Source organism: Dromiciops gliroides, chromosome 6 (assembly GCF_019393635.1).
Source record: "Dromiciops gliroides isolate mDroGli1 chromosome 6, mDroGli1.pri, whole genome shotgun sequence".
NCBI classification, from domain to species: Eukaryota; Metazoa; Chordata; class Mammalia; order Microbiotheria; family Microbiotheriidae; genus Dromiciops; species Dromiciops gliroides.
The window spans coordinates 6,514,506-6,584,985 of NC_057866.1; the positions used below are offsets into that span (position 1 = coordinate 6,514,506).

Consider the following 70,480-nt stretch of genomic DNA (forward strand, 5'->3'; position numbering starts at 1 on the left):
CATGGGTAAGACAGTCAAGGACTTGAAAGACTATGGGAAATGTCCTTTCCCACCGGAAACTTTGCTGCCTCTAAGCAGGACAGTGGAAGCACAGCTGCTTGCTTGGAGCACTCGTTGCCAGAATATCCCCTCTCAGCCTCAATGCCTCACTTGCCATGACTTCATCAGTCCCCTAACTTTGCAGTGCCCTCAGCCTTATATCCTATATTTATCGCCTAACTTCACGTCCCCCTCATTTGATATTTCTGTAGGCTCAATAGGAGAGAATTGTTTAGCTATACTCAGCTCCGGTGAAGAGTCTGGCTATCACCCCCATGAGTGTATCTATAGACCGGCTCTTCCCTTGTAACAATAAGGAAGGAAAACTATAGGAGCTGCAGTTCGGGGGAGCTTGGGGTACCGCCAGAGGTGGGGGAAGGGGAGCACGGTGCGGGACCCGGCTTCCGCCTTCGCCGCTGCTCCCCGGCCGAGCTCTCCCTTCCATGGGGATGTATGGACGGTGGATGTGATTCTGGCCTTGCCCAAGGCCCCGGCGCCTCCTCAGGTCCCGCCCTTCCCGTCTCTCCCCGCACAGATGCCAGTAGCCGTGGGTCCCTACGGACAATCCCAGCCCACCTGCTTCGACCGAGTGAAGATGGGCTTCGTGATGGGCTGCGCCGTGGGCATGGCGGCCGGGGCGCCGTTTGGCACCTTTTCGTGCCTCAGGATCGGGATGCGGGGCCTGGAGCTGATGGGCGGAATTGACAAAATCACGATGCAGAGCGGGGGTACCTTCGGAACGTTTATGGCCATCGGAATGGGCATCCGCTGCTGACCGGGGCGTCTCCACCTCTTCCCAAGACCCCCGAGCACCTCCTTGTTTAATATAATAAAAGGCTTTGAGTAAAAAAGAAAGAAAAAAAGAAAATTATACAGCTAAGTCAGAATACTTACCCATTTCTTCAACGATGTGCTATCCTCACCTCTGCTTTTCATATTCCCCATATTCCTTCAAACCTCCTCTGGGGGCAAAGAAACTTTCCTAATCTCCCTAGATAAGTGTTCTTTCTCTCCCTCCTCCAATTTTCCTAGAGTACTTTGTCTGGGTCTCCTTTTGCTCCCCAGAACTGCAGAGAAATGTTAAAGTGCAAATTCATAAAAAAGCATAAAAATGTAAACATATGAACAATCACAAGCAATTTTAATATGGGGAGATAATGCATGTGACTCCTCAGGAGTCTCTCATCAATATGGGTCATAGAGGCTAACACACCTTGCATTCACCCCCATGTTAACCCATTTGTGTGTCCATAATCATATTTCAAAGAAAAGTTTCCCATGGGCCACCTGGGTCCATGTTATCTCAAATCTAGTCCCAGGAGTGTGAGGACAAATGAAAAAGAGGTAAAGTTAGGCAAGAGAGATAGAAAAAGGTAAGTAAATAGAAGCCCTTCTGAAAAACGCTGTATTTCAAATTTTAAAAGTTGACATGGAAAACAGATCAAGGAGAGAGAACTTTAGAATCATAGAATTACCTGAAATCCATGATAAAAAAAAAAAGAACCTAGATATTCTTCTTCAAGGCATCATTTAAGAAAATTGCCCAGGCATTTTAGAACAAGAGAACAAAATGAAAATAGAAATAACCCACAAGTCAACTGCTAAAAGAAAGCCCCAAATAAAAACTCTCCAGAATGTCATTGCCAAAATCCAAAGCTTCCAGGCAAGATAACTAATGCTGCCAGTACAAAGAAGGAATTCAAATGTCAAGAAACCACAATCAGGATCACACAAGATTTACCAACGTCACTTCTTAAAGGAGAGGAGAACATAGAACAAACTATTCCAAAACAAAAAAGATAAAGTCTTATAACCAAGAATAACTCAGAAAAAGTGAGCATCACTCTACAAGGGAAAACATGGATCTTCAATAAAATAGAGAATTTTCAAACATTTCTGATAAAAAAGCTGGAGATGAAAAGTAACTTTGAAATATAAATATGGAAGTTAAGAGAAAAAAGAGAAATACAAGAGAATAGTCAGAGGGGATTATAAGGTTATGAACTGTTTACATTCTAAGTGGAAGAAGGGGGTGTTTAAAAGGGTTTTAGAATCCTAATGACACAAGGGTTTATAGAAGTAGTCTCTGATACAGAAGACCTATAAATGTTTTTGTTATGTTTTGAAGATGTCATAAGAAAAAAAGAAGGGGCAGCTAGGTGGTACAGTAGATAAAGCACTGGCCCTGGAGTTAAGAAGACCTGAGTTCAAATCTCACCTCAGACACTTACTAGCTGTGTGAGTTTGGGTAAATCACTTAATCCCAATTGCCTCAAACATCCAGCCATCTCCAGTTGTCCTGATTTATATCTTGCCACTGGACCCAGATGGCTCTGGAGGAGAGAGTGAAGTTGATGACCTTGCACAGCCCTCCCTCACTTAAATGCAAATCATGGAATCACCCCAATGTCATGGTCCTCTTCAGGAACAAAGGACAAACAAGAACAACAAGAAAAAAAATCATAGGCTACAGTAGTGAGAAATGAGAGGAACGAGGGAGAACTTGCTAACACCTAACTGGGCTGTACAAATAGAACAAAATACAATTTTTAAAAAGTAGAATAATATACAGTGGAAAGAGTGGGGGTGGAGGGAACAGGTGTCAATAGAATTTCCCTTTCATCTAAATTAGTCAAAAGAGGACATGTGAATACACACAGAGTTTGGTGTAGAAATGCAGCCAACTCAACAGGGATACAAATAGGAACAGAAAGAAGAGGGGAAAGGGAAGTATAAGGAGAGTCAATTCAGGGAGAGATTAGTCATAAGCAAAACAAACCTAAGCTTGGAGAGGAGATAGTGAAGAAAAGGCTAAAAGGAAAAAATAAAAGGAAAGGGTAAAAAATTGAAATAAATAGGAAGCAAAGAGTGTAGAGAAGAGAAAGTATAAGAAAATAAGAGGAAGGGAAATAAATGCTTAAGTAGCATAACTGAGAATGTGAATGGATTGAACTCATGTATAAAATGAAGAGGTTAGCAGAATGGATTAGACAGCAAAATCCAACAATATGTTTTTACAGAAAACACGCATGATTAAAGGTGCTTAAAAGCTCCCATTTCTATAGGTTTTAAAATTGAAAAAATCACCTTCTTCATAACTACCCTGTGAGAACCTGGGTTCAAATGCTGCCTCTGATGCTCATCCCCTGAGGAATATTATGCATCTCATTTAATCTTCCTGGGCTTCAGTTTCTTAAACTGTAGAATTAGACTTGATGGCCTCTGAGGTCCCTTCTGGCTCTGGAGAGAGGATACCACGTGCCTATGATTTGCCCCCATTTTGCAGATGAGGAACTTTAGTTACTTATCTAGAACCATTTGGCTAGTATGTTCTGCATTTGAGTTTAGAAGCCAGGTCACCTGAGTGCAATCCAAGACCCCAACTGCTCCACCATACTGCCTCCCACTAGATCTGATACAGGGAGATCAAATGACTTCCCCAAAGTAATACAATTAACAATTATCAAAGGAGGGTCTGAACCTGGGTCCTGGCTCCAGAGTGGGTGGTCCCTTCCAACTGTCCCACAACACTCCTGTAATTCTAAATTTGTGATTAATTTTTAAAAGAGCCACACTAGGAGTGAAGGGAGGGAAGCCAGGTTGTGGAGATGCCCAAAAGCCAAGCTAAATAATTTGTATCCTTTCCTGGAGGCATTAGGTGGATAGTTCATGAAACAGGGAAGTGACTTCGTCAGACCTGAGCCTTAGAAAGATGACTTTGATAGATGAATTAAGCAGTCTTCATGGACCCCTTTGGCTGTCTGGTGAAGCCTGTGGACCCCCTTCTCAGAAAATAAAATATATACAGTGGATCACACAGAAAAGCAATTCTATGGAAATACAGTGATCCAAATATTTAAGAAGCAGGTTCACTGACCCCTGGATTAGATAGGATTATAAATAGGAAAAACAACCAGAAGGCTGTTTTCTGGTGGGTGGAAAGGAGAGGAGCAATCCCCAAGAGGATACAAAGCAGCAGAATTGAGAATGCTTAGAAACTGACTGGATGGGAGTGGAGGGAGAAGAAGGCTGGCTCTGGGGTCCCCAGGCTAGGTCCCTCCTAAGAAAGGAGGAAGCTTGAAGAAGGGGATGTTGGAAGGAGACGATGAGATCAGCCCAAGGCACATCAGGGTGGAACGTGATGATGGGACATCCAAGTGGAGACAGTAAGCAGGCGGTTGGTCCTGTGGCCTGAGGATATGGGAGACATGTGGGAACTGTCATCTGCCAGAACTGATGGGACGTTGGCCTTTCTCCAAGAAAGGGCCCCTTTTTTGGTCTCAGTTACAGTAACCATGAGAAGCAGCATGAAGTGATGGGTTAATTCTGGACTTGGATTCAGACACCAACTAGTTATGCCATTATGGGAGCCTCTTTACCTCTTTGAGTCTCGATTCTTTCCCCTATGAAATAGGAATAATACTATGTGGGGCACTTGAGCATGTTATTATAGCCAAGAGACCGTCAGAACTCAACAATTGCTGACATGTCCAGAGGAGAAAGGAAGTGCAGAGAGAGGTCTCTGAAGACCTAGAGGTCTCCTGCTTCTGTGACACCTCTGGCTCTGGCCCCTTCATAAAGCACACTTGTAAATTCTCAATGGAAAAAAAATCTTCCTTTTTCGTTCCCCAAATACATCGACACATCCCATCCAGTACCAGGGCATGAGGCCCTTGGGGACCAGTGAGATGCCTTCTATTTCTAGGCCTCCTGAGAGGTCCCTAGCAGAAGCTGCCAGGTGTGTAAACAGTAAGAACGCACAGGGTTTGCAAAGGGGCTTTTGATGTGTCCTCTCATTCAGAGGTTGTGACTTGCCCAAGACATTTACACCGATGGCTTCCTGAGTGGCATCCGGCTCTAGCTTCCTGAGAAAGGTCCTTAGCAGATGACGTGCTCATACTTTCCAAAGAGCATCTACCTGTGAGTGCTTTCAGAACAACCCAAAGTGGGCATGCCGCAGATGGCCTCACATTAAGTTGCCCATGGCCCTCAGCATCCCCAAGAAGGAATGACCTTGTTTGAGAAAGGTGCCCAGTGACAATAAGACACCCACACACCTTTAGCTGGTGGCCAGGTAAGCAAAGCTCCCAACATGACCGGCCCCCACAGCGCTTCCCCCCACCTCACCGTCCTCCCCCAGCATTCCAAAGGCACAATCTCGACAGTTCACTGCCAAAGACAACATCCGATGAGTTGCTGAAACCAGCGGTAGCTGGGAATGTTCCTGCCGGTGTTTGCATCGAAGCTTCCAGAGTCACAGGACCAACCAGGCATTGATTGAGTTCAATAGGCCCAGGGAAATGGTGGAGGAAGGTAGAGGACAGAAGGGTCAGAAGACAAGAGCCTGCTCTCCATGGGCTCACTCCCCTCCCCTAGGATGCTGCAAGGACAGCACCGAAGAAGCTGTTGGATAAAGCCTGGAGACTTTGGGGTCCTCTCCTTTAACTGGGTGAGCTGCTGAGCCGAAGGGAGTGGGGACAGCATCGTCCAGGGAATGGTTGGGGATAACAACAAGACAACCGTCCAAAGAGTACAGAGACCTCAGAGGCCAGAGTCCAAAGCCCTCATTGTGTAGAGGGAAACTGAGGCTGCAGGAGGAAGGGCAGGCAGTTGGGAAGAATGAGGAAGGCTTTCACCCAAACTGGCTTCAGATGGCTCCCCCATACCTCGCTGTCTCCCATATCAAGGTACCCTAATCAGTCATTCATTTAAAATCTTGGTACAAATGGGCAGTTTCAAAAGGCTTGCTGTCTCTTTCAGCTCCATGATAGGGGTCAGGTTTGTCTCCCTAAGATGCCTCTCTCACTTTGTGATGGAAGTCATTCACGACAGTCAGTCATTCAACAAACATTTATTAAGCCCTTACTGTATGTCAGGCACTGGGCCCACTGGGTCCTGGGGGTGCAATATGCAGAAAATTACTTTACAAGCAACTCAGCACAAGCTAAACTGCCCCTGGGTCTGTGCCTGGCCTTCAGTGGTCACCATGGGCAGCAGGGTCAAGCCTAACAACACAGCTGTCCTCAGAGCACTGAAGGCGCTCACGCTCCAACCCCACAGCAGGGAGCAGAGCTTCTCCCCCAGGGACACTGTGGGAGACACAGGACAGCTGGCCGGTCTGGCCAGGCCCCTGAGTAGGTCCGGCCCAGAGCCCCACTTATGTCTCCAGGGCTAACATGACCTGCAGACTCTGAGCTTCTGACGAAGAATGTCAGAGCTAGAAGGGGCCTTAGAGCAGAGAACACAGAACGTTGGGTTCTAGACGTACCTTAGAACACCGAATGTCAGGATTCAAGGGTCCATTCGAACCAAGAATGTCAGAGCTGAAAGGGGCCTTAGAACAGAGAACACAGAATGTTGGGTTCTAGAGGTATCTTAGAACACAGAATGTCTAGTCTTAGGGATCCAGTAGAATAGAGAATGTCAGAGCTGGGAAGGGGTCTTAGAACAGAGAATGTAGAATGTAGGGTTCTAGAGGTACCTTAGAACACAGAATGTCAGGATTCAGGGGTCCATTTGAACCAAGAATGTCAGAGCTGGAAGGGGCCTCCTTAGAACAGAGAATGCAGAATGTTGGGTTCTAAAGGTACCTTAGAACACAGAATTGTGGTCTCAGGGGCCTTAGAACAGAAAACATCAGTGCTCTCATTTTGCAGAGCAGGAAGCAGCCTCTCTCTTCTGGTAGCGGCACCTAGACAGGACCAGTAGACAGGGGATGAGAAGCATGGACACCATCAGAGACCCCCTTGCCTCTCATGAATCCATCCTGACTAGCAGGGGTCTGGGCCACTGAGCACCCACGGTCCCAAGCCAGCTGCTCTTGCCCAACAAAACCTCGTTCTGCTCTTCCAGGCCCCGCACCAATCTCCGCTCACCAAGGACACTTTCTTGTGCTCTTGATTATTTTTTCCTTTAAGAAAAGGCAAGCCCACGGCATTGGTCCCACTTGAGACGGCAATAAAGTGACGAGCTCACCTGGTTGACAGGTGTTGCTGGGGCCCGGCCTGGGCCTTGGATTAGCCAACTGCTGCCGGAACCAAGCATCCCCGCCAACAGCAGAGCCCGGCTGGCAGGTGCACTCATCCCCACCCGCCCAGGGCCCCCTGATCAAGTTACCTCCCGACAGAAGAGGCCCATTTTCTTGAAATCCGATGAGCTAGAGAGCGAGCGAGGTGGCACATCCCAGAAGGTGGCCCAGTGCAGAAGCCAATCTGCCGGGCCGGCTGGGCCGTCTGGTGGCCACTTTGATCTGGGGGCCATTGTCTGAGGCACACACCTCCACCTTTCAGTCCCAGGTCTGTGGCTTGGGTTTTCTTCCCATGCCCCCCAGCCCCCTTTTCATTTTTACAGCCTGGGATTGTTCTAGCCTCTTACTAGGAACCAGCAATTATCATCCTGGAGGGAAACCAAATCCAGGTGAAAGAGAAGATTATTCTCTGCTGCACCCAGAGGGTCACAGGCCACATGAAAGACTTAGCATTGACCTCTGGGGCTGGGCCGGAGAGCACTGCCAACAGCTGGGTGCACTGGGCTGAAGGAAGACCAGAGGTTCAGACAGGACTGGGAGCAGCCCCCATCGTGAGCCTCAGTCCCCAGGAGACCCACAGTCCTCCAAAAGCCATCCCTGCCACTTTGGCCAACCCCCTACTGGACACCCTGAGACTGCGCCCGGTTCTTTAGAATTCCAAGGAGATTCCTGAACCCTAACAAAGCAGCAGCATCTTGGGGGCCGGGATTGGCCCACCCTCCATGACCGATTCTCCCTTGGTCCTCCCAGTAGGGGACTTCCCTCCACAATGCCCAGTGAGCACAGCCCCCCACCTCTTACTCAGTCCTTCTGGGTTCCCAAACCTCCTCTCCTTGATCAGAAGGCAATCTCCCTCCTGAGAAGAGGGGGCCAAAAGCTTCCCCAAAGGGGAGCTTTAAAACATTCTGGGGTGCCTGGTGATTATGGTCTATTCAGGGTCAAAACTTCGGCCACCTCTTCCTTCCTCTTTACTGTCTGTAAAACACTTCACAGTTATTCTCTTAAAGTATTTTCACCGCCCCCCCCCAAAAAAAAAGTCTTCTCACAATGTCCCTGAGAGGTCAGAACTGTGGGCTCCTCTCACAGATGAGGAAACTGAGGCAGGCAGAGGGGAGTCACCCAAAGAGATGTCTGAGGCAGGATTTGAACTCAGGTCCCACTGATTCCAGGCCCACTGCTCTGGATGAATTAGGTCATCTCTAAGGGACCTCCTGTCTCTAATGCCATGAAGTTAGAAGTCACCTGACCCCTCCAATTCCTCATATGTGAAATGATGCATTTGAAATCGATCAGAGGGTCCTGGGCAGCAGTCAGGGAGGCCGAGGGGACCGTTCAGAATCGTGTCTTTAAAACATCAAATGCAGGGGGCAGCTGGAAGGCGCAGTGGTTAAAGTGCTGGCCCTGGATTCAGGAGGACCTGAGTTCAAATCCGACCTCAGACACTTGACACTTACTAGCTGTGTGACCCTGGGCAAGTCACTTAACCCCCATTGCCCTGCAAAAAAACCCAAAAAACAACAACAACAACAACAACAAAAAAAACATCAAATGCAAACTTTCTACATGTGATTGGAAAAAAATAAAATACTATTAAGTGCGGGGAGAGTAGAACCTTGGAACTAAAAAATAAAGTTCTACAGGACTTTAAAAACACCTAGACATAGACATTGGGGGCAGCTAGGTGGCGCAGTGGATAGAGCACTAGCCCTGGAGTCAGGAGTACCTGAGTTCAAATCCAGCCTCAGACACTTAACACTTACTAGCAGTGTGACCCTGGGCAAGTCACTTAACCTCAATTGCCTCACTAAAAAGAAAAAAGAAAAAAAAAATCACCTAGACATAGAGAAGAAATAAATCCTATTGCTATGTAGCCACCCAAGTTAGAAAACCCCAGAGAGGACGTAGGCCGCTTCCTCTCTCTGGGACTGTTTCCTCCTCTGTAAAATGGGGGGTTGGCCTAGCTGGACCATGAGGTGCCTTCCAACGCCAAATCTACCAGGTCTGACCACAGATGTTCCTGCCAACATCGAAGATATCCAAGTCCTTGAGTGACGTTGGCGTGTTCTCTGAGTTCAAGCAAACAGGGAGACAAGGGTGGGGAGGGTCTGGCTACCCACTCCAAGCTTGTGAGGACCCCCTGCTGCTCTCGTGGCCAGACTGGGGAGGGAGGGGGTGACTTAGGTTTCGATCTGGAGACCAGGGAGGCTGGTGGGGGTCTAGTCCAGCCCCAGTCCAAGGTGTCCCTGGATGAGCAGTGTCGGTCTTAGAACCTCCCAACACTCCAGGCATGAAGTGGTTTAGGGGTGGCTGGCTCGCTCACTCTGGCTCAGCCTCTTCCAGCCCAGAGATCCTGTGACCTCTGCGGCGGGGGAGGGAGTTTTCCTGGGGGAGGGGGTATTGGGAGGGCTGGGCTAAAAGCTCCAGATGATTTCTAGCTTTGTGGATCAGGACAGGTAGCGAAAAGAAACCACTACCCCCTGTCCCCAGCCTGTTCCCCGCCAGCACCACCGGGGAGGAAGCTTGGGTGACTATGGGGAAGTCCATTTCTACCCGCAGCTGCCGCTGGAAGTCCCCCCAACACCCAAAGCCACCAGAGAGGGGAGGGGAGGAGGAGAAGGATGAGTCAATGGCCAGAGTGAGCCCCATTGTTTAGACAAGCTCCAAGAGTTTACTCCAGAATCCCAGGTGAATACTGTTTGACATGTAAGCGCTTGCAGGACAGCTACATGCTTTCTGGACACAGAGGGGGAAGAGCCCAGCTCAGGGCTGAAGCCCAGACTCAATGCCTGCCCCTCCCCCCGGGGCCCTTCCCAAGCAGCCTTCGGGCTGTTCCCCAAACCATCTTCGGCTTCCACACCTTTGCCCAAGGCCAGCCATCCTCCACATCAGGGATGCCCTCCTCAGGTCCTGTATTCCCTACAAGGCTCCTTTCCTCAGAGAAGCCTCCCCAGACACTCCCGGAGCTAATGCTCTCTCCTCCCTCCCTCCAATTGTCTGGTCTACACTTACGGGCTTACATGACATGATCAAATGACAGCATCTTTGTAAAGCACTTAACACAGTGCCTGGCACACAGTAGGCTTATGCCCCTGACGCAAAATATATCCAAATGCATACATCCATCCTCTCCACAGAATGAAAGCTCCAGAGGGCAGGAAGTATCTGTCTGGGTAATTATGCACTTAAGTTGTCCACTATATGCTGGGCCTGATGCCAGGTGACTTCAAGAGAGGCTCCATTCTGCCTTTGGCCCTAAAATGCTTGGCACAGAACCTAGCACAGGGGCTGACACATATTGCCAGCATGGTCTGCGCCCACTGATCAGTGGGGAATTTGAAGCAGTCAATAAACATTTATTAAGCACCTATTATGTGCCAGGCAGTGTGCCAAGCCCTGGGGAGTCCAAAAAAGGCAAAAGGGGGCAGCTAGGTGGCACCGTGGATAAAGCAGGGGCTCTAGATTCAGGAGGATCTGAGTTCAAACTCAGCCTCAGACACTTGACACTTACTAGCTGTGTGACCCTGGGCAAGTCACTTCACCCTCATTGCCTTCCAAACAAAAACAAAGACAAAAGACAATCCCTGCCCTCAAGGAGCTCCCAGTCAGTCTAGAGGAGGAGATCTAGACAAAGCAAGCCCTGGACTGGACAAAAAGGAGGGGTTGGGGAGGCTTCTTGTAGGAGGGGGGATCTCCGTGGGGCCTTCAAGGGGGCCAGGGAGGTCAGGAGGCAGGAGTTGGTGGAGGAGGGGCGACGTGATCAGAGCTGGAAGAGCAGGAAGACCCAGAATCCTTGGCGGTTTGGGAGAAGGCTGGCTGCTGGAACCCCGGACCTGAGTGACGAGAGGCGGGGAGGCCGGGACTCCTTCTCTCCTCCGTAAAATGAAGGGGCAGGGCCCGGAGGAAGCGCGGCTGTCCGGGGAGGGGCAGGGAGGGGTCCCATTCCAACTCTCTTATTCTCTTATTGTTTTAATCGTTTCCGCTTAATTCAATCCCTTCCAGCTCCAAGTGATTCTAAATGGAAATGGGTGTCGTCCTTTTTTAAATGCAATCCGAATGGTTGAGCTGGGGGCTTATCCCCCCACAGGGTTTGATCCTCTCGGTCCTCCCCACCCCAGGGCCTCTTTGTGGCCCAAAGCGGGCCCCGGATTGTCAAAGGCTGCTCAGTGAAGCCGGGCAGCTGGAGGGCGCCACGGTGCACAGAGCGCCGGCCCAGGAGTCAGGAAGACTCATCTTCCCGAGTTCAAATCCAGCCTCGGACACTTCCCAGCTGTGTGACCCTGGACAAGTCACTTCACCCTCTTTGCCTCCGTTTCCTCAATGAGCTGGAGAAGGACATGGCAGAGCTCTCCGGGATCTCTGCCAAGAAAACCCCGAATGGGGTCACAAAGGGCTGACCGACTGTGTCAGGGGAGTACGAAGTCTGGAAGCCTCCTCTACAAGAGGGGCGGCGATGAGAACGGTCCATGGAGGGGATGGGCGCTGGCAGCCCCGCCCCAGAAGTCTTGGCGGGATCAGAAATGGGGGGAGATCCGGGCATGCAGGGAAGCCACAGGGAGGGAGCTGGGGGTGAGGAGAGGCTGAAAATTAGGGAGCCGGAGGCCAGAGGACCGAGGGGGCACCACAGCCCCCCGCCAGGGCTGACCCCTAGAAACCGGCATTTTTAGAGGTGGCTTTAAAAGCCTCCACCGCCCGCCCCTTGCTCTGTTCCCAGCCACCTCACCCCCCAACACTCCTCCCCAGGGCCCCCCATCTCAGGCCAGCCCCCCAGGGCTAGAAGGTGCTCCAGCCTCTGCTCCAACCTCCCCGGCTTCGTTAAGTCCCAACTACACCTTCCCCCCCCAGGAAGCCTCCCTCTCCATCCCAGGTCTCTCCCCCCTCGGTTATTTCCTCTGTCCTGCCTTGCGTCTCCTCCATTAGACTGGGAGCTCCTTGAGGCCAGGGACAGTCTCTGCCTTTCTTTGACTCCCCAGGGCTTCTGGAACACCCCCCCATCCCTATATGACATCAGCCCCCCCTTAATACATCTGTTGACTTTGGGGGCCGTACCCCAGATGCTCCTGTTTACAGCAATTTCATCAAGCTCTGGGGCGTTGCAGGACCTCCTGAGCGACCTGTAACCTCCCAGAGGAGCCCAGCCAGCCATCCACAGAGGAATAAACCAAGTGGATGAGAAAGGTCTGTCACCAAGCCAGCCAAATGGTTAATGTGTAGAACCTGTCCAGAAACGTGTTTGCGCACACACATACATACACTCTCAGACACATGTACACACATGTATAGTCATGCACACACATACACATTCACACAGTCAGGCACCAATGTGAGCACACACATACACACAAGCACTGCACACTAACATGTGCATGCATGTACATGCTCACGCACGTGTATACTCATACACACATGTGCATACACACATGCACACTCACACTCACATAGACCACCCAAGCACCCATGTTCACACACTCATGCACTCCCAGTCACACACACACACACACATGTGCACACCCACATACACCCTCCTAGTACAGAAAATGTCGACAATGAGTTGGGCCCAGAATTAAATGGGAGGAGGCTGGCCGGCAGATTCACTGACATCTCTGAGCATGACATTTTTCCCATTTAATCAAAATGGAAACAGCTGAGTTCGGAGGGCTCCGGGTGGGAGACGCGTTGGGTTTATTAGCCTTTGTGGTGGGTGGTGATTCTCCCTTATACTTTTTAAAAATCCTTGTCAATGCTCTGCCCCCAAGGGGCCACGCCCCTTGGCATGAGGAGAAGGCCTCAGCATAAAGGACAATGACTCCACCCCCTGACAGGCCAGAACATGTGATTTCTCCTTCTACCCTCCACTTTCATTACGCCAACCCCTCTTTTACTTCCTCCCTCCCCTGCTCAGCAGCACTACTGAACACTGGACATGCCTCAGATCACATGAAGAAGGAAGCCTGGGGTCAGGGAGGAATAGAAGCAAAAGGGGTTTGACACTAGAAGAACTCAAATTTATACAGTTCTTTCACCTGCCTTTTGCTGGAGAGGTGGGAGACTATGGGTGCAGAATGGTGCGCACAGTGGAACAAAATGGATGCACCAACTGGTCTCACTTAAACGTTTCTCTTTGTTACTTGGGGGGGGGTGCGATTTTCAGGAAGGACTGGCTATGCTCCGCAGTGATTACAATGCACTGGCACTGCAGAAGAAAGGAGGAAAGGGATGTGCCCATGGAGAAGAAAACAGAGGAGAAAGCCCTCTATCCCCACATGTGTGTTACCCAGCAAACACGGGCTCGCTCCCTTTACACTGCAGGCATGGGTTCCTGTAGAACATAGGCTCGGGGCAGCTAGGGGGTGCAGCGGATAAGGCACTGGCCCTGGATTCAGGAGGACCTGAGTTCAAATCCAGCCTCAGATACTTGACACTTACTAGCTGTGTGACCCTGGGCAAGTCACTTAACCCTCATTGCCCCAGAAAAAAAAGGGGGGGCAGGGGGGAAACGAACATAAGCTCCACTGGAACAGGGAGCCCTTTGTGCCCTGCCTAGTATACCAGACGTACTTAATTCCTGCCTCTTCAGGTCCTAGGAGCTGGGGCACGAGGACCACTGGGCTTCTCACACCTTCAACCCCCCAGTACTATTTCTGAGAAGGGAAAAGGGGCAGGGGAGCTGAGGAAGGGGTCTTGTAAGGGCTACACGCACAAACTACAACCAACACATCAGACTTTCTTACCACAGATTTGACCTAAATGTAGCGCACAGTAGGGCAGAAGAGCAGGTGGGGGGAGGGGCAGGGGAGAGGAAATTGGACTACGTCATCAGTTCCATTCCGTGGTCACACTGACCCCTCTGGAAAACCCATCGAATCCCCTGCTGCCACCTGAGAGAAGAGGCAGGCCTGCCCACAAAGGCTGAGCCGCGCCCAAGCCCAATTAACCCAGCAACAGGCTCAGGACAGCAGGACAAGCTTCCTCGGGAGGCCCAGCCCAGCTGGTCCCTGGCCTTGAAAGTGACCTGTCCCACACGCCCACAGTGAGGCGGGCACTGTGTGGTGCCCATCCTCCCCCAAGTCACCACTGGCTTAAGTAGCAGGCTGGCATCAACGTTCAGGCTAAAAATAAATCTGGTTCATCTGCATGTATAATGCCCAGGACCCTCCAGAGCCGCCCAAGGCACTGACTGAGGTCACCCCCAGCCTCGGCCCCTGGCGTCTACACTGTCCACCCCCAAGCATGTCCTGTTGCACTCCTAGGGGCTTGTGAGGTAAAAACTAGAGTCCCTTAGAAACCGCCCAGGTCAGAGGGGAGCCGGCTCCCAGTCGGCCAGTGTCCAGAGCCAGAGTCCACACAGACATTCATGCAGTCGTGGTCCACGAAGCATGGCCGGCCACTGCTCCTTCCACACAGACGGGCACAAGTGGTTTGAGAAATGAAAACAATTGTAGCGCGGGGAACCATCCTCTCTCTCCTTCCCTTCCAGCGGCCCCACAGATGACATCAGAGGCCGTGATGTCACTCTGCAGGTCCTCCGGCCGTGGCCATTCCCGGGCTGAGGACGTGAGCAGGTGACACCTGTGTCACCTGCAGAGGTGTAGGTGTGGATGCTGTACCAACCTCTCCACCAACTCTTCTTCCGTCGGTTCCTCCAAGACATCCCTGCGGGAGGGGCAGTGAGAGAGAGGCACTGGCCCCCAGAAGCCCACCCCCCTCTCCAAGCTAGATAATTACCCAAGTCATCATCAATTGAGCACCTACTATGTGCTAGGCCTAGTCAGTACTGGGGCTATAAAGACATAAGGGTGGGGGCAGCTAGGTGGCACAGTGGGTAAAGCACCAGCCCTGGATTCAGGAGGACCTGAGTTCAAATCCAGTCTCAGACAATGTAACAATTACTAGTTGTGTGACCCTGGGCAAGTCACTTAACCCTCACCAAAAAAACCCCAAAACATAAGGGTGACAGTTCTGCCCTCAGAGAATGGACGTTCTCAGCTCTTCAACAGAATGGAAGGTCCCTGGGAGCTAGTCTGTATCCTCCGGCCTGGCACACAGTAGGCACTCAGGGAAGGTTAGTTAGATTAGACCAAGGGGTCCCCACAGAAGAGCCCCTGGAAGCCTGGGCTGCTCAATAATGGAAGCTAAGCCCCTCAACACCCCACTTGGTTTCTCTACTCGGCACATCACAGGCCTTAGAAGTACGGTTTCCAGCAGCCCAGGGACCCTGACAGACCATGCTCCAACTCCCAGCAGTGCCTGGCACATAGCAGGCATTTTATAAATGTTAACTGGTCCTGTGGCTGGCCAAAAGGAAGGACAATGCCCACTCCCACTCAGAAAAACCTTCTTCTTCTTCTACCCTTGTATTCTTGGCTCCACAGGAGATCAGGGGTCAGAGGCAAAGAGGGAAGGTGAGTTCAGTGGTCAGAGGCCCTCCAGGCCTGTGGTAGATGGGCTGTTCATTGTACCCAGGACCCACTGACTCGCAATGAAGGGCATCTCTCCCCACTCCAGCCCCCATGCACACTCGCTCCAAGCTCAGACAGTGGCTTTCAGGAGGGAGCAGACGGCCAACACACGAGACTCTCATGCCCATCACTGCTCACCTAAACATAAGTTCCACCGTCATCTGGTACGGGGCCTGGCACACCCCAGGGACGAGCTGCTGCTGGCCTCGCCGGTCCCACTTGTGAATGAAGTTCTGAGGGCAGGAGGGGAGAGAAAGTGGTGGGGAGCTTAAGGGGTCATTGTGTGGTCAGGCAACGTACAAAAGTAGAGATGTGGAAAGCAGGGTGGCCTAGTGGGCAGAGCGGGCAGAGGGCCGCCCCAGCAGTCAGAGAGCTGTGGGCAGAGGGCCACTCCGGGCAGGCAGAGAGCTGCCCTGGCATCAGGAAATCCTGGGTTCAAGTTCCACCCCAACATGTCCTGGCTGTGGGGCTCTTGGGCAGTCCCTTCACTCCTCAGTGGCTCCCATGGCTAGTTCTCTAAGGCTAGTGACTTCAAGGAAGGGGATTCCCACACTGAGAGCTCCTCCAGGGGCAAACAAACAAGGACGCCCAGGCATGTGCTGGGAATCAGCACTGGCTGATTATGGGTCTGCCTGAGGCTTCATACAAGGGTCTGATGGAGGGAACAGCCCATGCTGGGACGGATACAGTAACAAGGTGTCTGTCCCCGGCCCCACCTCCAGAATCAGAGCCACGAAGAGGTTCATCCAGATGACGGAGGACACGAGCCACCAGGCCACGAAGTAGAGCTTTGACCACCTGTGGGGAAGGGGACACTCTTCCTGTGACCCCGCCCCTGAAGTCCAGCCAACCACCCTCCACCAGGGAAATTCCAGGAAACACATCCACAGTCACACCCTAGGCGCCCTAGGCGTGCTACCTCCAGGCTAGAAGGGTGCTCCAGGGCATTGAGCCCATCCCCTACCTCACCACCTGCCAAGGCAGCCTGTCCCACTGCGGGACAGTGCCGAGCGTCCGGGTGTTCTTCCAGATTCCACCCCTCAGTCTGTCTCCTCACAGCTAACGCCCCCTTTACCACCCCTGGTTCTGTCCCTCCTTGCCAGGAGCCAAGCAGAACAAGGTCCTCCGGGTGCATGCCCACGTCCCCTCCTCCAGCCCCATTCCCTTCTGCCCGCTCTGACAGGGCCTGGCCCCCTCCCCTCCTCAGGGCCCCCTCCAATTCGTCAATGTCCTTCCCAGAGTATGGCCCCAGCTGCTCCCATAGGGTTCAAATCCAACCCTAACGCCGGGGCAGGGGCGGCCGAGAGGGACCTCAGAGGGACAGGGACGAGGGGAACCCACCACTCACGGGCTAGAATACCGCGTGTACACGTCCAGAAAAACCTGCCAGTTATTGACGACCATCACATTCCAGAGAGTCACCAGCGCAGCCTACGGACAGACGGTGGCTATGAAGGGAGCATGGGGAAGGGGGGGCCAGGAGGCTGGGGTTCAGGGGATGCCGAGAGGGGCAAGGGGGCAGGAGGCAAGGTGGGGCAGAGTGCAGGAGGACAAAGGCGGGGCTTACCGCAAAGTCATCAAAGTTATTGGGCCAGTACTCCAGCTGCTCAAAGGTGCCACACTGTGAGGTGCTGTTGGCATGGACGAGGCTGCAAAAACACATAGAAAAAACACTGAGAAGGGTGCAGAGCAGTGTAGTTCAGTGGGTGTCATCAGGAGCCAGGAAGATCCAGATTCTTTTGTTTGTTTGTTTGGGGTTTTTTTGTTTGTTTGTTTTTTGTGGGGCAATGGGAGTTAAGTGACTTGCCCAGGGTCACACAGCTGTAAGTGTCAAGTGTCTGAGGCCGGATTTGAATTCAGGTACTCCTGAATCCAGGGCTGGTGCTTTATCCACTGTGCCACCTAGCCGCCCCAAAGATCCAGATTCAAATTCTGCCACTGGCCCTTCCTGACGATGTGACTGAATCCACAAAATGACTCCCAACAAATGGGTCTGTGGCAAGAACCGAGCCTCTGTGTGGTCATTAAAGTGCTACATAAGTTGTGGTTGTGCTATATCGGATTGCTTGCTGCCTCAGGGAGGGAAGGAGGGATAAAAATTGGAACCCAAAACTATAAATAAAAATGTTTTTTACATTAAAAAAAAAAGTTGTAGTCGTGGATGTCAAACCCTGATCCAGCTCTGCCACGAACACATCATGTGGTCCAGACCTCTGCCTGCAGTCCCTAGCTCCCCTTCCCCAGCCAGCCCAGACCCTCAGGAGCCATGCACTGACACCAAGCCTCAGTGGGCTTCCCATGGGGGACTCGCCCCTGCTCCTGGTTCTGCCCCTGGAGCCAAGCAGAATGAGGTGCATAGGCTAGCCCTTCAAAGATGGGGCTCAGGCCTCACCGCACCCCCTCACCCCAAGTCTTCTCTTCACAGAATAAACCTCCCAGGGACTTCAACTATTCCCTAAACAGTGTGAACTTAGGGCCCTTAGCCACCTGGTCACCCTCCTCTGCACCCTTTCCAAGTCATCCACGACCTTCTTACAAGGGTGGTGCCCCTGAGCTCCATTTTGTATGGGATGCCTTCCCTGGCTTCCCAGGCACTGACAGCTTTCCCCCTACTTTACCTCCCATCTATACTGTAGCTGTTTGCACATCCTTCCCCTGATTAGAAGGGGAGTGACCTCAGTAGGGCAGGAGCCAGGTTTTGCCTTTCTTTGCATCCCCAGGGCATGGTGCCTTAGGGATGTGGAAATTTATTTTGATTTGGGGACCCTGCCTTTGGGCTGAGATTAAAATGCTTAGGCCCTCAGGGTTTTTTTCTGTGTAAGAGGGGCTGGTGCCCCTCCCCCTCTGCTTCAGCTGAGCCAAAAAGCCCCATGGACTTTTCGGGATGCCAGGTCAGATGGCTGGGGGAAAAAAGCCCCAGCTCCCTCTGCCCTGGGGGATCTACCCCAGAGATCCCGGGCTCATGCAGGCCAGCCTCTAGCACAGCTCATGTGGAGGTCCCAGGCACACAGCAGGGGGCACAGGCCCCTCAAGCCCTGCTGGGCACAGCCCTAGTGTGGCTGGTGGATTAGCTTGGCATGTGCAGGGGCACAGGGAACCTGAGGTTTGAGGGGAGAGAAGGAACATATATACAGGGGAGAAGACAGTAAAGGGGAGGCCGAAAGATTAAGAGAACAGGGGAAGATGGTACAGGGGGGAGAAAGAGAAGTTGGAGAAAAAGGAGTTTGGAGAAGACAGTAAGGGAGGACAGACAGAATGGGGACGCCGGAGGACTAAGAGAATGAAAGGAGGTCTGTGAGAGAGAAGCACAGGGGCTCCACGCAGCAGTATGGAGAGGAAAGTTAGATGCAGGAAGGTCAACAAAGTGAAAGGGGCTTGGAGTTAGAAGTGAAAGTGAAGCAGGGAAGCTGGAATGAAGGAGAAAAAGAGTAAAAGTTGGAGAAAGCTGGAGCATGCCCTAAGGCAAGAGGCAGCAACAGCCCATATTATATTAAAAGCAGACATGTAGTATAATTTGCATTTCTTAACCCTTATCTTTTACATTGATTTTTATAAATAAATTCTGTTTTGATTATTTAATTAAGAGGCTTCTTAATCTTTTGCTTATCAATTTGGGAGAAGTGTGGAGAAATTTTTAAAAGGCCCATATTAAATTAATAGCAGTCAGATAGCCAGCCAATCAAAAGTCCCCAGATTAGTCAGGTTAGGCTCTAAGTTAGCTAAAATATTTTACATTTGAATGGCGACTGCAGCAGGATTTATGGCCCAATTATAATTTTTCTAAACTTATAATTTTTCATTTAAGTACAGCTAATTTTTCAGGTTAATTATAGCTAATTTATTTTTTTTAGAGGGAGCCCTTAATAAATGCTTGTTGACTGACTGATGAACCAGGGCAGAGAACAGACAGCAGGACCACCACCTCCCTAGCACCTCAAGGCAGCGCTAAGATCAAGTTCAAAATGGTGGATGCCACATCTCAAGCCCCGTCATACTTCTCAAAGTGCCTATCCCTGGGCTTAGGTGGTCAGGGTTGGAAGGATGAGGGCCAGAGAAAAAGATAACACTAAGACCAGGAGCCTCAAAGTCTCAGAAATGTTGCTAATGGCTACTCCAGGGACTCAGAGTCTGGGGAGGGACAATGAAACCAACAGCCAAGGGAGATGTGAGAGGGCCAACAATGAGCCAGCACCAAGGGCAGGGACAAGTGCAGAGGCCAGGATGCGCACACGCGCACACACTCGCACACATGATCTTGGCTAAAAGAATAAACAAATTGCCAAATCCCCTCCCTACCTCCCCAAGCTAGGCTAACCTGTTGTTTCCCGGAGGGGACACAATGGCTCCTTGGAACAGGCCGATCCCAACGATGGCAAAGACATAGTAAACCACCTAGAAAGGAGAAAGGCCAAAGGGTTTTTAGACATGTGTTACTCACACTTTACAGAGGAGCAGAGCTGGGAGGCAGCTGGTCCCACCCTGAGGCCCAGAGGTGAGGTCACACATTAAATAGTAAAGATTGAGCAGGCTCAAGGCCAGGATCTCTGCCTCCCAAGCCAGGGCAGTCCTTGAATACATGAGTCTTCTGGCCAGCTGATTTTATTCTTCCCCAAGAGCTAAACATGAGGCCCGGGACAAGCCGGTAGATCCCAGGAAGGCTCCTGGGCCCTGGAATGGACCGGGGGCAGGGCTGTGGAAGTTTCCCACTGAAGGCTTTGATAAGAGCAAGGGCTCTGTGGTAGAAGGGAGGGGATGAGGTGACTCACAAGGTTTCCTTTCCCACTTGGATCCTGGGACATGGGAGCCCTGCTCATCCTGGGTAAGCATTTTCAGCCAATAGCCACTAGATGGCATCAGATGAGTGGCAAAGGCCATTCCCAGCCAATGTGAGCCCAGTGTCCCCCCAGCCAAGCTGCCCCAGCCCTAGGTGAGGAGGAGGCCCTGCCTGCCTCTTCAGAGCCCACCCACTGCAATACAACAAGTAGCCATTGTTTCATCAGCGGAGGGATTCCTCCATCACTGGAGATGCCTGTAATGTGGAAAGAGGATGACTCAGGAGTCAGAAGATCCCAAGTTCAAATCTCACCTTGGATAATTGCTACTTGTGTAACCTTGGGCAAAGTACTTGATCTGAGCCTCAGTTTCCTTCTTTGTAAGAGGAAAAATTAGACTGAGGGATCTCTGAAGTACCTTCCCAGTCTAGAAGGATGAGCCTATGATCTCAGTAGATGGACTTTTAAAGAGTCTCAAATGTCCCCCAAAAGTAGTGGCCAGGGCAGGGGGCTTTAAGTCAAAAGGGTTTCCATCATTGTCTTTTTAAAAGGAGACTTCTGCCATCAATGAAGCCAAGTCAAAAGGAGTCGCAGAGGACCCAGCCAGAGTGGGGCAGACCCTTCTCTGGGATCAGCCAGCCGGCCATTCTTTTTTTTTTTTTTTTAGTGAGGCAATTGGGGTTAAGTGACTTGCCCAGGGTCACACAGCTAGTAAGTGTTAAGTGTCTGAGTCCAGATTTGAACTCAGGTCCTCCTGACTCCAGGGCTGGTGCTCTATCCACTGCGCCACCTAGCTGCCCCCAGCCAGCCATTCTTGGAGCCTGCATGGGAGCTAAGGCAGCCTTTGTCCAGAGCTTTGGAACAATGCCCCACCCCACCCCCATGCCCAGGGAACCTCCCCAGAGACTGAAGCTGCAGATGCCGAGAGGACAGGCCAGGGGGCCAGGGGGCCAGAGGGCCAAGGACAGCCTGACTCACCACCAGGATCCCCGCAAAGGCCCTCATGTTTCTGACCAAGTCCAGCAGAGTCCCGGCCACCAAGGACATCAGCTGAAAAGAAGATGTCAGTCAGGGCAGAATAGCTGAAATGCCAACAAAGCGCCCCACGCCCCCGTGCCCCCACCCACTGACCTTCATGTTTGGGATGATCCTTAAGAACCGAAACACAATGAACATATTCACCAGCCTGGCCATGTCCCACAAAGACAAGAGACCCAGCACCTCGGGCTTCCTGAGAGACACAAGGAGGAGAGACTGAGGACAGAGGCCAGGCTTGGGGCCTCAGGAGCTGGGGGCGGGGCAGAGCCATACCAGGCATGAGGAAGCTCGGGCGCAAGAGCAAACATGCCAACAGTGGCATCCTTGACCCTGGTCAAAGAGAGACAGCCACCAGGCTCTGGCCTCAACTCAAGGCGGCCACTCTGACGGCTCTACCTTACTACCACGGAGAAGCCACATTAGCATAACCCCCTCTGGAGGGCGGGTCTCGTATCAGAACACAGTGCCTGGGAATGGCGCACAGGCCTGCCTCACTGAGTCAAACTGAAGGAGGCATGTCACCAGCAAGACAACTCTCTTCATTGGCCACAATGTGGGTATCAAAGGGCATTAAGAAATAGGAAGGCACTTGTTAAAATTCCCCATTAGATTGTAAGCTCCCTGAGGGCAGGACCTGTTTTTGCCTTTCTTGGGGCAGTGCAGGGGGAGCACCCAGGCTGGCATTATCAATAGGAGCGTTATCGGCACCTTCTGGATCGGTTAAGGGCCACCGGCCAAAGCTCAATCCCAAAGAATCCCAGCGTCTCAGAATCCACCTAGTCCGATCCACACATGACCAAGCCTCCTCAGCATCCCTAAGCATCAGCCATCCAGTGACGGGGAGCTCACTACTATCAGAGGAAGGCCTGTTCCACCTTTACACAATCCAAATTCTCAGGAAGTCAGTTTGTTTGCTTTTTATATCAGGAAATAAGGCATCTCTGCAACTGCCTCCCAAGTTCTGCTCTCTGGGGCCCAGCAGAACAAGACGACTGCCTGCCCATCCCTCAGTCTTCCCTTCTCCATCCCACAAGCTTCTGACCAGCCCGGGCGACCTCTAGGCTTTGCCCAGTTAGCCTTCCTAGAAGGTGGCGCCCGGTCCCGAACACAGGACTCGGGCCAGAGCCTGACAAGGGCAGAGAATGGTGCCTCCCTCAAGTGATTCCAGCTGCTCCACCAGCTCCCAGGTCAGCCTGGAGACCTTCAGCCAAGTAGCAGAGTATCTGCTCACCACCCGCCAGGAACCCTATGATGCCAGCCCACTCTTGTTCTCTCCGGCCAAGGCCATCGGGCACATGAATGGGAACTCAGACGGGGGCATCTCACAGGGTACGCTTTCTAACAACTCAGCAGCCCAGAGCGTTTGCAGTCAGCTGGGCCACTAGGCCCCTTTCCCACTGTTCACACGCTGGTGCTCAACAAAGTGGCAGGAGCCTGAAACGCTAGACCAAAGGGGCAGCCTGCTCACCAGGAAGTGGGCACCCTAAGGGAGAGGCCAGGCTGGATGACCACCGGGGCTGATCCCAACCACGAGGGTCTAGGAGGCAATGAAAAGGCCACCTCTTGGAATCTGTCACGTTCTTCCTACAAAGAGCCATAAGATGGGTGCGAGGCACAGGTGGAAAGAAAGAAGCTGCAAGCTTCACTGGCTGTGTGACCCTAGGCCAGTCATCTACCCTCTTAGTGCCTCAGTTTCCTCCTCTGTAAAATGAGATTAGACAGATGATCTCTAAGGTCCCTTCAAGCTCCACGATCTACAACCAATGACCAGACTTGGGACTGGGCACCAAACAAAGCACCTCTTATGACCCCGCCCCACTAGGGCAGAGTGGATGGAGCGCCAGGTCTGGAGCCAGGAAGACCTGGGTTCAGATCCTGCCTCAGGCACTTCCTAGATCTGTGACCCTGGGTAAGTCATTTAAACTGAGCCTCAGTAGAAGGAGGGGGATAAGACCAGTGGCTGAGGAGACGCTGCCAACGCCGTGTGCGGCACACCTTCAGGGCTCTGGAAACGCCAGCCCACGGTTCACATTCTTGCACCATCCTCACTCTGGTGCAGGACATTCCACAGCTTTTGGTCTGATTAAGTCATGGTTTTATCCTTATTTCTGCTGTGGTTATATTATTATCATCTTCCATGTTGTTGTCTTCTCTCTAATCAAATGGAATCCTCGATTGTCAAAGAAGCCTCAGCAGCTCATCTTACAGAGTGAGAAACTGAGGCACGGGTAGTGGGAGGGTTTTGGGGTCCCAGAGCCAGGGAGAAGGAAAACCCTAAGCAGCAAAGAGCCCCCAAGCCTCAGGGGATCCTTGTGCCACCCAATGGGGCTCGTCCCGGCTGGTGGCAGAATCATTCTCTCCAGCCACATGCACTAACACAGCAAGGCTAGAGTCTTCAGTAGAGGGAGGCTGAGCCGTCTACAGTGTCCATCGGACCATGGCTATGCAAAGCAAGATCCTCACAGGCAGTTCTGAGGCCTGACCCTGCCCTGACCATGGCGGGCAGAGAGGGTGGCACTGCTACCAAGCCCAGGACCCCCCATCTCAGCAGGGCCCAGGCACTGGCTCGACCCTGTCCTCCCCTCCTGGACCCTCTGAAGGACCCAAACAAGCTGCCCCTGGGGGGCAGCTGGTAGCACCCTCCCAAGTCTAGTGCCAGTCTACTCAAGTAACCTACCAGCCCGGATGGGGAAATCGGTACACCGCGAGAGTGGAGATCTCCAAAACCTGTCGTTACAAAAGAGAAGAAGCCATTGCTCCAATGACGCGGACCTGGGTCTGCCCCAAAGGGGGCTTCTGAGCCTAGAAGAGAGGGCTCTCATCACAGCCCAGGGAGGCTGGGAAAGGGGGGAATTAAGGAGAAGGGAGCAGAGGACAAGGATGGGTTTCTGCTCACAAAGAGCCCCAGGAAGTCAGGACATGGTCAGAGGAGCACCTGCTCCCCCAGGGGCCCCAAGAAGAGACTCCAAGGATGGAGCAGCCTTTGGCTCAAGGGATTCACTGTCACTCGTTTCATGAGCCCAACTGTGGGCTCAATGCCTGGCAGGGCTTAAGTCTTTGTAAACAGAAGCCAGGTATGGCTCCTTCCCCCTGGAGACAAGTCCTCCCAGAGTGGCCAAGGCTGTTAGTGCCTGCTCCCGGGCCAAGAAGACAGAGTTTAGTCAGATTAGGAGCTGGCTTTGGGGGAGTTAGGATGGAGGACTCTTGGCTTGGCCCAGCTGTGGGACACCCAGGCCTTCCCACCTGCCTGAAGGCTGCAGCTGTCACAACCACTTCCCCCAAAGGCCTTTGGGAAAGGGGCACCCTGACTCATCCACGAGGTGCCTGGATCACCAAGGGGGCAGTTGGTGTGGGTGCTGGGGTGCCCATCCTTGGTCCTTAGGAGAAGACCAAGGCTGAGCACCAGGAGCATGCACACAACCTCCCCATCCCGCCATTGGTAACCCTTACCAGCAGGATCACGGTGAGAATCCCGTCAAAGATGTTGCTGAAGAATGAGATGTAGCCTTTCAGGCCCAGCGCAAACACCTTCAGCAGCATCTCCAACACGTAGTACAGGATGAAGAAGCAATTCAGGACCTTGGAGGTGTGAGATGGGAAAATCCCTGTCAGTGGAGCCCCAGGCAGACAGATGCCTCGGATGGGCAGACGGGTGGCCAGCCTGGGCTCCTGCTAGCCACAAGGGCTCGAGGGGACTGGGGAAAGGGGGTTCTCAGAGAGACCAAGCGTTCTGGGGGACCATGTGGACCCCAGCCTCCTCAAAGACGCAGACCCCTATCTGCCACCAAGAAGTGTCTGTGTCCTGTGTAAGTCAATGTAAGCTTAGCATCCATCAGGACTTGATTCAAGGCGTTGGCTTAGAGTCAGACGTGAGTTCAGATCTCACTTCTTACTTATTGCCTGTGCCACTGTGGAAAAGCCCCATAACCAGCCTCCCTAGGCCTCAGTTTCTCCAACTGTAAAATGAAGTGGTTAGACTGGATGATCCCTGAGGTCTCTTTCAGCCCCATATCTGTGATAATGACAAAAGGCTATTCCAGGGGTAGTTAGGTGGTGCAGTGGATAAAGTACCAGCCCTGGATTCAGGAAGATCTGAGTTCAAATCCTACCTCAGACAATTGACACTTAGTACCTGTGTGACCTTGGACAAGTCACTTAGCCCTCATTGCCCTGCCCTCCCCCCCCCAAAAAAAAATATATATATAAGGCTATTCCAGTCTGTTAAACACTGTTCGATGATTCTATCTCTCAAATGGCAAAAGAAAAGACCCCATTTCATCCCCCAGGTTCCTCACCCCCAAAAAAGGTCTCCATGACAACACTTGGGATGCTCTATTTTTGGCAGGTTCCTTGTAGAGGGGGGGCTGGGAGACAGACTGTGGGTGAATCACTGATACAATAAAGTGAAACTGGCACCATCACAGCGGGCACCATTTGCTCTTATTTTGCCAACATCATTATGAACGAACTCTCACAGCTGTGAAAACTTAATCCTGGGGAAGACGAGGGTGCCATGGGTCTGGTGAAGAGAAAGGCAGGGAAAGGAATTCCCATGCCCCTTCCTGCCCCAAAATGCCGCCTGTGCCTTCTGACTCACAGAGCAAAACAAGGTTCAAGTATATTAATGAGCCCCACACAGGTGCCGAGCATCTCCCATTTGGCCCGGGAAGGGAGCTGAACAAATGGCCAGACACACAGACCCTTGCTAGCCATCAGATACAGACACAGAAGAGGCAACCCCAAAGCTTACCCCCAAAATGAAGTCATCTCGCTCACTGGGCAACTTGTCTGCATCCATCACCAAGAACACCTGAGGGACGGGGCAGAGAGCATGTCACCTAGGACCCCCCGTGGATCACATACACAAAAAGGCCAACCCTCGAACTCCTCCCACCCCCAACCCCCCCATAAAGAAATCCAGTAGAGACAATAATGAGACCACAACCAAAGGGCAGGTGAGAAAAGAAGATGGCGGCCAAGCGTCAAGAAACAATGCTCACACAAATGGACACAATGTTTCCAAAGGCGACCGCATTCCCCAAGTAGTCAAAATAGCGATGGCCAAAGATAGCCTGTGCACGTTGCAGGACAGTGGAATGGTACTCAGGCCGAGGGGGACTCTGGGGAGAAAAAGAATGACAGATAATGACATGGAGAAGCTACTTCAGAGGGACTACAGCCAGCCTCCTTATGCCCTGCTTTGTTTGATCTTTAACAGGGAAGGAGAGAGAGCCCTCCACCAATGAATGGGCCAAGAACAAAATGGAAAATTTCAAACAAAATAAAGCTAAGTCGGGGGCAGCTAGGTGGCGCAGTGGATAAAGCACCAGCCCTGGATTCAGGAGTTCCTGAGTTCAAATCCGGCCTCAGACACTTGACACTTACTAGCTGTGTGACCCTGGGCAAGTCACTTAACCTTCATTGCCTGCCCCAAAAATAAATAAATAAATAAAGTATTTTTTTTTAATTAAAAAAAAAATAAAGCTAAGTCACCGTTCAGACGAGTGACCCCCAATCTGCCGGCCCAAGATCATGGCTGGTTATGGCAAGGACAGCCCCCCTCCATGCTCAGACGTTTCTCCAAAGAAAGTTCACCTAGGGCTGGTTCTCTTACATCAACAAACTGAAAGGACCCCCTGAGGACCCCCACTGGGGGTCACGACAGCCAACAAATGCCTGCCGGGTCTAACATTTGACCCTCTCCCCCTAGAGCTCCAAGGGCCACCTTTGGCTTGTGAAAGGACGACAGCTGAGGTGGGAAGCTCAATGCTGGTTCTTCAGATGCTTGGGTGGCCTACCAGGCGTCCATCTGCGGCAGCAGAGACAAGACAGACTTGTAAAAGACGTCCCCCCTGCCCCGACAGCCCAGGTTTCACCGGGTGACAGACCTCCTTGATTGCATCTTTGTCCAGCTCATCGAAGACGCTCTGGAACTGATCGGCCGACATCAATCCACCAGCGTGGGAAGCGACAGTCTTCAGATAGAGAAAAGTCTGGATAAGAGTCTTGATTAAGACCCCCAGAGAGTCTAGTCTGTTTCCAGGGGCTACCGGGTGGCAGCCAGAAAGTGGGCAAAGGTAAAAAGAGCCAGCCAGTCATCTACCCCGCTGTGCTTGAGAAAAACACCCGCAAGGCCCGAGAAGCGTCTGTGGACGACGCCAGCCAGCCCACTGGGCAGAGGAGGCAGCCCCAGCTGACATCTGAAGAGCCACCCCCGAAAACTACCAGGGTGGAGTCATTTCTCCCTCCATGGAAAGGAGAATCTCTGCCATTGTCATCAAGGTTCCCGCCACCAGGGGCAGCCCCCTGTGGTCCAGGGGCTACTTTGGCACCGACAAGATCTCGGTCCTCGTCCCCAGGAAGCCCCTGGGTCCCAGCTGACCCGGGGCAGAGGCAAGCCCGGAGCCTGGCTCGGAGCCTGGCTCAGAGCCTGGCTCAGAGCCTGGCGTGGGCAAGTCCAAGCAGCCACATACCTGGGTGATGGCTTCCTTGCAGTAAAGGCTCATTTTCACTTTCCGTATCACCTGGAGGAACGTTTCTGGCTTAACGCCGACTCTGTGAGGGGGCCGAGGTCAGAAGCCCCGTGAGAAGCACTGCCCGAGCTTGTCCAGAGCACCCCTCCAAGGTCTCTGATCCAGCATCGGCTTCAGCCTGGAGATCTCTTCAGGGACCCAAGCTCAGGACCTCCTGAGGCTGCCCAGGCCAACAGCAGAGCCCAGAGTCTGCGATCTTTGCTGGGTTTTCCTGACAAGTCTCCACCTGCCTCAGAGCTTGCTCTGAGGTCTAGCCCAGCCCACCCCCCCCCCCAAGTCAAACAAAGCCACCCTGGGAATTCCTGAAGACCGTCCTCATTTCTGGCCGCAGGCAGACACACTCCCCGCAACGCTGCCCTGCCCTGCCCTCCAGAGGTATCCCTGACCTCCTCAGGATGCTGGTCTCACAGCACCCTCAAGGCAGCTGGAATCCTAACCTGGGGCCCCAGACTCTTGTTTGTTTGGGGCTCGTTTAACATTTGGAAACAGCATTTCAACAGGACTGTGTGAGAATATCATTCAAAAACATTATTCTGAGAAGGAGGCTCAGGCCTTCACCAGGCTGAAGGCCAAAGGCGGGGGCTGGGGGAGGGCGCATGATGCATGAAAGGGGCTGAGGACCAGAAGGGGGCTCAAAGGCCTCCTCATTTACTGATCAGGAAACTGAGGCCCAGAAAGGGGGGGACAGCCCAAGGAGGCTCCATTCATGTGCATACATGGCTTATCTCCCCACCAGAGTAAAAGACCCCCAAGGACAGGGCCATGCCCCACTGATCTGGGGGTCTCCCCCATGTCAAGCCCAGGACACCTCATGAGGCTGGAACAAGCGAAATCTCACGGAAGGAAGGAAGGAAGGAAGGAAGGAAGGAAGGAAGGAAGGAAGGAAGGAAGGAAGGAAGGAAGGAAGGAAGGAAGGAAGGAAGGAAGGAAGGAACTCAGACTGAGCCAAAGGGCGAGGGAGCCATTTGAGTTGCCGTCAACAGGTTTTCGGGCCCCCCCCCCCCCCCCGCCCCCAAGCACCACCTGTGTCCGCACTCACACGAGAGGATGGATTTCTGCTCCTTCCAGGGAGCAGAGGACTTCGAAGGCCGCCCGGATTCCCAATCGTCTCCGAAAGAGTGAGGACTGGATGGCTTCCTGCCAATGAGAAGTGACCACATGCAGCCCGGAGGGTCAGCAAAGGGCTCTGCTTAGACTTGAACCCTGGACCCCTCCACACACACATGCACATGAGTGTACACACACATGCACACACATGCACATGTGTGCCAATGCACACCGTGGCCTCTGGACAGCTACAAGGACAAACGCTGTCAGGGGCAGGATGCAAAGAAGGAAAGGGAGAGAAGGAACGTGGGGGAAGGAAAAAGGAGGCCCTTAATTCCATTCTGGTGCCCAGAAAGTGCCTACTATGTACAAGGCTCAGAGACAAAACTGAAGTAGACTCCGCAGTGTCACAGACAATCAGGGTTGTAAGGACCTCAGGCCGTCTTGTCCATCCCACACCTATGGGTGTTAGTCATCAATCTTTGCCTGAACCTCCATCGGGAGGAGGAGGGAGCCCCCAGACTCCGAAGGCGGCCCCTGACACCGCCCCCATCCCCTGGGCTATCTCTTCTCCGAGCTGAGCTCAGGATTCTGGGCCTGGGAGAGCAGGAGGGAGGCCCCATCCCCAGAAAAGGGATGTGGGGATGAGGGGGGCAGGGGAGGGTGCTGCCATGCTGAGCTACGGTGCTGTGTGTCCCTGGGCAGATGGCTTCACCTCTCAGTGTCCCCGGGCACTCTCCAACTGTAACCTGCCAGCCCTAAGAGGCAGCCAGGCCTCCAGCAGCCAGAGCTCCAGTCCAAAGGACTGAGAAGATAATGGGATTTGGCAGAGACTCCAAGGCCCACCTGGAGATGAATCTAAAGGACTGAATTAAGTGAGAGTGATTGACTGCTGACTGGCCTACTTCAGGTTAATTAGGTGATAACCACACCTGGCGGCCCTTAAGGCAGCATTGTTCTCAGAAGCTGAGAACTCAACTCGAGACCGCCTTCAAGTCCAGGGACCAATGGATTTGGGTGATGCTGACCAATCAGCTTGCAGCAGTGTGTAAGGCCCGCCTCTGCTCCGGGCCTATCAAAAGCTTCCACACTCAGTCTGAGGCAGTGCTCCTGGTGGAGGACTTGCGGAAGAACCAGACCAGGCTGGAGCTCTAGGCTAGACAGGCCTTTTCTTAACTTTCTGAACTCCACGTGTTCTTTTTTTCTAATACCTAGTATGCTTTGGGGCAGCTAGGTGGCGCAGTGGATAGAGCGCCAGCCCTGGATTCAGGGCGACCTGAGTTCGAATCCAACCTCAGACACTTAACAATTACTAGCTGTGTGACCCTAGGCAAGTCACTTAACCCCAATTGCCTCACCAAAAAAAAAAAAATACCTAGTATGTTTTAATAAATGCTTAATGCCCAAAGACTGGTGCTAAAGCTTCTCATTTAAGGCAACCACACATTAGATTTTTTAGGCATCACACAGGACCCAAGTTCAAATCTGTCCTCAGACAACGTCTAAATGTGTGACTCTAAGCAAGTCTACCTCAGTTTCCTCATCTGTAATCTGGGGACCATGATAGCCCTTCCCTCCCAGGGTTGTTGTGAGCATCAGATGAGATACAATTTGTAAAGCGCTTAATTCCTGGCACATAGTAGGCACTTAATAAATGCTTCCTCTATCCCAGGAGAGTTCCCACCCAATGAGATCAGAAATCCAGGCCACTCCACCCACCAAAGAAAGTGGGCATCCCACCCCAAACGGGTGACACCTGAAGTCGCCCCCTCCTGCCTCGATTTCCATAAAATGTCCAAGACTGTCAGGGGCAGGAAGGGATCTTAGAGATCGCCCCATCCAAAGAGGGAAACTGAGGTGCAGGGAAGCTGCCTCAGCTCACACACAGCCCCGTCAGTCTTGTTCCTGTCTGATAGAGCACTGTGGGGAGGCTCCAGCCCGACTCACCATGAGGTAGCCCCGGAACTGGTTGTAGATGATGGCGGTCAGCAGGTTCATCAGGAACAAGCTTCCTACAAGGGAGAAAGTGGGCAAGGCGGTCAGGGTGGCCCACCCTCCTCCTGGGCAGGCTGCTGCCCTGCCCACTTCCCCTCCCACTGCTTCATGTCAGGCATCTCTTGGCTCCTGTACCCTTGCCAGGAGGCCCTGCCACGGCGCATGACCCGAGTCGCATGGACCAGCCGGAGAGTCAGAGACCTGGGCCGCCCCAGCCCCATTCAGCAAGCATCAGTTAGCTCTGCTGGATCAGAAGTTTGTGGGGGGCAGGAGAGAGTTCCCTTTGTGCCTCAGGGCGGGGCACAAAGCAGGCATTCAGTAAATGCTCATTGGTCACGTGGAACTAACTAAATGGGCAGATCACTGCTGTGCTCCAGCCTCAGTTTCCTTATCTGTAAAGTGAGGGCCTTGTGCTGAATGGTCTGAGGTGGGAGTTTAGCTCGTAGACTGGGCAGGGGAAGAGCAGACTTGGGGTTCCACCAGGCTCAGAAACTTCTAGTGTGGAAAGTCCCTCCACCCATTTGGCCTGGGGATCTTACAACCAGCAGTCTCAAGGGGCCCAGCCCTGCACCCACCGCCACAATGCACAATAAAGGCATAAGAGTGAAGGGGGGGGGGCGGGGATCGGAGACACATGAGCCCCCTAAGGGCAATGTCGGAGCAGGTGACCCCGACCCTCTGCGCCCCTCCCCCATTGGCGGGGGCGGGGTCAGCAGGGTATCTCAGGGGCTCCCAGGGTGGAGCTGACTCACCTATCACAGTGAAGACGATGAAGAAGATGGAATAGGCCCTGTTCTTGGAGTATGCCGGAATCATCACTACATGGGGGGAGATCCAAGTGCGAATGAAAACCATCCCAAAGAAAACCACCCAAAGCCTCCGACTTCGTTCAGATTACCAAGGACTTTAGACTGGGAGGCAGGACAAGGAAACGAGGAGATGAGGGGCTCCCCCTCCCTCTCCTCGCACCTCCCACACACCCCCTGTGGCTTCTGTGTCCCAAGGGAAGAAGCTGAGTCTTCTCACCCCCCCCCCCCCCCCCGTGACACGGATGGGGCTGACTGGACAGAGCCAACCCCTCCAACAATGTCAAGTCCCGCAGTGGGCACAAAAAATCGCTTGTTCGGGACAGGCCAGAGGCTTGTGTAGAAAAGGGGCTGGAATGGACTGGAAGCCTTCTGCAGATCAACATGGTGACACGGTGGCCCACAGAGCTCCCAGAGGCTTAGGCGGCCCCCAGGGAGTCCTAGCAACCCTGACACGGGAGGCGAGACTTCTGGATTCAGGAGATGAGGATGTGGAGAGAGGAGCGCATGTGCAAAGCAAGGCTGGGAGCTGGAGCGGGAGACGAGACGGGTGGGGGATGGTGTGGCCGGGCCAGAGCCTGTGAACGGGGCCGGGTGGGGGGAGGGGCACGGGCCCAGGGAACAGTGAAGGTTTCCCCACTGGGCCCTGAAACGCCCCTTTGGGGAGCACCGTGGAGGAGGAAGGCCCGTTCTGCTCGGTGTCCAGTGAGAGCCAGGACCAGGCCGGGGAGGCCCGGAGGGAGGCAGTGGAGACAAGGCCGGGGGCCCTGGGGCAGATAGAGCCTTCCCCCTCCGAAGTTTTTGGGTGGAGGCTGGGGCCCCTTTGTTGGAGGTACAGACTGGGGCAGCCCAGGGCCCCCGGGGGGCTCTAGCATGGTTGGAGCCTCGCTCACCATCGGGGTTGTTGGCCGTGGTCAGCAGCACCAGAAGGGAGGTCAGCGACTCGGGCAAGTTCCGAAAGTACAGCCTCCGTTCCTGGTCCTTCTGCTCATCCTGGGCATGAAGAATGGGGCTTTAGGAGGCTGGACAAGCGAGCAGGATGCCCCCCCCCCCCGGCCCAAAGACCTCCAAACAGCCTGGAAAGCCATGAGGTGGGGGGTGGGGGGAATCCTGGGTCAGGGAAAAGGTCGATCAGAAGGTCTCAGAGAAGCTCAGCCCCCAGAAATGAGAGCCTGCCCTGCCCCCTCTGCCCTGGCCGGCGCCCCATCGGAGGCTGGATGAGAATCCATAGAAATGTCAGGACCCAGGAGGGGAAGGGCCTCTGGACATGGGGAAAGGGCATGGGAGGAGAAAGCTGGAGGAGCAGAGCCCCCGGGGGAGGGGAGCCCCCAGGGGGAAGACTCTGGGAAGGGGCAGCCACCTGGGGAAGGCCGGAGCAGAGCCCCCCCACCTCCAGAGTGGCCACCCCCCTCTCCTCAGAGGCTCAAGGCCAATGAAGGGCTGAGTATTTGTCACAAGTGCAGGTTGGGGGGGAGGGGTATAGGCGGAATGACGTGGCCACAGAGGTCTGGGGTCCTGCTGGCCAATGGTGTCGTCATCAGACACACAAGAGGACAGATTGTGACTTTGGGGAGACAAAAAGTCAGGAGCGCAAGCCCTGTTGTGTCTGGGGGGGCAGGGGGGCCAGGGGAGGGGGAGGGGGCTCTACACATTGTGTCTGCTCTGCAGAACCATGGCCTGTGCCAGCACACACTCAAACACTCACACACTCACTCACACTCACACACCCTTCACTCACACTCACACTCACACACACACCCTTCACTCACACTCACACACCCTTCATTCACACTCACAAACACACCCTTCACTCACACTCACATACTCACACACACATACACACACTCACACACACACCCTTCATTCACACTCACAAACACACCCTTCACTCACACTCACTCACACACACGCAAACGCTCACACACATCCCCTTCACTCACACACATACACACACTCACACACACCCTTCATTCACACTCACACACACACTCACTCCCTCCCAGACCAGGCAGAGGGGGCAGCCAGGCGTCCACAGTCAGTCAGAAGACACCCGGATGCAGCCCTGGAAGGGCCCTGGGTCCCTGTCGGGCCCAAGCCCCTCATCCCACAGCAGAAGAGCCGCCCCTTCTCCCCCAGGAGATTGAGCTCCCCAGGAACATGGCTCTGGATTTTTAGTAATAAAGGTAAGCTGGAGGCGCAGAATAAGCGCGTTTCAGGTGTGCCTAGAGAAGGCAAACTCGAATCTCATGGCGGGGCCTCTGTAAATGAGGGGAGGGGGCTCTAGAGGCCCCGCCCCTCTGGTGTGTGACCCAGCAATGGGCCCAATGAAAGCCCAGGGCGGGGTCTCCTCACTTTGGGGCCTGGTCCAGGTTTTATTCAAATTCAGTGGGTCCAGAACAGAAAATACCAACTCCACCCCCTCCTCAGAAGCCACTTCTTCCACCCCCTCCCCACGGCCCATCGGGCTGGCCGGCCCTCCAACGAGCCCCTTCCTCCTCTCGCTCCCAGCATCCTCTCCGCCTGGACGCTCTCCCGCCTCCCTCGCCTCCTCTGAGAAGTCTCTCCTGCGCCCCCTGACTACAGCTTGTGCACGGTGTCTCTCCCATGGGCAGGGAGCGGCTTTTGCCTTTCTCTGAATCCCCAGTGTTTAGCATGTACCTAATGCACAGTAGGTGCTTAATAAATGCCTGTTGCCTTGACGTGCCTCGGGCATGTGCAAGCTGTCTGGGCCCAGCTGGGGAGCCCCTTCCCCCTCACCTTTTCCCGCATGAACAGGAGCATCCCAAGCATGGCAAAGAGGCACAGGTGCACGGCGAGCAGCAGCGCGACACTGTGGGGAGAGGGGCCACAGGTCAGGCAGGCCTAGGGACACGCTGACCCCCCCCCCCGCCCCCATCGAGTGTCTGAGGCTGGGCTGGAACACAGGCGTCCCTGGCTCCAAGCTCAGTGCCCTGGGCACCGTGGTGTGCCCCCCCCATACAAAAGCATCCAAGCCCCACCCCTGCCCCGCCCCGAGGCCCCCTGCAGACCTGGCCATCTCAGGCAGCGTCCGTTTGATGCACTTCAGCGTCTTCTTCATCATGGAAGAGTTCTGGAGCAGGAAGAAGGGCCGGACGAGCCGGCGGATTCGCACTGTCTAAAAGAGAGGAGGGTCTCAGCTCCCAAAGCCCCTCGGGAGAGGGGCCTGTGAGAGCCCCAGGGAGGGGCTGTGGGCGGGAGCGGGGCTTCACCTCCGTCTGTGTGGCCCCAGGGGCAGAACCAGCATCAAGGGGGGTGGGGAGGCGAGCGTGGCCAGTTCCATCCTGATGAGCCGGCCCACACCGGGACTACTGAAAGGTAGAGAACTCCCTAGCTCGGGAGGCTCCTATTAGAAGCCAGATGACCATTTGCCTGGACTGTGGCAAGAGGGCTTCCTGGTCAGGTACAGGACGGATTGCAAGGCCTCTGTCTCCATGAAAAAGGCCATGATTCTATGAGCCCCCTCCGCCAAGTCATTCACTAATTCAGTTCCACCAAATGGCTTTGATGGCTCCTGTGGGAGGGAGACCCCCCCATTTTAGGCCCCTTCCCCACCCAGGAAAGGCTACCATGCAAAGTGGCCCAGATACCCACCTCCCCCCAGGGGCACAGAGCATGGCCCCTCCCTGGTGGATCCCTGAGGGCAGGGAGCTCATCCACTTTGGGTCTGACTCCCCAGCTCTTAGCACAGTCCCTGGAACATAGCAGGTGCTCAACAAGTGCTCTCAAGTGAGCAAATGAATGAATGAACGCATGAATAAATGAATGAATGAATGACAGTCCACACAGGGCAAAGCTGTTTCTACAGGGTAACTCCTTCCTCATCCTTGGTGAAATGGGCTTTACTCTGTCCTAGGTACCATTCAGATCTAGTCAGACAAACAAATATTTATAAAGCACCTACTATGGGCCTGCCACTTGGTCAAGTCCTGAGGACATAAGGACAAAAGCTCAGCAGGCCCTGCCCTCCCAGAGCTGGCAGTCTAATGATGGCCCAGCACTTAGCACAGGGCCTACCTGGCACACAGTAGGTGCTTTATAAATATTGAAGAGCTGGAGTGAAGTGGATTTCTGAGAAGCTGCAGTAAGATTTCTTTTAAAGACCAGAACACTGAGTCAAAGGCACGAGCACCGATGAAGCACCTATTATGTGCCAGGTCCTGGGCTAAGCACTCCAAGGTATCTGGGGACACCGAGAGGTTAGTGATATTGGTACACAGTAGGTGCTCACCAGCAGCACACTCAGCACACGCGCACACGCCCTATCCCTCTGCAGTCCCCGGCTCCTCACCTCCTGACAGGCAAAGCTCAAGGACACGGTCCAGTCAGCCAAAGACACCACCAGGGCCACAATGTAAGCCAACAGCCACGGGTTTTTCAGAAACTCCTTCCATCCAATCAAATAACTCTAGGAGACCAAGGCACACACTGAGCCACTCTCAACACCTTCAGGGGCTTTTCTCCACCCCAGGAGGCAGCAGGGGGAGCCCAGGGCACCACAAGGCTCAGAGACCCCACTTTACAGATGAGGACACTGAGGTCCAGACACATGAAAAGTAGGAGGGAGGGGGAGGGGAAGGGGGGACAGAAGAGGATGGAAGGAGAGAAAAGAGAAGGGGAGAAAGGAAGAGAAAGAATAAAGAGGAAGAGGAAAAAAAAGAGAAGAGAGAAAGAGGAAGGAAGGAAAAGAAAGAAAGAGGAAAAGGAAGGAAGGAAAGAAGGGAGAGAGATACAGAGAGAGAAGAAGAGAGGCAGAGAGGGAGAGAATGAATCTCTCTTCTTTACAGAGGTGGGGGACTGCAGGTACAGAACAGTGTATACATTGTCAGCTCTTTTCCTCTTTCTCATTCTTTGTTACAAGATATGGGGTGGAGAGGAGGAGAATGGAAGTGAAGTCCACAGATTTCTCTAAGCACGTTTTTGAAAGGCAAAATCAAGGGTATCTGCTCAGAAGATTTCCCAAGTCCCCCCTGATGGAGCAACAGGGCAGGGAGCGGGGGAGGTCAGTGGGGGGTATGGCAAGAGTCCTGGGACCTCCCCTCCCCCACACCAGGCTCACCTTCATGGACACGTCCGCGATGAACACCAGGAAGCAGAGCACCTCGATGCTCTCGGTCAGGCCACACGGGGGCTCCCAGGGTGCCCGGCGGTAGCGGACGTCCGAGGTCACCGTGAGGGAAGAGGGGGTCTCAATGAAGGCCAGGGACAGGATCAGGAAAATGGTGAAGCTCAGAATCCTTGGAGAGAAGCCATAGCTCCGTTAAACACCTGCCTGACCCTCCACCAGCCCCACAAAGACAGCCAGACCACCACCAACCAGCAAGGGCTGGCGGGTGTGGCGGGGAGGCCAGAGGCTCAGATTCTAATCCAGCTCTACAACTTACTGACTTGAGACCTTGGGCAAGTCCCTCACCCTCTCTGGGCTTCAGCTGCCCCGTCTCTAAAGTAAGATCGGCCAAGGTCAAGGCCAGCCCTGTGTCCAGTGACCCTGCGAGAGGCTGGCCCTGCTGTCTTCTCCGAGGGTCAGCTGGGCTGGCCTGCCCTGATCTGTTCCAAACTCTGAAATCCTCAATAAACTGCCCAGTGCAGACCACACACGACAGCCAGGCTAGCCCAGCAAGGCTGCCCGCGGGCGCCTGGGCAGAGACAGGGAGGCTGCCTGGGGCCAGCCCTACCCAGAGCAGAGACCAAATGGGAGGTTTCGTCCCCTGCCTGCCCCACCCTGTGGAGGGAAGACAGACAGAGGAGCCCCAGGCAGGGCGGGATCTCACTGCCCCTCCCAGGCCCAGTGTGGACGCTCCACTGCCACACCCTGGGACTCCCTGCTGCCCTCCTGGTAGAAGCCTTTCCCCCAGTCTCCACATCTCCCCTCCAAGCGCCAGGCCCCGGGACAGGGGTGGTCACTGAGCTGCCCAAGCACAGAGGGTCAGCCCCAGGACCTCGCAGGCCTGTGCCCTCCTGTCCTGACAGCATCACAGCCCCCACAAGTCAAGCTAGGAAAGGCCTCAGAGGCCCCTGAGGTCATCGTACAGATGAGGGAACTGAGGCCTAGGGGCGCCCCAAAGGCAGTCCCATGGGTGGAAAGCAGCAGAAGCATGATTTGAACTCGAATCCTTGGAGGGGTGAGCCCCAAGGTGGGAGTCAGCAGGGACCCGGGTTTGAATCTTGGCTCCATTCCTCAGTTCTTTACCTCTGAAAGGGGCATCCCCCGCCCTGCAGCAAAGCCCCCCCCCCTCCCCCCAGGATCACATGGGGATAAACGGGCAGAATTATTCTGTGATTCCAGACAGAATCCAGCAGAGCCCGCTGGGAAACCGCAAGCGCAGTCCTCACCCCTGGCAGATGCGCGAGTAATGCCACCGGTACAGGGCCAGCGATGTGGAGTCCATGCGGTGATTGATGGAGCGGTACTAGAACAAGAAATCAGACACGTGAGGGGACAGCCACACGCTGGGACGGAGACACGCAGGGCTCCGTGGAGAAGAGAGGAAAGGGTCCCGGCCCGCCCCAGCCCCTTCAGGATCACCTCCACGCACTCCTTCAGGGCAGGGTTACCTGCAGGAGGCCGCTAGATGGGGTCCCACAGGTTAGGGTAACAGCCCCCAGCTGGGGGTCAGTCTCCCCACCCGCTCAACCCTCGGGGGCTCCAGGAAATAGAGACGGAGCCACCCCCAGCACCCTCCACGCTAATCCTCAAAGCCAAACCCAGGCCTGAAAAACCAGGCGGCCCATTGGAAGCAAGGCGGCAGTCACAGCAGGGGAGGGACAAGAGACAGAGAGGAAGTCCAGGCCAACCCTGAAGGCAGCAGGGCCAAGGCCCAGCCCGGGCAGGGCAGGGGAGTTAGGAGCTGTCGGGGAGTCTGCCATCACTGAATAGTATGATCAGGTCAGAATTAATCACTGTTAATAATACAGATCCGCGGTCATACTGGGAGGCATAGAGCACATATAAATATACCTACTTAAAAACAACGCCAAGGACGCTGCAATTCTAGTGACTTCAAATGGACCCAGAGAAGGGTCTACCTCTCTCCCTGATTGTCCAGGTGGGGGGCAATGGGTGCAGAATACTGCATACCCTCTTAGGTCCCATTGATGGGTTTGATTTTTTTCTTCTCTTTTACTCTGTGTGAGAAGGGCTGGGCTCCCGGGGAAGGGGCAGGGATATGCTCAGGAATGAATAGGGTTTAGAAGTACAAAAGGCAGCAAGAGAAATGAAAATGCTAACTTTGTTCACTGCAAGGAGAGCAGGCAGACGAGGTGTGCCTAGGCACAGGGCAGGCACCCCGCCATCTCTCAGCCCTCCCACCTAAGGGGGAGAAAAGCCCACCCCCAGCAGGAAGACAGGCTGCCTGCCTGTGAGAAGAGGCTCAGGAGCCTTTCCCTGCCTCGACATCCCAGACCATGTGTCCTGGTGCAGCTGTTTCATCCAGGGCCCCGTGCGAGCAGATACCCCCACCTTCCGATGAAAAGGCACAGGGCACTCGTGGGGTGTGGGGCTTCTGGGGGTCCCGCTCCCCAGGACCTGAAGCCACTGCCCCCTCCAGCTGCAGAAAGTCAGAGGGACAAAGTAGCCCCAGCCCCAGTCCGGTCCCCCACCTGGATGGCATCCTCGATAAACACCACGGCCTGGTTGATGCAAAGGTCCCGGCGGGCATCGGCAACTGGACAGAGGAGAGAGATCGAGTCACAGAACATTAGAGCTGCCTGACACCTGAGGAAGGGGCATCATTTTACAGATAGGGAAACTGAGGCCAGAAGCAGTTAAAGGATTGTCGTGGAAAGAATGCCGGAAAAGGAGTCAAGAGGTCTGGACCCGAATCCTGGCTGCAACGGTGCTAGCTGAGGGACTGGGACAACTCTCTGTAAACCAGGATGAATAGTTCGCGTTCTACATGCCTTCCGAGGCTTGGCGAGGCAGGGGTTTTCCCCAGAATCACAGCCCTGGACCCGGGAGAGACGGGGGGAACCACCTGGTGCCAACCCCATTCCTTTTACAGAAGAGGGAACCGAGGCCCCAGAGAGGGGATGGGATACAGAATCACAGACAGAGTGACCTTAGAGCCCATCTATCTACTCCTCGGTTCAGAGATGAGGGAACAGCCGTGTCCAAGAGGCCCGGTCACTTGCCCAAGGTCACACAAACAGTATGCTTCTGTGGCAGGATTTGAATCTGGGTCCTTTAATTGCACTGGCCCAGAGTGTCCCCTAGCAATAGGCGCTGCTAAGAGGGAGAGCCGAGACTTGAACTCAGGCCTCCTGCTCTGAGCTCGGGGCTCTTCCCAAAGCGCTGCGCTGCCTGGGTTGACTTAACAACTTTGTCATGAGAACTTTCCTACCTTCACAGGAAAGAAAGACAAGCTGGGCCCAGACCCCGACTGGGAAGATGAGGGGGCTTGGCAGTCACTAGAGGCAAGCCCAGGGAAGGGGACGGCTCTCAGAGAGCAGAGACCTCAGGCCGGGCTGAAAGAACCTGGCGGGGGGGGGGGGCGGCACCCTTGCCCAGGAGGCACCACAGGCTGGCCAACACCCAGGGGACAGCCCAGCCCATGGCTCCGCTCAGGAGCAGCCTTCCCCCAAATGGGCAGCCCCAGACACTGACAGGGGGAAGGGGGGATGGGCTGGGGCAGTGCTGCTGACCCCCGGGTGCCCTGTCTGGACAACAAAGGGCTGGCCTCAGCAGAGCTCTCTAACACCCAGCCACGAGGCCCAACACCCTGGGGCTGCCCACATCAGACCACAATGCCACTGTGGGGATAGCTCATTTCTGGGAGACAGTCAGGGCAGGGAGCGGGTGATGGCAAGAGCTAACATGTGAGTAAGAAGGGAGTCACAGGGATGCAGCCCTCTGGGGGCGGGAGGAAGCACCCCACCCAGCACCAAGCTTTGGGACAGACGGTCACAGTGTCCCCAGTGCCAAAAGGGCTTGCCCCCACTTGTGTCGGCTTGCTGAGACAAAGCCCCGTGGCCCCGTGCCAGGTATGGCTCGGCTGGCTTCTAGGGACAAAGAAATACAAAGAGCCTCCAACCAGGCCCTTCAGAAGTAAAAGAATGAGATGGGCGAGACCTCCCCAAGAGAAGGCACTCACGGTGCCATGCCAGGGAGGGCTGGGGCCCAGAGGAGGTAGGGCGAGAGCCACAGAATGTGGGCAGAACTGGGGAAAACGCAGCCTTCCCTTTGTGGAACCGAGCAACGGGCGACAAACTGCAGTCCTTGGGAAAACACACATCCCTCCAGTCCCCTCAAAGGTGAGGGCCCGTGGGCCTCTGAAACTTGCCTCCCAGGCTCCCACCCAGGCTTCCTGAATATAGCCAGGGTTAGCAGCCGGTCTGGCCGGAAGAGCTGCTGATGTGGAACCCCCATGCACAAAGCAGGCTCAGGGGGAGCCTCTATCCACCTGCTGGGCTCCAGGCACTCAGCCCGGGATTCTTCCTCCCCCACCCACACACAGCGCCACTCCGGCCAAAAACGTCATCCCCCTTTCCTCACTCCTTTCCTCCTTCCTTTCTTCCTTCCTTCTTTTTCTCCCTTCTTTCTTTCCTTTTTTCCTCCCTTTTTTCCTTTTCTTCTCCTTCCTCTCTTTCCTTTCCTCCTTTCCTCCCTCCCTCTCTTCCTTCCCTTCCTTCCTCCCTTCCTTCCCTTCTCTCCCTCTCTCCCTCCCTTCCTTCAATTCTTCCCTCCTTCCCTTCTTTCACTTCCTCCCTCTGTCCCTTCCTCTCCCTCTCTCCCCCAGGCTGCAAGCACGGTGGCCACTCCCAGACCCCGTCCCACTGCTGACTGACCTGAGCTGGTTCTTCCCTCTCTTCCTAACCTGTGTGTGAGGGACAGGGGGCAGGAGGGAGAGAACAGAACCCCTGTGGGCTGGAAAGCATCGTCTTCTCTCTCTTAAGGGAGAGGGGAGGCGGTAACAACGCAGTCGGCCACTCGGCCCCTCACTCGCTCACCTCCTGTAGTTTGGCCTCCTGCCCTTTGCGGCTGGTCCCAGCACGTGCCCAGGGCAGAGGCACAAGCCAGGGACTGAAGCAACTGTTCCCCTGCACTTTGCTGGGCTCAGCGGAAGAGGCAGCACCAAAAACGGGGGTCCCAGGCATCCCTGCCTGAGATCCCCAGGGGCTTTATCAAGCCCCAGTCAGGCTCTCAGCCCCCAACACACACATGCACATGCACACACGTATACACACAGAAACATGCGTGCACACACATACATACACACAGAAACACATGCATACACGCATACATATTCACAGATACACACACATACACACCCTTAGTGCCCCAAACTCCTAAGGTGCACTGCCTGCACCCTGCCACCCAGTACATAATACATCCCTCTCCCCCCCACACCCCATGTTCCCTGTGTCTAGATCTTGCCATCCCACTCAGATTAGAAACACTTGGAGGGCCCCCAGGGACAGGCCAGTCTTCTCTCCCACATGAGCTACAGTCCCCAGAACAAGGCTGGACTGTGAAGGGTGGGAGGCAGGGGAGGTAGGGAGTAGAGGCCCTTCCCACAATGCCCCTGGGGGAGGGGGCAGGGAGGGCATGGAGGGAGAGGCCATTAGGGGGAGCCATGGACCAAGGCCTAGAGATCCCAGGCACCCATCAGTGGTCCAAAGGAGGGGGCCGGATGGGCTCTGGGTCAGGTCATCAAGCAGAGGCTTGGGTACAGGCTGCGGAGCCCACAGTGCCCCTGCTGACTTGGCATCTGCTCCATGGCAGAGGCCGCATCATTAGAAACACAAACAGCATGTGCCTTACTGCAGCAGACACCCGAGAAGCATCTCTAGAGAGAATGACAGACAGAAGGATGAGCAGAAAGACAGAGCTGACGGGCAAGGGACGAGCCTCCCTGCTGCACAGGCAGGGTGAAGTGACCTGCCCAGGGTCACACAGCCTACATGTGCCAAAATCCAGATTTGAACTCGGGTCTTCCTGACTCCAGAACTGATGCAAGAGAGCATCAATAATATTTTTAATAGAAAAAAAGCTTTTGTTTTGTTTTGGTTTTAGTGAGGCAATTGGGGTTAAGTGACTTGCCCAGGGTCACACAGCTAGTAAGTGTTAAGTGCCTGAGGCCGGATTTGAACTCATGTACTCCTGACTCCAGGGCTGGTGCTCTATCCACTGGGCCACCTAGCTGCCCCAAAGCTTTTGTTTTTACATTAGCTTGACATGTGCATCCCAAATGTTAAATACACGGGTTTTCATTCACTTACACAGCAGGAAACTGCCCTCTGCCCAGACTGCAGGGACGGGGGCTTCTCCCCCATCCCTGGGGACCAGCCCCTGACCAGCCTCAATCATCCGAGAGCCTCCACAGAAATGTACTGAGTCCACCTCCCTGCTGTGGCCAGAAAGTTAACAACCCACATTATAAAAACTGCATGTTACAGTTCCCACGCCCTTCTCTGGTGACAGCCTGGCCAGGTGGGCCGTGCAGGGATTATTCCTGTCTCACAGAAGAAGAAACCAAGGCCTGCCCAGGGGCCTCCCCTAGCCAGGAAGTGCCCGAGCCAGGCTTTAGGCCCCGGGTGTCTCTGCACGCCCGGAGCTGAGGCCTTTCCGCTATCTGCTGTGTCCCTGTGTGTATGAGGAAGTGCCTGCGAAGGGAGCTCAGGCACCGCTGTCTTCACAGACCCCAGGCGAGGTCTTGCCCGAGCCTGACATCCACCACCTGGCCTGAAGGGTCAGCAGCAAGCCCCAGCTAGTCGTCAGGCTAGCCCCAGCCCTCCCACCCAGGCCAGAGAGAAGAAACAGGGGGGCCTTGGGTCTCCCCAGGTTATACCTGGGTGGGGCCCTATGGGGGCACAGAAGAGAGGTTCATGGAGTCTCCCCTCAAGGGACTGGCAGTCTAGCTGGAACCAGGGGGCATACCCTGAAACAGTGGACACTGCCCGTCCCGATCTGCTGCCTGTGGGGCCCAGGCAGAACATTCTGGGAGACCGAGGCACCTTTGGCGTGAGGATTGTGACTTTGAGCAGAAGGACCTTAGTCTAGTTCTGACATCTCAGCTTACAGAAGACGCTCAGAGAGGGGAGGACACTTGCCCAAGGTCACACAGGGGCGAGCTGTTCAAGCTAAGAGCTCCGACTCGACATCTTGCCCACCACACTCCTGCCCCTAGAGGGGTCGCCTTCTCGCCCCTGGAAGACTCTCTGTGCCTTCGGCCCCTTCCTCTGACGGGTCATTTGGGGGATGGGGGGGTGTCACAGAAGGGAGGATCACCTCTATCTCCAGGTGTTCATCTTTACCCTGCCCTTCCCCCGAATGTCCCCCAAGGCTCAGCCCCAGCCCACTTCTCTCTACAACATCTCTCAGCCCCCATGGGCTGAATCACCATCTCTAGGTGGGGCCATATATCCAGCCCTAACCTCTCTCCTGAGCGCCAATCATGCACCTCCAGCCGCCCATGGGCGTCTACAAGAGACGCAAGCAGCTTAAACTCAACACTCCCACAACAGAACTCATGCCCTCCCCCATCCCAGTAACCATCCTAGGCACCATTGTCTTCCCGGTGGCCCACACTCACAGTTCTCCTTGACCCCTCAGATCCAATCAGATGCCACAACTTGCTGTTTCCACCCTCCTCCCCCCCAACATCTTTCATACACATCCCAATCTCTCCAGTCTCAAACCCATCCCCGGCCTAGGTCAGGCCCTCATCACCTCAGGTCTGGACTACTGCAATAGCCTTGTGGTGGGTCTCCCTGCCTCTAGCCTCTCCCCTCTCCAATGCATCCTCCACACAGCTGCCAAAGAGATTTTCTAAAGCCCATGTCTTGCCAAGTTCCTCCCCTGGGCAAAAAGCTCCAGACCCATCAGACTGGGAGATCCTATCCCAGGCACTGAGGAGTATACAGTAAACCCTTAATAAAAGCACATTGCATTGATGGGAGTTCAGAAGATGAAGACAAGCTCATGGGTCTGGAACATCAAATTCCCCTGTCTCCTTTCACAGACCCAGGGAGGGCAAAGGAGTCACCCACTATCCCCCAGGTAGTCAGCAGCAGAGGCAGGCTTTGAACCCAGGACCTCTGAAGCCAAATCCGGCGTTAGACAGGTCGATTTCTAAGCCACCTTGAACCTCTGCACCACCCGGAGAAAGGAGGTTTGGGGCTCCACCCCCTCAGAAATCACCGAGGGAGGCCTGTGACGCCTCAGGGTGGAAAGGTCAAAGCAAGGGAAGATCGGGCTTCCCAAGGCCAGCGTGCCCACAGGGAACAGGGCTGAGACCCGGGAAAAGCTTTCCCAACCACCCCCACGGGCCCACCGACCACAGGGACAGTCTGGGGGAGGGGACCCCCGACTCTTGCCCTCCGACGCCTCCCAGGCAGCCTCCAGGACTTGAGACAGGACAGGCCGCCCGGGCCTCGGTGCCCTCCCCTCTTAGGCTTAGCCGACCCCCAGGGTCCTCTCCAGCTGCCCTCCCAAGCAGGGGGGGCTAAGGTCAGAACTTGGAGGTGACCATGGCCCCAGAGACAAGGGAAGCTGTGGTCTGTGTGAAAACAGAACTGGCCTGGAGAACTGCTGGGGGAGTCGCTGGGGGGGCGTCCCACTCGGCTCCCCTGCCCCACCCCCTGCCAGCTCCCCAGCGGCCAGAACCTGCCTAGACCGGACGCAGGGGTCACAAACTGTCCAGGCAGAGGGAGGGGGCCTTGCGAGCACAGTCCGGCGCCCGACCGAAGGACCCCGAGCCCCGGCTTCCCATCAGGGGCCACCTCCAGGGTTGGGGGCGGGGCGGGGGCCTCTGGACAAAGAAAATGGGAGCCGGACCCATGGAGAGCGCCCAGCCCCGCACGGGGCTCCCTAAAGGGCCCAGCACCCTCCCCCAACTTTGGGGGATCCTGGGGCGGGCGCGGGGGCTGCCCGGAGCCTCCCCAGCTCGGTCCGGGGCAGGGGGCTGGAGGAGAGGAGGGCGGGGTGGCCCAAGTGGGGCCGGCGCCTCTGGCCCGTCCTCCTGCCCCTCCCCCGACTCGGCCCCTCCCCCTCCCTCCAGCCGCTGCAGCCCTTCCGCACAAAGTCAGTTCGCGCTCCAGATCGCCGCCCTCCAGCCAGCCCTCCTCACCGCAGGGGTCCCCTCCGCCGCGGACCCCGCCCCACCTGCGCCCCCGCCCCTGCTCACCTGGCTCGGCCGGGGAGCCGTACGAGCGGGCGGGGCCGGGGCCGCAGCCGCCGAGCGCCCCGTCCGGGGGACCTGCGCCCGAGCCGCGGGGGCTGCGAGCCCCGGACAGCAGGGGCTCGCTCTCCTCCATGGGGCCGCCGAGAGCGGGGCAGCCGCCACGCGTGTGCTCGCCGCCGTGCCCCCGCCGCCGCTGCCGAGCGCCGTCCCGAGCTGCTCCTCCGCCGCCCTCCCGGGCCCAGCCTGGGGCGGGGCCGGCCCGTGACGTAACGGGGCTCCCCTCCGGGGGCCGCCCAATGAGCGCGGGGGGAATCCCGTGACCCGGGAGGCGGGGCTGCCCCGGCCCCGCCCCCAGACCGGGAAGGGGTTCCCGGAGCCCCCCAGGCCTTCGGGGGTGCTATGGAAGCTGAGCGGGGTCGCGGGGGGCCCGGGTAGCCCCTGCACTCCCGAGAACCCGGCAAAGCGGGAGAGAGTCAGGCCCAGGTTCCTGTATCCGGAAACTCTCTAACTAGTCAATTACTGCCGGCCAGAAGAGGGAGGAGGGGGACGGGGACATGGACAGGGGCGGGCGGGTGTCCTCGAGCATCAGAGGACTCGCTGACCCCCAGCGTAGACTCTCGCAGCTAGGGGTGGGAGAGCAGGGGGCTCCAGTTCTGCTCTCAGACACTCAACAGCCTCGACTTTCCTCTGCCTTAGTTTCCCCATGAGTAAAATGCTCTCCCTCGTGAGTGGTTTTGGGGATCAAATGAGACAATATTGTAAGGCACTTGGCAAATCTTAAGTGATATAGAAATGGTTTTATTATTGGGAGTGACCCCGAAGAACTCGAAGAACTTGCTAAGAAACAACCCACTGGATTCTCATGGGACAGTAGGGAAGGAGGAAAGAAAGAGAAGGAAGGAAAAGGAGAAAAAGGTGAAAAAGAAGGAAGAGAAATAAAGAATAAAAAGAATGAAGGAAAAAGAGAAAGAAAAGAAGGAGGGGGCAGCTAGGTGGCACAGTGGATAGAACATGGGCCCTGGATTCAGGAGTACCTGAGTTCAAATCCGGCCTCAGACCCTTGACACTGTGTGACCCTGGGCAAGTCACTTAACCCCAATTGCCTCACCAAAAAAAAAAAAAAAAAGGAAGGAAGGAAGAAATGAAGAAATGGAGGGAGGAACCACTCTTACTGTTTAGAAGTTTTTCCTTGTGTCCTTCATTTGGTGCAGTGGATAGAGCACTGGCCCTGGAATCAGGAAGACCTGAGTTCAAATCCTGCCTCAGTTACTTGACACTACTAGCAGTGTGACCCTGGGCAAGTCACTTAACCCGCTTGCCTCAAACATCTGGAGCCATCTCCAGTTGTCCTGATGTATAACTTGCCACCTCCAAGCCATCCCCAGCAGCTAGATGGCAGAACAGATTGCATGCTGGACTCAGGAAGATCTGATTTCAAATCTTGCCTCACTCACTAGCTGTGTGACCCTGGGCGAGTCATCTCACCTCTGACTGTCTCAGTTTTCTCATCTAAAAATGGGTGATTGTGAGGATCCAATGGGATAACCCATATAAAGTGCTTTTCAAAACCTTCAAGCAAAATAAAAATGCAGCTATTTTTATTATGTTAAAATATGCTTAAATTCTCAGGATTCAGAGGGAAACGGCATAGAAGTTAAGGATGGAGGAGCATAAATGAGAACCATAGAGATTTAGAGCTCAAAGACCTTGGAGATTACCTGGGCCAAACCGTCGCAAAGGTCTATGTCTTGTCCACAGGCAGATCTCCTTTCATGGCACTGGGAAGATAACTGGTGGATTTGTTTTGGTTTTTGGTTTTGTTTTGTTCTACAAATGGAAGGTTTGTAGCAACGTTGCATCAAGCAAGTCCATCAGCACCACTTTTCCAACAGCTTGCGCTCACATCATGTCTCTGTCACCTTTTGGTCCTTCTCACAATATTTCAAGCTTTTCGTTACTATTTTATCTGTTGTGGTGATCTGGGATGCTGATGTTGCTGTTGTAATGGGGGGGGGAACCACAAACCATGCCCTTGTAAAGCAAAGAGCTACAACCACCCCAACTTCAGCAGCTGCCACCCTGGTCAGTCAGCAGCCATTGACATCGAGGCAAAAGCCTCCACCAGCAAAAAGATCGTGCCTCCCTCAAGGCTCAGATAAGGGTTTGCACTTATTAAATAAAGTATTTTTAATGTTGTTTGTTGTTGGGTTTTTTGCACTCTTAATAGACTACAGTCTAGTGTAAACATAACTTTTATCTGTACTGGGAAACCCAAAACTTCATATGACTCGTTTTGCTTCGATATTTGCCTCATTGGGGTGCTCTGGAACCAAACCCACACTATTTCCAAGGTATACCTGTATACCTAGAATCACAGGGTCATAGATTCAGAGCTGGGAGGGACTTTCAAGGCTGACTCCAACTCCATTTATTTTATAGATGAGGAAATTGAGGCAGACCAATTCTGTGGCTTGCCCAGGGTCACATGGCTGGTAAGTGTCTGAGGCTGGATTTGAACTCAGTTCTTCCTGACTCCAGGCTTGGTGCTTTCTTCACAGAGCCATCCAAGTGCCTCCTTCTAGTAAAACTCCAGGTCTCAATTCAACAATTCCTATTGTGTGCAAAGCACGGTGATAAGTCGGTGACCCCAGCTGGTCCTTTCCAGTGTTTTCCTCAGTTTCTCCTGACTCCCCCATTGACTGCTCCCCATCGGCTTCTTAGTCTTACTTATCAAGGTCTATGTTGTCTCCCTAATAGAATGAAAGGTCCTTGAAGGCAGTGTGTTTCATTGTTGGTTTTATACCAGTGCTGAAACACAGAGCCTCAAATATAGTGAGTGACCAGAAAACGAAGATTGAATCGAATTGAATTTCATCAAGGCTACCCTTAATGCATGTGTAGATCGTTCTTGTCAAGATTGTATAGAGATAGTGAAGTGAGTCTATTAGTCAATAGTTTCTGATGCTTTCTTAATTATCCCCTGGCGGGGGCGGGGCGGGGTGAAGGGGAGCTGTAAAATTACTATCTGGGATCTTTTCCATTCTTTTTGGAATTTTTCCAGCGCTGCTCCCCCCCGACCCCCACCATCACCACTTTGAGTTATCTTAAAAACTAATCCCTGAACACTGTTTGACTTCAACATGGACTTCTACTACCCACATGCACGCCCCTCATTTTTACTGATAATAATGAGAGTTATTGGTGAATTTATGGGAGGACATAGCCAAGAGTCGCACAGGACAAGGGACCATCAGTAGGATGAGGATTGCTTCAGTGGGGGGAGCAGTCAGGTTGGCGATGAAATCACCAATCCGTTGGAGTGTTGAGCAGCCTCGATCTGAATTGGACCATCCTGGCAACTTCCCTTATTGCTTCTCCATCTCCCTATTCACGGCAGCTACTTCCCCTGCCTCCACCTCTGCTCTGAGGCCCTCGCTTCATACTTGAACAAGAAAATAGAACCCACCTTCTGTGGACAGCTCCCCATTTTCCTGTTCTCCACACTTCAAAACCCCTTGGCATCATTCCCTGCTCTCTCTTCATTTACTCAGCCTCTGATCAAGAGTTAAGTCAAAGGAAAACAGGGGGCAGCTAGGTGGCACAGTGGATAAAGCACTGGCCCTGGATTCAGGAGGACCTGAGTTCAAATCCGGCCTCAGACACTTGACACTAGCTGTGTGACCCTGGGCAAGTCACTTAACCCCCATTGCCCCAAAAAACAAACAAAAGAAAACAGATTGAAGCATACTTTTTTTTTATAGTTCCTTAATCTGAAGCTTTGTTTTTGTCTGTTTTCTCTCACAACCTGGCTAATGTGGAGATGTTTTCCATGACTACTTGTGTAGTCACTGTGCTAAGTGGTGGGGATACAAAAAGGGAAGTCCAAAAAACAAGTCTCTCTCCTTGAGGAGCTCACTGACTGATGAAGAGGTGGTCCTTTTCCTCCACAAAATCATGACTTCTGTGTGTCCTTGATCACATCCCCTCCTCATCTCCTTCTCAATCCATCCTAATCTATCGATTTCTTCCCATCCACTTATAGATAGATCCATGTCTCCTCCATCCCTAAAAAATTATGGGAATAGGGGGGACCTGAGTTCAAATCCAGCCTCAAACACTTGACACTTACTAGCTGTGTGACCTTGGGCAAGTCATTTAACCTTCATTGCCCTGTTAAAAAAAATCAAGGGAATAATAATAGCATAAACCTTTCAGGGTTGTTGTTGAATATCAGATGAAATATTCCTAAAGTGCTTAGCAAAGCTTAAATGCTATATAAATGCTAGCATAGGTCTCACCATATCATCTCCTATCCTCAACGAACTCCAGTGGCTCACTATGACTTCCATGATCAAATATAAAATCCCTTGATTGACTTTTGTTTTTGGTTTTTTGGGGTTTTTTAGTGAGGCAATTGGGGTTAAGTGACTTGCCCAGGGTCACACAGCTAGTAAGTGTTAAGTGTCTGAGGCCGGATTTGAACTCAGGTCCTCCTGACTCCAGGGCCGGTGCTCTATCCACTGCGCCACCTAGCTGCCCCTCCTGCTTGACTTTTAAAGCTCTTCGTAACCTGGTTCCTTACTCCCTGCCAATTGTGATAATTTTGATACCCACTACTCAAATTAACCAGAGTATCTTCAATTTGTTGTGATTTGCTGGGTACCAGTGGTTGTATGAGTGAATTAAGCAGCATACAATTAAGTTTGAAATAAATTCTGTTAGTTGATGCTGTTAGGATAAGAGTTATCTACCATGTGTTGATGCTTGCATTCATTGTATGTGAAAGCTATATTCATATTGTTAGAAATAGAATAAGAATGTAATTGCTGCACTACCCCCTCCACCCGAAACATGCTATAATAAAGTTCATAAGCTAGTACAATACCCCTCATCCCTATGAATCACTGTCCTCCGCCCCCTAGTGACCTTTGCTTCCGACCCACAACTTCCTTAGACTCTAAGATACTGTTGGTCAAGCACTAAGGTCTTATGACTTGTGGGAGGACTAGAAATGTTGTTGAAAGGGTCTTAGGACCTTTGGGAAGCCCCTCCCTAGATGTCCTGGAATTGACAAAGTGGTTCTGACTGATGGACATTGCCCTTGGCCAGTCATAAGATTTCTTCGCTTCTGGAATTGACTGATCATGGTGGTGAACGGCCTCATTCTACTTTGGGCTCCCCCTCAGTGGTTATGAATCAGTTTCTCCTGGCACGTGGATAGAGCACCGGCCCTGGATTCAGGAGGACCAGAGTTCAAATCCGGCCTCAGACACTTAACACTAGCTGTGTGACCCTGGGCAAGTCACTTAACCCCAATTGCCTCACCAAAAAAAAGGGGGGGGTTATGAATCAATTTCTCCTCAGGCAGAGGGGTCCCTGATCATAAGGAGGATCTTGGACCCAAGATCTTAATGAGGGACCCCCGACTCCCTCATAAATTGATTAAACATGCTTAGAGTTCCCGGTGACTTTTGCTACGCCCACAATATGCTCTACAGCACAGTGACACTGGCCTTCTCAAACAAGACACTTCATCTTCCAGCCGCTTACCTTCTCTCTGCCTGTCCCCCATGGCTGGCATGCCCTCCCTCCTCATCTCCAAGCCTCAGCTAAAATCTCACCTCCTACAGGAAGCCTCTCCCTGTTCCCCCTCAATACCTGTGCCTTCCCCTGTGAGACTGCCTCCAGTTTACCCCATGTCAGCTTGTTTGTGCATCGCTGTTAGCCTGGTGTCTCCCCACTTAGATTTCAGCTCCTTGAGAACAGGGACTGTCTTTTTGTATTGCTGGCATTTAGCACAGTGCCCGGCACTCATGAGTTTTCTTCCCACATTTACCCCTCCTCCCACTGTCCCTGTCTCTGCCAAGTGTACCACCAAGCTTCTGGTTGTCCACCCCCCTCTAATTTTCACACCCTTGGTGTCCTCCTGGATGCCTCACACTTTCTCATCCTACATATTCCAACAGGTGTCCAATCTGTCCGCTTTACCTCTACAAGGGACCTCATATCCCTTCTCTCCATCACCCAGGTTTGGTGGGTGATCGCCTCTCTACTAGACTAGTGCCACTGGTTCGTAATTGATCTAAATGACTGACTGAACAAAAAATGAAAACTCTCTTTGGTTGGCAGGTGGTTGGTATCATCGGCAAATAGAATCTCTCCCTTACAGAAGAGCTTTGTAATGTAGGTAGCAGCCTCCTTCTCCTCCCCTCCTTTAGATGCCCCCTGGGGAATGTCCCCCCTCCCTTGGTCGATGGCCCTCATTCAGAAGTGTTTGGAATCCCTTGAACTGATGGGGAAAGATCAAAGGACCAAGTACAGTTTCTCTGAAGCTAATTGCCTCCGAGGGCAGAGTCCAAGAAGGCTCTTATCAAGCCTCCCTCTCAAATCTTCCTCCTCACGACTCAGCCATGAACTAAAGTTAATGGTCTGAATTTATGTGGTTGACGCTTTCCCTGTACTGGGCGCCCATATGAGATAATCCCGAGCAACGCATCAAAGGGTTCCCACCTCTGCAGCCGGCAGAGACAAGCCTCAATCCCCAGATCCAACTTCCATTCCCCCACTCCCCGCCGCCTGTGTCTTGTTTGAAACTTCTTAGCTTCGAGCTTGGGAGGGTATCGCTTCATCTCTCCTTGAACTGAGTGCCCAAGCATTTATCTCTAACCCAGGTCCCCCAGACCTCCCGGTGCCTGGAGATGTACGGTAGATCTTTTACTGGTAGCTGCCATTCACTCCCAGAACTCAGTCAGCAGCATTTATTAAGCACTCACTGCATACCGAGCACTGTGCTAGGCACAGAGACACACAAACACATACTCCAAGTGGCAGTGTCATAGACTTATTAGCAATGAGTCACCAAACATTTCTTAAACACCTACTATGTGTCAAGCACTATGTTAGGTGCTGAAGGTACAAAGACAACAAAGACACAATCCCTGCCCACAGGGAGTTTCCCTTCTAATGGGGGAGATAAGCATATATTTATGTCTATGCATGCATATATATATATACATATGTATACACATAAACATGTGTAATATTTACAAAAAGACCACTAGATAGTTTGGGGAGGGGGCCCTAGAAAATGGGATGGGGGTGGGGTTAGGGAAGGCTTCGTGTAGGTGGTGCTTGAACTGAATCTTGACAGGGATTCTGACAGTTGGAGGTAGAGCCAGGGCCTAGGGAGTAGTAAGAGCTTAATACATGCTTGTTGACTGACTGACTGACTGACTGACTGACTGACTGACTGACTGACTGATTGACTGACTGACTGACATGAAGAAGGAATTGGTTGGGGAAAAGGCTCAGTAACTAAAATGGGGAACGGCCAGCACACATTCTGGAAGTCAAGAGATCGGGTGTAAGGAACAGTAAGGAAGTAAGGACAGTTGGGTTAATGAGGGTATAGAGAAGAATAACATATAAGGAGACAGCACAGGTCAGAAGGGGCCAGTCTGTGAAGGACTTTCAATGGCAAACAAGGATTTGCACTTGTATGAAAATGTTCTAAAGGATCACACTTTTACAACCTGTATCTGATTGCTTACAGTCTGGGGGGGGGGGAGGGCGGGAAGGAAGTGAGGGATAGAATCTGGAACTCAAAACTTTTTTTAATGTTTAAAAAATTATTTTAATATTCAATTGGGGAAACCATATGTTATATGATATTATATAATATATAATATTATATAATATACACATACATGTCAATAAAGACTTTACACTTGACTCTGGAGCTCCTGGGGCCCCTAGAATTTACCGGGTGAGGGTGTGGGGGCAACCTGGTCAGACGGGTCCTTAAAGAAAATCTCTTTGGGGGCTGCCTGGAGGATGGATTACAGAGGGCCAAGTTTGGGGCAGGAAGACCAATCAGAAGGCTGTTTACAAACGTAAAGGTGATGGGGGCCTGAGCCAGGGTGTGTTGTAGAGGAAGAAAAGATTGGGTTATGGTGTGAGAAACACTAGGGGATCCAGGACGACCGTCCCGTTCTCTGTGTTCATCCTGCTTGCACCTCCCTGTGTGTGCACTGTCCATTGCCCAGCCCTGCCCCAGCTCCTCCCGGGAGGACTCTTCCCCTTCTTTGTATCGGAGGCAGTACCTGGCTACACTCCCTGCCTCCTCTCCTCTCCTCTCACGGGCTCAGGGCTTTGCCATGTCTTCTGCTCTCTCCAAAGTGAGCGCTGATCTCTCCTCATAGCCAGATCCACCAGTCTTTTCTTAGTCCTCCTCCTCCCCGACCTCTCTGCCACCTCTCTGCTGCGTTTGAAGCTGCCCACCACCCTTTCCTCCTCTCGAGGCATTCTCGATGTCTCTTTGCTGCCTCCTGTCCCCTAACCATAACTTTGGGTGTTCCCCAAGGCTCTGGCCAGTCTTCTCTTCTCCCTCTGCACTCTATGGTCGCCTCCTCTGACCCTGTGGGTTTACAAACCACTCTGTGCAGAGGACTCTCCCCCCCTCCCCTGCCCCAGCCTCAGGCCCATATCACCAACCACCTTCTGAAGGACCTGGAGACATCTTAAACTCATTGTGTCCAAAATCATACCCATCATCTTTCCACCTAAACTCTCCTCTCTTCCAACTTCCTTCTTTCTGTCTGAGACACCACTGTTCTTCCAGTGTCCCAGGTTCATGTTGCTGAGTCATTTCAGTCACATCTGACTCTTCGTGACACCATTTGGGGTTTTCTTGGCAAAGACAACAAACTGGTTTGACATTTCCTTCTCCAGCTCATTTTACAGATGGGGAAACTGAGGCAAACATAGTGAAAGTGACTTGGTCAGGGTCACATGGCTAGTAAGTGTTCAAGGCCAGATTTGAACTCAGGTCCTCCTGACTCCAGACCTGGCATTCTGTCCACTGGGCCACATTGCTGCCCCAGGTTCATAAACTCATCATTTTCCCTGACTTCTCATTCCCCCTCAATCTAAATGTCGAATTAGTTACTGAGTCTTGTCCTTTCTCTCTTCCCAACAATAATCATCCCAACCACAGGCTACCACCTTCATCCAGGTCCTCATCACCTGATGCCTAGGTTTTTTGTTTTTGTTTTTGTTTTTGTTTTTCACAAATGGCTGCCCAAGTGATTTTTTTAAGGACAGTCCTGACCATGTTGAGCCCTGATTCAGCCAAGCCCATTGCTCTCCCAAATTGTAAATTCCCTGCTTAGCTACGAAAGCCCTTCCCAACATGACTCAACCAATCTTTCCTGCCTCACTAGACACTCCTCACCCTGCCATAGATTGGGCTGGCCCTTTGCATTGGCCGTCTCCCATACCTAGAGTGCTCTCCTTCTTTACCTTCGCACTCTCTCCCCTCAAGGTGCAGCTCAGGCACTATCTTCAGGAGATGAAGCTTTCCTGAATCCCTCCACAACTTGTGCCTTCCCTCCCAGACAAATAATAAAAATAATAAGAGCTAGCACCAATATAGTGATTACTATGTGCCAGGCACTGTGCCAAGCATCTTATAATTATTTGATCCTCACAACACCCCTAGAAGGTAGGTGCTGCTGTTATTATTATCCCCATTTTACAGATAGGGAAACTGAGACAGTCAAAGGTGAAGTGACTTGCCCAGGGTCACACAGCTAGGAAATGTCTGAGGCTGAATTTAAACCCAGAATTTCCTGACTCCAGGTCTGGCACTCTATTCACTGTGCCACCTTGCAGCACCTAGTATTAAATAGTCCCCTGTATTTAAGTACTTTATATTATATTTATATTTATTAATTTTATCCTGTATGTATCTGTGCATTTACTTGTCTTCCCTATTAGAATGTCAGCTCCCTGAGAGCAGGAATTGTTACATTCTTTATACTTACACCCCCCCCGCACCTAGCCCAATACCTGGTGCTTAATAAATACTTGTGAATCGATTGATGATCTCTGCAGAGTAGGTCCTAACCAAGCCGTAGGGCATTTGCCCAATAATCCCCAAACAGCCCCAAGTCCAGGGTACCTCTCTTGAGGGTCTTTGCAAACCAGCTGCACCCTAGGGGAAAGTGTGTGGGCTCTGCTGGCAGCTCGGGCTGCTTCACATGGTGTGAGGGAGCCTACCCTTTCCCCAGGTACAATGTGTCCCCCTTGGCAGTCATTGTCTCTGTTGCCTGCCCCTTACACCATAAAAATTTATCAGACCCTAAAAGATACCCACCCTTACCATGTGAAAAAGGGATTCCATTTGTTTTGCTTGTTTGGGCAATAAACAGTTAATAGCAGAAGATCTCACTGTCCCTGGCACAAGACTGAAGATTTTACAAAACCCATCACAGCATGTGAGAGTAAAGGCTTGGACCTCAGTGTGGACATGATGACCCTATTAAGAGGTAAAATTGAGCTCATGATTTCAAGAGGGTAAGAAGCCCAAGAGACACAGGAGACACAGGAGTACCTGAATTATTCATGTGGTCACACTACCCAAGCTGGCCCACAGCTTTGGCTGGTAGGCAAAGGAAGACAGAAGTCCAAGAGGGTCAGAAAAAGAAAATGGAGGAGTAGAGAGATTCCAGATCCATAGTATCAGGGAAATACAAATTAAAACAGCCCAGGATCCCCCTCAGACCCCTCAACTTGGGAAAAAACAAAAATTGTCAATAGTGTCAGAACTGCTAAAAAACAGGCACACTCATACACTCTTGGTGGAATTGCAAGTTGTTCCAACCATGCTGAAAACCATTTGTAATCACATGAGAAAAGTCACTGAATTATTTATACTCTTTGACTAGCAGATGCCATATACCCCAAGGAGGTGAAAGACTGGAATAAAGGTCCCTTTCAAATGTAAACATTTGTGGCTACACTTTGTAGGCAAAAATACTGGAATCAAGGTGGGTGCCCATACACTGGGCAATGATTAAGCAAATTGTTGTATATGAATGTAATGGGGAGAGAGAGAGAGAGAGAGAGCACACCTTTCCTTGCATCCCCAGGGCTTAGTACTGAGCCTACAGTAGGTACTTAATAAATGCTTGTGGCTAAGGATGATGATGATGATGTAAAAGAAATGTAGAATTTAGAGAGACTTGAAAAGACTCAAACCAATGCAAAGAAAAGAAAACGCATAGAGCAATTGGCCCTGGAGTCAGGCGGACCAGAGTTCAAATCCAACCTCAGGCACTTACTAGCTATGTGACCCTGGGCAAGTCACTTAACCCCAACTGCCTCCCCCCAAAAAATGGAGCTGAGAGAACAGAATACACAAGGACTACAATTATGTAAATGAAAACACTGCAGCACTTATAAGGCTCTGGGTGAAACCACAGTAAATGGCGGCCACAATCTGATTGATTGTAATGGCCAATCTTGATCCTGTGGGAGAGATAATAGACCCCACTTTGCTCCCATCAGAATCTGTGCAGTCCAGTGCATGTCCTCACTGACTGACCTGGACTTGGTTAGGAGAGCAGATTCAGAGAAGTGTTGGGGAGAAGGAGGGCATATTGAGGGAAGGGACAATGATGTCCATAAGAGGTTTTTTTTTCTTTTTTTTTCTTTTTTTATAAGAGGTTTTTTAAGAAAAGAGTGAGAACTGGGAAATATATAGGGGAGAAGCAGAGAGAGGAGCAGCCTGGAGAACAGACAGGGCGGAGAGATGAGCTGGCAGAGAGGGAGATATTGGGACAGGAATTACTTTCTCCAGGGTCCAGGCAGAGTGGCCTTGGGGGAGAGGGTTAGCCTGGGAGTCAGGAGGCCTGGCCTTCACTGCCAACTTTGCTCTGTAATCTGGGGCAAGCTGCTTCATTTCCCTGGGCCTCAGTTTCCTCACTTGTAAAATTGGGGGATTAGAGCAGATGGTTCCCCCAGGGCCCTTTCAGCACTTCCCATCTATGTTCTAGGAACATAGGGGGCTCTCTGGATGCCTCCCCAATAGGTCAATAAGCAGGGCACCCCGAGTTTTTCTTTCAGGTGAGGTCAATGCCTAGACCATACACCCCACAGCACATCTGGAAGCCAAAGAGCTCCCTTTAGTAAGGACAGCAGATGGCAGTAGAAGACACATTTGTTTCCCTCCTATCTCCTTGATATCGGTGATTTATAACAGGTCAGTGGAGGGAGTTCTTCTAGAAAGAAGAAATGCAAAGCATTGAGAGCCCCTTGGGAAAACTGGCCAAACTCCTGAAAAAGCAGATGAAACGCCACATAACAGGCGACTGAACCCGGGGGTAGAATGCAGGGCTTGGGGGTCAGGAAGAAGGACATTGGAATCCTGATTCCGAGAGCTGCCAGCAGCCTCGAGGCACTGGGCAAATCACCACCTTTATCAGCCTCAGTTTCCCTACCTGTTAAATGGGGCTAATAATAATAGCACCCACCTCCCAAAGCGGTTGTGGAGATCAAATGAGATAATACTTTGCATTTTGCAAACCTCCAAGTGTCTGTTATTAATAGCTCTTAGTGTCTAGAACTTAGGGTATTCCTGCTGTCCCCCTTTTGCCCTGGTCAGACCCCACGTAGAGCCTTGTGTTCAGTTCTGGATGCTACATTTTAGGAAAGACGTTCAGTTACTTGGGAGCATCTAGAACAGGTGTTCTTCACCTGGGGTCTACAGACCTAGGGCAAAAGGGGGACCCAGGTACTTAGACAAGTAAAAAAAAATGTATCTTTAATGTCATACATTTCTAAAGGAAATTTAACATTTCTTTCAATTATTTAAAAACCTCCTTCTGAGAAGGGGTCCACAGACTTCCCCAGACACACTGCCCAAGTCGTCCATCACCCATGTGTGTGAGCGCACACACACATACATATGCACATATACACATGCACATAAACACACATATACAGACATGGGCACGTGAACAGCAGAATGCAGCCATCAATTGAGCTTGCCGTGTGAATGAAACTGCTAACAGTGAAGATGACGGAAACCCGGAGTCTCACCTGAGATGTATATGCCCAGACTAAACGTGCTTCCTGGTTCTTGGGGACACGTCAGTCTGTTCTGCTGTGGTCAGTGACTGATTACATCGTCTGCTTGATGGTCTTTGAATTACTTCCAAATGGGGTGTAGGGTACTCAGGGAGGGTGAGTCCTTTGGTGTCCATCTGAATCACCCAACTCTCATCTACAGCTCCAAGAAGCAGGTGTCGTGGCAGACGGGCTAACTCGGGTTGAGAGTAACTGACAGGCTTGTCAATAAGTTAGGAGCTGTGAAGACTTTCCTGGACAGAATGGGCCGATGAGAACAATTTGCTCCGATGGCCATGAAGGCGGCTGAAGCAGACGATGCTGTGGAGCACGCAGAGCTTGGTCAGACATCAAAGATGCCAATGTCACCCACTGCATCCTGAGCCATGGGCAGTCATCTTGACTTTGTCTTGCCATTGGACTTTGATGACTCTGGAAGAGAGAGTGAGGACGATGACTTCCCAACCGCCTCACTTCAATTCAATTTATTATGCTCAAGTCAAAAGCCATCACCCATCGCATTTTACCATTTTTATCCATCTCAAAATCCTATGGCAGGGGGCCGCTAGGTGGCGCAGTGGATAAAGCACCGGGCCTGGATTCAGGAGGACCTGAGTTCAAATCCGATCTCTGACACTTGACACTTACTAGCTGTGTGACCCTGGGCAAGTCACTTAACCCCAATTGCCTCACCAAAAAAAAAGTTCCTATGGCAACAGGCAAGTGATGAAGCTGCAGGTGCAGATACACTGGGAGCTTCCTCACAACCCTGCACACAGGCATCCCAGACCATAGGGTCATCTTCGTATTAGAAGAAGCAACTGGGAGATTTGGTAGCCCCCTGGGTGTCTGAGCAACCTTTTAAGCTCTTCACTGATCACCTCTTGGTGTGAGGAAGGGGCTAGAAAAGGTGTCCTAAAAACTGTCTGCTTACCTTACTCTGGCCTATTTACAGCAGAAGGCAGGAAATCCCACCCTGTGGTTGAAACACCAAAAAAAAAGAGGTACAAAAATTTCTGATTTCACTTACCATCAGGACATGGAATGTGTGTGCACTTATGGACAACACAAAATCCAGTAGACCAACAGCTCTTGGGAGAGAACTCAGCGGGTGTCACAGCCCTGAGTGAAATGAGGCTGGTAAGTGAAGGCCATCTGACTGAAGTAGAGACTGGATACATGTTCTTCTGGAATGACCGCAGGGAAAGGGAGCACCATGAAGCTGCCCTAGATTTCCCAACCAAAACTAATCTAGTCAACAAGCTTGCACTCCCTCTGAAAGGAGCAAATAACAGGCTCCTGACAATACAATTGCCACTTGCAGGAAAGTGCCACTCCACCATCATCAGTGTCCTTGCTTCCACCATGAGGTAAAAATAAATGTTTTTAAAGACTTGGAGACCCTCATTATCAATGTGCCAAAAGAGGACAAGCATGTAATTCTGGGTGACTTTAATACAAGAGCAGACACAGACTATCAGCCATGGCATGGAGTCTTTGGGAGGAATGCAGTCAAAAACAGCAATGGTCACTTACTACTGAAGATTGTGCATCTCATGACTTTCTCATCACCAGCACTGTCTTCCATTTACCTAAACATAATAAAACTTTGTGGATACACCCTCATAGCAAACATTGGCATTTCATAGACTATGTCATTGTAAAGAGAAGAGCCAGACAGGACATGAGAGTGATGGAGGCAATGTGTGGTACAGAGTGCTGGACCAGTCACACACTTATTCTTTCCAAGCTAAATAGTTGCATTCAATAGCAGCAGTCCCAAGGCAAAATGACTACCAGAAGATTTAATGTCACCATATTCAAGTGATTTTCTGAGCATGAACATTTTATTGATAATTTGGAGGATAAGCTGAGCCAACACACAATGGACAACTGTGGAGCAGAAAAGGAGTGGACAGCTTTTAGAGATTTGGTGTACAGGACTGCATCTGCTCATCTGGGTCAGAACACTCACAAACATCAAGATTGGTTTGAAGAACATAATGTGGAATTCAGAAGCTGCTAAATGAAAAACAAGAACTCGACAGAGTTTGCCCGTAAGGTAGTTCATGCATCTCTAGAAAGGCAGTATTTAACTCCAACAAAAGTAAAGTACAACATGTATAACTTATATTGTTTTTGTTTTGGTGGGGCAATGGGGGTCAAGTGACTTGCCCAGGGTCACACAGCTAGTAAGTGTTTGAGGCTGGATTTGAACTCAGGTCCTCCCGAATTCAGTGCTAGTGCTTTATCCACTGCACAACCTAGCTCCCCCCTGTATAACTTATATTGAATTGCTTGATTTCATAGGGAGGGCTGGGGAGGGAGGGAGGAAGAAAAATTTAGAACACAGAATTAGCTCAAAGGCCTTAATCTCATCAGAGTAGGCTCGAGGAGGGAATAACATACATATCCAATTGGGAGGAGTAATCTATATAACCCTACAGGAAAGTAGGAGGGGAAGAGGATAAGGAGGGAAGGGTGAAAGAAGAGAGGGCAAAGAAGATAGAAAATAGAGTAAATATCATGGGAAGGGAATAGAATGGAGGGAAATAGTTATGATGATTGACTATAATGGCAAAATGTATGGTACCTACTTTGCTGGGCTATTGTGAAGAAAATTCTTTGTCAAGTTTAAGATACTATATAAAAGTTATGATGAACAGGATGCTATCAGAAAAACCTGGAAAGACCCACATGAACTGAAGCAGAGTGAAATGTACTGTACACAAAATAACAGCAATAGTGTAAAATGATCTACTGGGAAACTCGTGGGTATTTTCAGCAAGGCAAGGATCCTATATAGCTCTGAAGGACTTATGAAAATTGCAATCCATCTACAGAGAAAGAACTCATGGTATCTGAAAACAGATTGAAGCATATTTTTGACAGTTCCTTAATATGAAGTTTTGTTTTTATCTGTTTTCTCTCACGACCTAGCAAATGTGGAGATGTTTTGAATGACTACTCATGTATAACTCATGTATAACTTATATTGAATTGCTTGAGTTCTTGGGGGTGGGGGTGGGAAGGGAGGGAGGAAGAGAAGTTGGAACACAAAGTTTTAAAAAATTAATGTCAAGGGGCAGCTAGATGGCACAGTGGATAGAGCACCAGCCCTGGATTCAGGAGGACCTGAATTCAAATCCGGCCTCAGACACTTAACACTTACTGGCTGTGTGACCCTGGGCAAGTCACTTAACCCCAATTGCCCGCAAAAAAAAAATTGATGTCAAAATTTGTTTTTACCTGTAATTTGGAAAATAAAATTCTAAACAGGCGGGAGGAAGTAAAGCACAAGTGAAGTTTCAGAGAGATGCAGGATTCTTGGCTCCATAAGAAGGTAGATGAAATTCAGTTTTATGCTGCTAGTAACAATCCAAAGTGCTTTTATAATGCCCTGAAGGATACGTATGGGCCAAAGACTCTCGTTGTATCTCAACTACCCAGTGCTGATGGAGTCACATTGATTAGTGATAAGGGTGTGGTCCTGGACTTCCATCCTGCTCTCAACAGACCATCATCAGTCAATGCTGAAGCCACTGACTGTATACCTCAGGTTGAAGTCAATCTCTCTCTAGTTGAACTTCCAACTGAAGAAGAGGTTTTGAAAGTCATTAGGCTTCTGGTGCTGAGATGTACAAGGCAGGGGGCTCACCACTCAAACAAAAGCTGATTGAAATCTTCTGGGTTATATAGCAAGAGGAGGTTATCCCCCAGGAATTCAAGGATGCCGCCATCGTCCATCTCTCTCTAAAGGTCAAGAACATAGGTTGTAGGGTGACGACCACAGGCAGTCTCTCTTAGTCATTGCTGGCAAGATTCTTGCCAGAGTCCTCCTTAATAGACCAATCCTTCATCTGGAAGATGGTCATCTATCTGAGAGCCCATGTGGCCTCAGAAAGGGCTGAGGAACAATTGATATGGTGCTTGCTGCCCAGCCACTCCAGAGGAAATGCCAGGAGCAGAACAGAGGTCTGTGCACAACCTTCACTGATCTGAGCAAAGCCTTTGATATGGTCAGTCATGAGGGTTTAGGGAAAATCAGGTCAAAATTTGGTTGCCTGGAGGAGTTCATCCATATTGTACAGCAGTTCCAGATGGCATGCTTACACGGGTTCTGGATAAGGGACAATGCTCTGGAACTTTCCCAGTCACCAGTGGAGTAAAGCAAGGTTGAGTGCTTCCTCCTGTGTTTTTTAGGATGATGTTTTCAGGTGCCTTCATTGAGGATGAAAACGACATCAAGGTCAGCCACCACACTGATGGCAAATGATTTAATTTGAAAAGGCTACAAGCCAAGACTAAAGTGGAAGAAAAATTGGTGTGTGACTTTTTGTTCAAAGATGATTGCACAATCGCTGCAGCCTCTGAGGCTGAGATGCCACAAAGTATGGGTCAATTCTCTGGTGCTTGTGCTCATTTCAGCCTGATAATTCATAACAAGAAGACAGAGGTTCTCCACCAACCAGCACCACACCATCCACACGTAGAACCATCAGTGACAGCACAGTTACAGCTGGGGACAAGTCCACTTACCTTGGCAGTGTACTTTCTAGGGATTACCACATAAGATGATGCGTTTGATGCATGTATTGCCAGAGCTAGCTCAGTGTTTGGGAGACTCCAAAGGCAAGTGTGGGAGAGAAGAGGTATTAGGCTGACTACCAGACTGAAGGTCTACAGAGCTGTTGTGCTGATCTCATTGTGACACCTGGACAGTCTACCAGCATCATGCCAGGAAACTGAATCACCTCCATTTGAATTGCCTTAGGAAGGTTTGAAGGTCACCTGGCAGGATGAGGGACCAGACACTGAGGTCCTTTCTCAAGCTAAACTGCCAAGCATTCAAATTCTTCTGCAGAGAGTGCAGCTTCAATGGGCTGGCCATGTTGTTTGAATGGTCACATGACATTCACCTAAAAGACTATTTTATGGAGAACTCACACAAGGAAATTGCCCACTTGAAGGTCATCAGAAGCAATACAAGAACACCTTCAAGATCTCTCTGAAGGGGGCAGCTAGGTGGTGCAGTGGATAGAGTACTGGCCCTGGATTCAAGAGGACCTGAGTTCAAATCTGGCCTCAGACACTTAACACTTACTAGCTGTGTAACCCTAGGCAAGTCACTTAACCCCAATTGCCTCATCCAAAAAAAAAAAATCTCTCTGAAGACCTTTGGACTCAACTGTGAAATGTGGGAGATGCTGGCCCAGGACCACCCAGCCCGGCATGCCCACGTCAAAGGAGGCTCTGTGCTCTGTGAGCAAAACAGAATTGCTGTAGCCTCAAAATTTGCAAGATGCACAAATTTAGAGCCATCTCCACCCCACATCTTCACGTGGACTATTTGTGTCTGACCTGTAGTAGGGCCTTCCAAGCTCATATTGGTCTGATCAGCCATAGTTGAACACACGGTACCTTGACCCCAACATAGTGATGTCATTGTGATGACGTCTTCAACCCCCAACACGCTAACAGGCTAGATTGGTAGTGTCATATTGTAATTCTCTGTAGTATGGCTTTGTATCGAGCCTCGTATCACTGTTGTCTTGGGTTGGGAGTAGCTAGGTTGTTGTTGGATTGATAGGCCACAACGCATGGAACATGCTCGTCTCTAAGGATCACCCAAAGGGCCGGAATGAGGCACAAGATGGTGGGACAGGAATTACTTGAGGAAAGGCCTGTGAAGTTTGTCTAGCTGGAGAGATGAGTCAGGCAGGGAGGGAGAGCCAAGGACAAGCAGATAACAGCCTGGGTGGTCCTTGTGATCCACAGGAGAATTCTAGGAAGGGCCCCACCCCTGCCCAAATTGGGCAAACAGGGATAGGCCACAGAAATAAGGGAGCTCTGTCCATGGTCCTCAGCTTTGACAAGACCTTGGAGACCACCAAGGTCAAGCCCCTGATTTTTTCAGAGATATTAAGTGGTACGGGCAATAGGTGGCTGAACCCGGGGTCAAGCCCGGGGTCTCCTCAGGTAGAGAGCTTCCCCAGCTACCTCTCTTCACAGAGGGATGCCTGCCTGAGAAAGCAGGGTTCTCTGGAAGATGAGTAGCCAGAGAGGGGAAGCTGAAGTAGATTGAAAGGCTTGGGATTTAGCCATTAAGCCTCGTAACCCGGAGAACCATCTCAGCTGAGAGATAAAAATATTCACAATCACTTGAGGAGGGAAAGCGCCTCCCAGCTTGGGCCGGCTCAGAGGAACCACCCCTACCGTCTGCCATCACATCACCACCACCCATCACCCACCCCCAGACCACAGCTACCACAGTAGGGGGCCAGTGAAGAGGCTGCTGCCCCTGGACAGGCCTGGTTCACCTGAGCCAAGGTGGAGCCGAATCAGTCCAGGGGCTGGGCATTTGGGGGCCATTCTTGACTTGGTGGGTTCAGGTGGTGCTGGGCCTCAGTTCCGCAAGGCAGGAGGGGAGAGTCCGAGCATTCTGGGAGAAGCGATCAGGATCAGATGAGCAAGCAGACCGTTTAGAAGCCATATGGTAAACAGGATGCCCCCCATCTGATTACAGATCTAGGGCTAACATTGGCTGGCACGACCTGCCCAGGAAGTCACAGGGAACACTGAGCTGGGCAATAACCCTCAATGAATCACCAACCACCCGGAGAGACTCTCAGACTTGCTCTGCTGCCCTGAGGGACCAACCGCCCCACCGAGGACTTTCCCAGAGAGCTCTGACCTGCCTTGGCCTGGCCTGGCCTCCTCAGAGTGGCCACAGCTGCCTACCTGACCCTCAGAGAACCAGAGCAGGAAGAAGGTGAGCAAGGCTTGGGATGGGGTGGGGTGGGGTGGGAGCCTTCCCTCATTCTGCCTCCCGGGCATCTCCTGGGCACCTTCCTTTTGTTATATCCTCCCCTGTGGAGACCACATCGACCTCTCCATTCTCAGCACAGAGCCTTCTCTAGGGCTTCCTCTGCCTTCTCCCTCTTCCTTGCCTCCCTGGTCTGTCTGTTTCTTCCCTCGCTGCCTCACCATCCCCCATCTCTCTCTCTGTGACTCTCTCTGTCCCCATCTCTCTGTGTCTCTCTCAATCTTTTTCTGTCTCTCTCGATCTCTCTCTATCTCTATCTCTGTCGGTCTGTCACTTTACTCCCCTTATGTCTTTCTCAGTCTGTCTCTCTGTGTGTCTTTCTGTCATTCTCTCAGTCTCTCTCAATTTCTCTCTGTCTCCATCTTTATCTCTTGGCTCTCTGTGTGTCTCTCTCAATCTTTATGTTTCTCTATCTAGCTGTCTCTTCCCTCTCTTCCTCTCTTGCTATCTCTGTCTCTACCTTTTTGTCTCTGTGTGTCTCTCTGTCACTGTCTTTCAATTTCTCTCTCTTTTATTCTCTCTGTTTCCATCTTTATCTCTTTGGCTCTCTGTGTCTCTCTCAATCTTTCTCCATCTTTCTGTGTCTCTCTGGCTGGTTGTCTTCCCTCCCTTTCTTGCTATTCCTCTCTGTCTCTCTTTGTCTACTTCTATCTCTTTGTTTCTCATTCTCTCTCAATCTCTTTTTACTTGATCTTTGTCTCTCTGTGTGACTTTCAATCTGTCTCTCTATCATTGTCTCTCTTCCTTGCCCCCCAATCTTTCTCTGTGTGTCTTTGTCTCTCTCTGTCCTCCATGTCTATGTCCCCCCCTTTCAGTGCCTGTCTGTCTCTTCCCTCCATGTCTCTCTCTCTCTAATTCTCTTATCTCTGACCACCCAGTGTTGGATGATCCCCCTTTCCAGCATCCTGGGCTTTATTCACAACCAATTTCATTTTTATGATGACAACAGTGATCAGAATTCTACAGGCAACATTTAAGTTTGTAAAATGTGTACAGACAGAATCTCACTTAATCCTCAGGGATATCCTGCTCATATCGTATTATTACCCCATTTTAGAGATAATGAAACTAAGGCCCAGAGAGGTTTGACTTGCCCAGCATCACACAGCTAATGGGGTGGAAGGATGTAGTAATAATTAATAACCCATGCGGTTATGTGGTGCCACAGTGGCTAGAGCCCTGGGCTTCGAGTCAGAAAGATCCATCTTCTTGAGTTCAAATCCAGTCTCAGACACTTCCTAGCCATGTGACCCTGGGCAAGTCACTTCACCCTGTTTGCCTCAGTTTCTTCATCTATAAAATGAGCTCGAGAAGGAAATGGCAAACTACTCCAATATCTTTGCCCCAAAAAAAATTGGGGCACAAAGAGTTGGACACAACTGAACAACTAAACAACATGAAAGAAAAGAGACCCAGGAGTCAATTCTTCTTCTTCAAGGTCCCATAGCTTTTTAGGAGACAAAAATACCTCAATCAATCAATAATCAATTAATAAACTTTAAGTGCCTTCTATGCTCCAGGCTAAGCACAAAGAGCCAGGCCTGCTGACCCCCTTTCCAAGGTCCTTCCCACTACCACAGACTTTTTCACTTATTTATTTGTGACTTCTCTGTGTTGGAACTCCCAGAATGAATACCTCCTCCACAGGTCCAGAAAGGAACTCCTCTATCCCTGATAGCCCTTGGGAGCTGACTCTGGGACCCATCAGCTTCCCGTCTCCAGGGAGCTCAGCATCTAAGCCCACACTCCCAGCCTCTTCTAGGCTCTGTACATGCATGGCCTTCTCTCATCTCTCCCACCTGCCTCCACAGGCTAAAATCTGTGACTACCACTGACCCTTCAAAATGGGCGGTGGGCACTTGATTTTCTTGCTTGCTTCATCATTTTTTAGTGACTCCAGAAATCCTCTTCCTCATTATCGAGACCCAGGGGCAGGAGGAGACCCCAGAGAGAAGAATGCCACAGAGTGTTACTGGGTCAGGGAGCAGGGGCTGGGCAGGAAGATGATGAGTTCAGTCCAGGATATGTCGAATGTAAGATGTCTACAGGATGTCCACTTTGAGATGTCCAATAGGCAGCAGAACTAGCGAGACTACCAGTTAAAGCCAGATAAACTATTCTGAGAATCAATAGCAGAGAGATAATATTTGAAGCCACAAAAAAGCAATATGTAGAGAGAGGAGAGGACAGGGTAGAGCTGAATTGGTTCACCAAGGGATCAGGACGGGGAAGGAAGGAGAGGGGGTGCGGGGAGTAGCCACTGCAGGGGAAAGAACTGCACAGTGGAGGGACCGGAGAGCATGGCAAGGATGAAGAATGGACTTAGGAAGTCGGACACAGAGGAAGAAGTAGAATGACAGGAGGCTGTGGCTGGGAAAGGGAATCTCAGTTCTGAAACGTGTGGGTGATGGCACAGCCTGTCGCAGCTCTCCTCCCAGTCTCATTCTGTCTCCTTCGCCCAACCATCCTCCAACTCAGCCCTCCCTTTCCTGTGGATGCTCCCCAAAGTCCTGTCCCGGCCCCTCCTCTCTCATGCATTCTCTCTATCTGTGATCTCACCAGTTCCTAAAGGCTCCACAACTCCCTTATCTCCAGGTCCCGGCCCCTCCTCTCTCATGCATTCTCTCTATCCGTGATCTCACCAGTTCCTAAAGGCTCCACAACTCCCTTATCTCCAGATCCCAGCCTGGCCTTTCCTCGATCTTCAGCCCTGCATCGCCAAATGTCTTCTGGACATTTCAGGATGGATGTCCCATAGACAACTGTGTTTAATTATATTTGTTGATTGGGCGGGGGGATGGGGGGGATGAGAAGTCCTAACACATGTGAGTGCGCGCGCGCACACACACACACACACACACACACACACACCCTTGGGATCAACTGACAAAGCTCCTGGAAGCACCCCCAGAGGCAGGACAGCTGTCTCCCAATGTCCTTCAATTCAAGCCTCTTCATTCTGTTTGCTGGCAGGAAAAGGACAGTAGATTCCAGTTCTGACACTGCCATTCACTAGCTGTATGACTTCAGGCTGATTCTGGGCCTCAGTTTCCCCATCTGTCGAATGGGAATAATGTCTGCACCCCCTGCCTCTCCAGTCGCAGTGGTTTCTAAACTGTGAAGTGCTGCCTAAGTGTGAGCTCTTAGTGTGACTGGAAGAATCTTCTCCCCATGAGTGAACAGAGCCATAATCAGGATTTTTCAGAGAATGTTCAGACAAAGGGAGACTGGTTGGGGCACTAAATGCCTGGGACTTCAGTTAATCTGAACCATGAACTAAAAGCCAGGCTAGCCCTGGCTCACTAGGGGACACCAAGGGCGACCCTCACCTCACTCTTCTGTAATCACTGCCTCCTGGAGTCCTAGAAGCCCGATTTCTCTGGGCCCTGAAGAACAGCTGAACTTGAACCCCAGCTCTGCCGCTTGCTATCTGTGACCTTGTCACTGCCCCCTGAGCGCCCCTTCCCTCATCTGTAAAATGGATAAGACGACCACCATGCCCCCTTCTGGCTTCAAGTCTATGATTCTCTGACAGATGCTGACCACCACCGGTGCCCAGCTGGCGAGCTTCATTCCCTGCCAATGCAGTTGAGTTTTTAAAATACACCTTGCTTAAAAATTATGCAACCATCACATCTCCCTTCCTATCCTCACATACCGCTCTTGAACCTTCCCTTGTAACAAGAGACAGCTCAGAGCACAGTGGATAAAGCACTGTACTCACCATCAGGAAGATGAGTTCAAATCCTGCTTCAAATAGTGGGAATGGTGTGACCCTGGACAGGTCACCTGACCTTTGGCTGCCTTGGCTTCCTTATACATAAAAGGGGAATAATAATAGCACCTAACTCCTAGGGGATTTGGGGGGGGGGGTTTGTTTTGTTTTTTGGTGAGGCAACTGGGGTTAAATGACTTGCCCAGGGTCACACAGTTAGTTCGTGTCAAGTGTCTGAGGCCCTATTTGAACTCAGGTCCTCCTGAATCTAGGGCCAGTGCTCTATCCACTGCGCCACCTAGCTGCCCCCTCCTAGTGTTTTTGTGACGACAAAATGAGATGCTATTTATCAAGTGCTATTACTATTAGCAAAGAAAAATGTGTGAAGCCAAGACTGAGAACATCTGTCCCATCCCGTACTCCAAGCTCCCCACCTCTAGACTGGGAAGAGGGAGTTAGATTTCAGCATTTGCTCCCTGAGGCTGAGATAGGATGTTACAATAATCTGGTTAGTTTGCGAGTGTTTCCATTATTGTATTTGCAACCAAGGTGGGTTGGTGAGAAAGGCTGTTCAACTGCTTCTATTTGCCACCCGCCTCCCCCTCCTTCTGACTCATCACATCTTAGTAGAAATATTCCTTCCTACACCAGGACATTGTGTCAAAATATCTGTAATTCTTCATCTTTTCTAGCTTTGAACGCCCGGCCAGCAACAGCGCACAGAAAAAACATAGTGTTGGATCTCTCCCTTCCTCTTTCCTTAAAAAGTTCCCCTCTCAGTTGTTTCCTCTTAAGTTCATTCCCAAAGTACACCCAAACTAGCAAATGCCTGTGGTTAACACTGTTTATAAAGATAAAGTAAATGTTTAAAAAGAAGAAAGTAAACAGACTTTCTCAGCCCAAGGATATAAAGGCGATACAGAATTAACACCTGGGGGGGGGGGGGGTTGTAGTGGGTGTGGAGGAGATTTCAACCACACAGCCTGCCCGGACACTCTTTGGTACCTGAGCTACCCACAATCCCTTGCTCCTGGAGTCTTGTCCCCGCTCCTTGTGGCATCTGCCTCTGCCCAACCTTTATCAAGTTCCACGAGGCTTCTCACCACTCACCTTTCTCCAGCTTAGCACAATGCCTGGCACGTCACAGGCATTTAATAAATGCTTGTTAGCTGACTGACT

The 70,480-nt window shown here is 52.0% G+C and overlaps 2 protein-coding genes across 2 annotated transcripts; one reads left to right on the forward strand and one right to left on the reverse strand.

Annotated features, from left to right (window-relative positions):
- The first annotated feature begins 568 nt into the window (after positions 1–568).
- On the forward strand, positions 569–902 carry LOC122732940 (reactive oxygen species modulator 1-like). The gene has a single exon (XM_043973379.1). It carries the CDS (start codon positions 575–577, stop codon positions 812–814), a length of 240 nt encoding a protein of 79 aa, XP_043829314.1. The 5' UTR covers positions 569–574; the 3' UTR covers positions 815–902.
- An 11,765-nt stretch (positions 903–12,667) lies between these two features.
- TPCN2 (two pore segment channel 2) lies at positions 12,668–46,081 on the reverse strand. The gene is made up of 25 exons (XM_043971902.1): positions 45,855–46,081; positions 39,331–39,395; positions 38,065–38,141; positions 36,791–36,968; positions 36,023–36,139; positions 34,743–34,849; positions 34,471–34,543; positions 32,607–32,706; positions 31,660–31,725; positions 30,860–30,924; positions 28,905–29,002; positions 27,806–27,887; positions 27,221–27,307; positions 26,333–26,452; positions 26,083–26,142; positions 24,783–24,911; positions 24,010–24,059; positions 21,426–21,525; positions 21,273–21,344; positions 19,838–19,914; positions 17,090–17,171; positions 16,871–16,953; positions 16,239–16,320; positions 15,661–15,755; positions 12,668–14,716 (listed from the first exon to the last, which is right to left on the reverse strand). Exons 1-25 carry the CDS (start codon positions 45,982–45,984, stop codon positions 14,638–14,640), a joined length of 2,274 nt encoding a protein of 757 aa, XP_043827837.1. The 5' UTR covers positions 45,985–46,081; the 3' UTR covers positions 12,668–14,637.
- Positions 46,082–70,480: the final 24,399 nt, after the last annotated feature.

Excerpts from the sequence above, each read along its gene's own strand:
- LOC122732940 (XM_043973379.1), top strand. The coding sequence starts at position 575 with ATGCCAGTAGCCGTGGGTCCCTACGGACAATCCCAGCCCACCTGCTTC.
- TPCN2 (XM_043971902.1), bottom strand. The coding sequence starts at position 45,984 with ATGGAGGAGAGCGAGCCCCTGCTGTCCGGGGCTCGCAGCCCCCGCGGC. Across the intron at positions 30,925-31,659 it reads CATCGTCTTCACTGTGATAG|GAAGCTTGTTCCTGATGAAC; the intron begins GTGAGTCAGCTC and ends TCTCCCTTGTAG. Across the intron at positions 16,954-17,089 it reads ATAACTTTGATGACTTTGCG|GCTGCGCTGGTGACTCTCTG; the intron begins GTAAGCCCCGCC and ends GTCTGTCCGTAG.